The 72,089-nt window shown below is 40.6% G+C and overlaps 1 protein-coding gene and 1 non-coding gene across 2 annotated transcripts; one reads left to right on the forward strand and one right to left on the reverse strand.

Moving 5' to 3' along the window:
- Nucleotides 1–38,481: 38,481 nt before the first annotated feature.
- On the reverse strand, nt 38,482–39,372 carry LOC133779768 (uncharacterized). The gene is made up of 2 exons (XM_062219683.1): nt 38,973–39,372; nt 38,482–38,864 (listed from the first exon to the last, which is right to left on the reverse strand). The coding sequence occupies exons 1-2, from the start codon at nt 39,370–39,372 to the stop codon at nt 38,482–38,484; spliced, it is 783 nt and encodes a 260-aa protein (XP_062075667.1).
- A 2,509-nt stretch (nt 39,373–41,881) lies between these two features.
- Nucleotides 41,882–41,988, forward strand: LOC133781202 (small nucleolar RNA R71). Its single transcript, XR_009869991.1, has one exon. It is a non-coding gene; the product is annotated as a small nucleolar RNA R71 (small nucleolar RNA).
- Nucleotides 41,989–72,089: the final 30,101 nt, after the last annotated feature.

Below are 72,089 nucleotides of genomic sequence, written 5' to 3' on the forward strand. Positions count from 1 at the left end.
AGACTGAGGCGGAGGCTAGCCCCTCAGTTGTGACAGGTCAGATTTCTAGTGCTGGATCTTCTTATACTGCATTTTTTTATTCGGGAGCTACTCATTCCTTTGTGTCTGCTAGAGTGATAGATCAGCTATGTAGACCTTGTGTTTTGTATGCTAGGGGTTTTCAGAATTTGTTGCCAACTGAGGAACTGGTAGTCTCTAGGAGATGGATTAGAGGTTTACCAATATAGGTTGATGGTAGGGAGTTGTTTGCTGATCTGATTGAGCTTGCGATGGATGATTTCGACATAATCCTAGGGATGGATTGGCTATCAAAGTATGGGGCGACGATTGACTGTAAGCGCAGGATGGTGACTTTTGAACTAGAAGGGGAGGTACCGTTTGTATTTGTGGGGATATCTAGTGGACCGCGGGAACCTATGATTTCATCATTGAGGACTAGGGACCTAATGCAGGAGGGTTTCATAGGATTCCTAGCGAATGTTGTGGATGCCTCTAGGGTTATGTCGATTGGACCGGGTAAGACCAAATTGGTATGTGAGTTTCCAGATTTATTTCCAGCAGATCTACCAGGGTTGCTGCCACAGCGGGAGATTGACTTTGTTATAGAGTTGGCGCCAGGGGTGGAGCCGGTATCTAGGACACCTTACAGAATGGCTCCGGTAGATTTAAAGGAGTTGAAGATTCAGTTACAAGAATTATTGGATTTAGGGTTCATCAAACTGAGTTTCTCGCCATGGGGTGCTCCAGTGCTGTTTGTCAAGAAGAAGGATGGATCTCTTAGGATGTGTATTAACTACAGGGAGCTGAACAAGTTGACCGTTAAGAATAATTATCCACTGCCCAGGATCGACGATTTATTTGACCAGCTATAGGGAAGGACAGTGTTTTCCAAGATTGATCTCAAGTCAGGTTACCACCAGTTAAGAATCAAAGAAGAGGACATACCAAAGACCGCTTTCCACAGAAGGTATGGACACTATGAATTCCTGGTTATGTCCTTTGGATTAACCAATGCCCCAGCAGCTTTTATGGATATGATGAACAGCGTTTTCAAGGACTATCTGGATAAGTTTGTGATTATGTTCATCGATGACATTTTGGTGTATTCTCGGTCAGAGTCAGAGCATGAGCAGCATCTGCGTCTGGTATTGCAGCGGTTAAGGGAGCATAGGTTATATGCTAAGTTCAGCAAGTGCGAGTTCTGGCTACCGCAAGTTTCATTTCTGGGCCATATTGTTACTAAAGAAGGGATTCTCGTTTACCCAAGTAAGATTGAGGCAGTGAGAGATTGGCCTAGACCGAGTAATGTTCACGAAGTGAGGAGCTTTCTGGGATTGGCAGGATATTATTGGCAGTTTGTTGAAGGATTTTCCAAGATAGCTACGTCGTTGACTGAATTGACAAAGAAGAAGACAAAGTGTGTTTGGACAGACAGATGTGAAAACTGTTTCAAAGAGTTGAAACGACGATTGATCACAGCGCCAGTGTTGAGTCTGTCAACGGATGATGAGAAGTTCGTGGTTTATTGTGATGCCTCCAGACAGGGTTTAGGGTGTGTGCTGATGCAAGCTGGTAAGGTGATAGCCTATGCATCGAGACAGTTGGAAGAATATGAACAGAGATATCCCACGCATGATCTGGAGTTGGCAGCGGTGGTATTCGCACTTAAGATTTGGAGACATTATCTATATGGTGAGAAGTGTGAGATATAAACCGACCACAAGAGTTTGAAGTACTTCTTTACTCAGAAGGATCTGAATATGTGCCAGAGATGGTGATTAGAGTTGGTTAAGGATTATGACTGTGATATCCTATACCATCCTGGGAAGGATAATGTAGTGGTTGATGCATTGAGTCGGAAAGGCCCAAGACAGTTGTTCAGTTAGAGACAGATTTCTGATAAGCTAGCTGAGGAGATGACTAGAGCAGGTATAGAGTTGGTGGTTGGCCGGTTAGCCAACATCACTCTTCAGTCTACACTCCTCGAGAGGATCAATGAGGCACAGGGGAAAGTTTCCCAGTTGAGAGGTCACAGAGAGAACGTCTTAGTCGGAGCGACTAAGGACTTTTCTATTTCAGAGATGAGGTTGCTGAAGTACAAGGGTCGGATTTATGTTCCGATGGATTCTGATATCCGACGGGAGAATTTAGATGAATCACATACCACTCCCTATTCCTTGCATCCGGGTACGAAGAAGATGTACCAAGATCTGAGAGCTTTGTATTGGTGGTCGGGCATGAAAAGGGATGTGGTGGATTATGTGGCCAAGTGCTTAACTTGTCAGCAGGTCAAGGCTAAACATCAGAGGCCAGCAGGATTGCTGCAGCCTCTGGGGATTCCAAAATGGAAGTGGGAAGATATCACCATGGACTTCGTGGTTGGTTTGCCGAAGACTGTGGGTCAGCATGACTCGGTATGGGTGATTGTGGATAGGTATACCAAGTCTGCCCACTTTTTACCTGTCAGGACGACTTATACTATGGAGCAGTATGTCGAGTTATATGTGAAGGAAATTTTTTGAATTCATGGGGCTCCGAGGTCGATATTATCCGACAGGGACCCCACCTTCACCTCCAAGTTTTGGGAGAGTCTGCAAAGGGCTATGGGCACGCAATTACGGTTTAGTACCGCTTATCATCCTCAGACAGATGGCCAGTCTAAGAGGACGATTCATATATTGGAGGACATGCTACGAGCCTGTGTGTTAGATTTTGGGGGATCTTGGAGTAAGTATCTCCCTTTGATTGAATTCTCGTATAACAACAGTTATCAGGCGACTGTCGGAGTGGCTCCGTATGAGATGCTTTATGGAAGGAAGTGTAGATCACCTATCCATTAGGACGAGACGGGAGAGAGAAGTTATTTGGGTCCTGAGATGGTTCAGAGGACCAATGAGGCGATTGAGAAGATTAGAGCGCGAATGCTTGCCTCCTAGAGTCGCCAGAATAGTTACTCAGACCTAAAATGCAGGAGCATGGAATTTCAGGTTGGTGACTATGTGTTTCTTAGGGTTTCACCTTTGAGGGGTGTGAAACGGTTTGGTGTTCAGTGCAAGCTGAGCCCTAGATTTGTGGGCCCCTTTGAGATTCTAGAGCGGGTTGGAGAGGTGGCTTACAGATTGGCGATGCCTCTAGCCTTATCAGGGGTTCATGACGTGTTCCACGCGTCCATGCTCTGGAAGTATGTGTCTTATTCGACACATGTTCTGAGTTATGAGAATTTGGAGCTGGATCAGGATTTGTCTTATGAGGAGAAGCCAGTTCAGATTCTCGAACGAAAGGATAAAGTCTTGCGGAGCAAGACCATCACCTAGGTGAAAGTGCTGTGGAGGAATAGCAAGGTGGAGGAGGCGACATGGGAACTTGAATCAGAGATGCGGGAGTGGTATCCCGAGTTGTTCAGGTAATTTCGAGGACGAAATTTATATAAGGAGGGGATAGTTTTAGCGTCCCAAAATGTGCTAATAAGGCTTAGGGCCTTGATTAGTGTGCCTGGAAAGCAAAAAGTGATTTATTATTATATGCGAATTTGATGAGTATGTGATTATAAATGCATGTTTAGGTGAATTAAATATGCATGTGGGCTCTGTCTAGTTACTAGGGGCATGTTTGTAATTTTAGCCCGTTGAGGGCATAAATGTGATAAATGTGGTAAATGCGATATACTTGTGATATATCTATGTAGCACGATCAGAGACAGTCCTTGGGAACTATCAGCCAGAAAGTCACAACGGGGTTGAGAATCCGACTCGGCGAGTCAAGGGGTAATTCGGGTATTAGATGTTTTATGGGGTTATCGGGTTATGGAAATAAATATTTGGAGATATATTTGAGGTTAGAATGTTTAGGAGGGAATGTTAGGGAAAATTAACATTTTTCCCTCGAGGACGTTTTCGGTACCCCGAACCTTTGAGGTAACCTTAGAGACTAAGTTAAATAAAATAAACTAAGGATATGTTCAGAGTTTTTTTAGAGGAACCAACCCAAACTGTTTCTCTTCTCTTTTTCTTGTTTTCTCTCAAACTTGCCAAGGGAATTTTGAAGGGCAAGCTTTGGATTTGAGGCTAGAAATTGGGGAAATCAAAGCAAGGAGCAAGGTTAAAGATAGCTGAGAGTCGAATTGTTCTTGAGGTAAGGATCTAAGCTTGAATTCTGTTTAATTTTCCTTTGTTTTGCTGAAGTTTGAGGGGTTAAAGCTTAGATAATTGGACTTGAGTTAGAGTAGGATTTTGGCTGGTTTCTTTGTGTTTATGTGCTGCCTAAAGTGTATTAGGGTGATTATGGGATTCAATTATGTTGTTGGGGAGTGTTTTTAATGATTTCAGGGGAGTTAGCTCGAAAATTTTGCATGGGAGTTCTGGATTTCGGGCTTGCGTCGCGGCCCTGTTTTTCAGCACCGCAGCCTGCTTGCATTTTTAGACTAGTGGCCTTCGAGGGAATTTCCCAGGCGCCGCGGCGCAAGGTTTGGGCGTCGTGGCCCTAGGCTGGCAGAAGTGAGGCAATTTACTCTTTGTCCAGGGGCGCGCCACAGTGCTTAAGGAAGGCTGAGCCGCGGCCCAAATGTGGATTTTTTGCAAAATGAGGGTTTTTAGCTCGGAAACTTGAACGTAAAGGCTCGGGAAGGTTCCTATGACCCAGTTTGGTAGAAACCAAGGTCTCGGAGGTTAGAATTATGACTTGAAACTATTTAATGGATTAGGACATGATGGTTGATTATGGTTCATGTGTTGTGACTCGGATTTCTTCAAGGCTCGGGTTAGAGGACTGTGATCGTGATCGCGGTTCTTGGGAAGCTCAAGACACAGGTAAGAACACTGTTGTGTTGCATGGCGTAGCCCTTTGATTGAGTTTATCCATGTTTGGTATTTGCTTTATTATGCTCTGTATGCATATGTGTGAATGTTCTGCAAGAGCCGGGAACGACGCAGGCCGAGGTTGGCAAGGCTGGGAACGGCAAGGGGCCAAGAACGACGTTAAGCACGTGAAGTGCAAGGCCAAGTGCGGAAAGGGGTCGGGAGCAGAATTTAACATGCGGAGTGCGAGTTGCCAGGGCGAGACCCTAAAGGATACCTGGGATATTCTTACGGTGTGGACTGCGAACCCAGGGCCTGGTAAAGCGCATGGGATGCCATGGTCGTATGTGTATAGCCTATTGATGGCCTGTTTATATGCTAAATGTTTGATTTGCATATGTTATCTGCTTGTGAGGGTTTTCTTGCTGGGCTCCAGCTCACGAGTGCTCTGTGGTGCATTTAAGGGCAAAGGAAAAGTTGACCAACCATGAGTACGGAGAGCGTGAAGCGGGGCGTACATGTTTGACCTGCCTGGCTGCCACGGCCAGGGGTATTTTGGGAGATGATTGTACTGAACCTAGATTTTGTCGTTTAGCCGACTCTGATTCTGTTTTTGAGTTATAAATATTTCTAAACAGTATTTTGGGATCTCAAATGTTAAACGTTTTATGATTTTTAGTAAATAGAATTATTTTCAAAGTTTATGACTATGTTTATGGTTTATTCACACTTTTGCCTTAAAACCTCGATTAGCGAGTTAAATGCACGTTTTAAACTCACTTAGTAACGACTCTAAGGAAGTAGGGCGTTACAGACCATCTGTCTGAGGATGATAAGTGGTACTAAACTGTAACTGTGTGCCCATAGCCTTTTTCATACTCTCCCAGAACTTGGAGGTAAAGGTGGAGTACCTGTCAGATACCATCGACTTTGGAGCCCCATGCAGCGGACAATCTCCTTCACATATAACTTAGCATACTGCTCCACAGTATAAGTCATCCTAACTGGTAAAAAGTGGGCGGACTTGGTGTACCTATCCACAATCACCCACACCGAGTCATGCTGTCCCACGGTCTTCGGCAAACCAACCACGAAGTCCATGGAGATATCTTCCCACTTCCACTCTGGAATCCCTAGAGGCTGCAGCAACCCTGCTGGCCTCTGATGTTCAGCCTTGACCTGCTAACAAGTTAGGCATTTGGCCACATAATCCACCACATCCCTCTTCATGCCTGACCACCAATACAAAGCTCTCAGATCTTGGTACATCTTCGTCGTACTCGGATGTAAGGAATAGGGAGTGGTATGCATTTCATCTAAAATCTCTTGCCGGATATCTAAATCCATTGGAACACTGATCTGACCCTTATACTTCAATAACCCCATCTCCGAGATAGAAAAGTCATTAGCCGCTCCGACTAAGATGTTCTCCCTGTAACCCCTCAGCTGGGAATCATTCCCCTATGCCTCCTTGTTCCTCTCAAGGAGCGTAGACTAAAGAGTGATGTTGGCTAACTGACCAACCACCAACTCTATACCTGCTCTAGTCATCTCCTCAACTAGCTTATCAGATATCTATCTCGAACTGAACAACTGTACTGGGCCTTTCCGACTTAATGCATCAGCAACTACATTAGCCTTCCCAGGATGGTATAGGATGTCACAATTGTAATCCTTAACCAACTCCAGCCACCGTCTCTGGTGCATACTCAGATCCTTCTGAGTAAAGAAGTACTTCAAACTCTTATGGTCAGTGTATTTCTCGTACTTCCTCACCATATAGATAATGTCTCCAAATCTTAAGTGTGAATACCACCGCTGCCAATTCTAGATCATGCGTGGGATATCTCTGCTCATACTCCTTTAACTGCCTCGATGCGTAGGCTATCACCTTCCCAGCTTGCATTAGCACACACCCTAAACCCTGTCTGGAAGCATCACAATAAACCACGAACTTCTCATTGTCTGTCGACAGACTCAATACTAGCGCGGTGATCAGTCGCCGCTTCAACTCTTTGAAAGTGTTCTCACATCTGTCTGTCCAAACATATTTTGTCTTCTTCTTTGTCAATTATGTCAATGGTGTAGCTATCCTGGAGAACCCCTCAACAAACTGCCGATAATACCCTGCCAATCCTAGAAAACTCATTACCTCAGGAACACTGCTCGGTCTAGGCCAGTCTCTCACTGCCTCAATCTTATTTGGGTCGACCAGAATCCCCTCCTTACTGATGATATGGCCCAAAATTGTAACTTATGGTAACCAGAATTCGCACTTTCTAAACTTAGCATATGACCTATGCTCCCTTAACCGCTGCCAGACCAGACGTAGATGCTACTCATGCTCTGTCTCAGACTGTGAGTACACCAGAATGTCGTCGATGAACACAATCACGAACTTGTCTAAATAGTCCTTGAAAACCCTATTCATCATGTCCATAAAAGCTACTGGGGCATTGGTTAATCCAAAGGACATAACCAGGAATTCCTAGTGTCCATACCTCGTGCGGACAGTGGTCTTTGGTATGTCCTCCTCTTTGATCCTTAACTGATGGTAACCTGACTGGAGATCTATCTTAGAAAACATTGTCTTTCCCTGCAGCTGGTCAAACAAATCATCAATCCTAGGAAGTGGATACTTATTCTTAATGGTCAACTTGTTCAGCTCCCTGTAGTCAATACACATCCTAAGAGATCCATCCTTCTTCTTGATAAACAACACTAGAGCACCCCATAGTGAGAATTTTTGTTTGATGAACCCCAAATCCAGTAACTCCTGAACTGAATCTTCAACTCCGCCGGAGCCATTTTGTAAGGTGCCCTAGATACTGCCTCCGCTCCTGGTACGAACTCTATAACAAAATCAATCTCCCACTGTGGCGGCAGCCCTGGCAGATCTGCTGGAAATAAATCTAGAAACTCGCATACCAATCTGGTCTCCCCCGGTCCAACCGACACAACCCTAGAGGTTTCCACAACATTTGCTAGGAACCCTATGCAACCTCCCTACATCAGGTCTCTAGCCTTCAGTGCTGAAATCATAGGTACCCGCGGTCCACTAGCTATTCCCACAAATACAAAGGGTACCTCCCCTTCCGTTTCAAAGGTCACCATCATGCGCTTACAGTCAATCGTTGCCCCATACTTCGATAGCCAATCCATCCCTAGGATCACATCGAAGTCATCCACCGCAAGCTCAATCAGATCAGTAAACCATTCCCTACCATCTCCCTCTACTGGTAAAGCTCTAATCCACCTCCTAGAGACTACCAGTTCCCCAGTCGGCAACAAAGTCTGAAAACCCCTAGCATACATAACACTAGGTCTACACAGCTGATCTATCACTCTAGCTGACACAAACAAATGAGTAGCTCCCGAATCAAACAAAGCAGTATAAGAAGAACCAGCACTAGAAATCCAACCTATCACAACTGAGGGGCTAGCCTCCGCCTCAGTCTGAGTCAAAGTAAACACCCTGGCAGGAGCGAAACTGTCGCCCTACTTCGGCTCCTCCTTCCTGGCTTGTGGGCAGTCCTTCTTCAGATGATTGGCACTCCCACAAACAAAGCAGGCTCTAATCCTACCCTCACCCTGATGTCGTCGTCTGCACCAAGGACACACTGGCAAACTCCTCCAGTTGTCACTTCTGCCCTGATGGCCACTAGAACCACCCCGTGCCCTCCTATCTGAACTGGGAGGAACAAAGGAATCTGGGGCCTTCCTCTTCTGCTCGCTGGAGCCACTACCTCGACTAGATCCAATAAAAGGAGGCACCGTCCTCCTGGCATCGTGCCTAACAGCGCTCTCTCTCTAAATCTGGTCCTCGGCCTCCTCAGCGGTAAGGGCCTTGTCTACAAACTAAACATAGGTAGTAGTCTCTGGATCCAATGTGATATTCACATCACGGGAGATCATAACATTCAATCCCCGTACGAATCTGTCTCTTCTTACCGCATCTGTTGACACTAAATCTGGCGCAAACTTCGCCAATCAGTCAAATTTTAGAGCATACTCTGTCACGGTCAACCGGTTCTGGGTCAGGTTGATAAACTCATCAACCTTCGCAACTCGGATTGCAACACTATAATACTTCTCGTTGAAGATGTTCTTGAAATCTTCCCAGGTCATAGCTTTCATATTTCTCCTCTGAACTACTACATCCCACCATATGCGGGCATCCTCTCTGAATATGTAGCTTGCACAAGCTACCCTCTCGTTCCCCTCAACCCTCATAAAATCGAGAATAGAGGAAATCATATTCATCCACTGCTCTGCCCGCAGTGGGTCTAGTCCACCCTCAAAGGTGGGAGGATGCTGCTTTCTAAATCTCTCATATAAAGGTTCCCACTTGTTCTCCACAATAGGTTGAACTGGCACTAGCGACATAACCTGTTGAATTGGAAATCCAATGACCTGTGGAGAGGCATGTTTCCTCAACTTTCGGAGCTCTTCTTCTGTTCATTCAATCTTGCTTCCATTTTGGCAAAAATCTGTTGCCAATTCTAAAGGGCGGGTGGAGGGTCCTGACCCTGGTTATCATCCTCGGCCTAACTGTCGCGGAGTCTAGATGATTGATGAGGCATCTCAACAAATATGCCTGCAATCAAGGATGTCGCTCATCAGGCATGATAACAACATCCAAAACCACCTCCCAATCACATCAGTCAACCATGAGCAACAATCCACATAACACACAGATAGAATATAACACACAACATGCCATGCCCTGACATCATGCATATGTTAAATCATTCATCATTCTCAATATGGAATAAGCAAGCAAATAGGGCATTTAAGCACATAATCTAACATACAATTCAATTATTACCGACCAACCCTGAGTCGAGCTTGCCACTAACAGTGAGCGTACATGTTCGGTCATTCTCCAGAAACCATAAACCTTGGCTCGCTCTGATACCAAGTTGTAATGCCCTACTGCCTTAGAGTCGTTACTAAGTGAGTTTAAAATGTGCAATTAACTCACTAATCAAGGTTTTAGGACAAAAGTTTAATTAAACCATAATCAAAGTCATAAACTTGAAAATAAACCTTTCATTGAAAATTATAAAGTGTTTAACATTTGGGATCCCAAAAATATTGTTTAGAAATATTACAATTCAAAAATATAACCAGAGTCGGCTAAACGACAAAATTTAAGTTTAGTACAATCATCCCCCAATAGTAACCCTAGCCGTGGCATCCAGGCAAACTAGACATGTACGCGCTGCTCATCATGCTCACCATACTCAAGGTTAGTCGACTCTCCCCTTGCCTTTACCTACACCATAGAGCACTCGCGAGCCGTAGCCCAGCAAGAAAACCCTCACAAGCAGATAATATATGCATATCAAACACTTAACATATAAACAAGCCATCATCAGGCAATACACGTACAGCCATGCTGTCCCAGGCGCTTTACTAGGCCCTGGGTTCGCGGTCTGCACCATGAGGATATCCCAGGTATCCTTTGCGGTCTCGCCCTGGCAACTCGCAATCTGCGTGCTAAATGCTGCTCCCAGCCCCTTGCCGTTCTTGGCCTTCGCTGTTCCCAGCCTTCGTCGTTCCCGGCCATCACCATTCATTCATTTAAATTTACACATAATATAACTAACAGATACTTGAACACATATAAATTCAATCAAAGGGCTACGCCCAGCAACACAATCATATAGGGCCGAGCCCTGCGACTCAATCATTAAGGGGCTTGCCCTGCAACTCAAGCTCTATGGGAACAGTAGTTTTCTTACCTGTGTCCCAAGCTTTCCAAGCACCGATGTCCCGAGCACAGTCCCCTAGTCCGAGCCTCGCCGAAACCTAGTCACAACGCATTAACAATTTCCACCCATCAAGTTCTAATCCATTGAATAGCTTGGGGTCATAATTCTAGTCTCCGGGAAATTGAATTCTATCAATCCGAGTGATAGAATCAATCCCGAGCCTTAACTATTAAATTCTCGAGCCTAAAACCTCTTTAGAACCCAAAAATGCACTAAGCACCGCGGCCCTAGGAACTCATGCCGTAGCCCCCAGCTCAACCCGAGGCCCTGCCTCAAGTCAACCTACACGCGCCGCGACTCTTCCTGAAGGGAGCCCCGGCGCACCTCCAATTCCAGACGCCCCTATGTTCTAAGGGGTCGCGGCTCAGCAAGAACAGCACTGTAGTCCAACCCCTCGATCCCAGAAAAACTCACCATTTTTACCTCAAAAACCAATCCAATTAACCCCAAAATCAAGCCAACAATCCAAACTAATCATCATAGAGGTTATACTATAGATTTAGCAACAAAACCCAACAAGAACTCAAGCCAAAAACCTTATTAAACTCAAAGTCAATTCTTCACTCAACACACATGCATTACTCCAGAATTTTCAGCTTAAAACTAGCATAATTCACTAAGATTAAAGCTTACCTTGAGCTGAGTTGGGTCTCTGAATTAGGTCCTTAAGCTTCAAGCTCCTAGCTCCCAAGATTCCCAGCCCAATTCCTTAGTTTTTAGTAGTTTCCACCAAAGTTTTCCTTGCTAAGACTTAGAGGAAATAAAGAGAGAGAAGAGGCAGAAGGGAGGGTCGGTTCCTTCTTTTTTTTCTAAAGGCTTCTTTTGGTTTTGTTTTATTTAATTGAAGTTCCTAAGGTTACCTCAAGGCTCGGGGTACCAAAAACATCCATGAAGGCAAAATGGTAAATTTCCCTGATATTCCCTCCTAAGCATTCTATCTTCAAATATATCTCCAAATATTTATTTGCATAACCCGATAACCCCATAAAATGTCTAATACCCGAAATGCCCCTCGACTCACCCCAAGTCAGATTTTCGACCCCGTTGTGACTTTCTAGCTAACCGCTCCCTAGGACTGTCTCGGATCGTGCAACACAGATATTTCATGAACATATCACAATTATTCACATTTATGCTTTCCGCAAGCTAAAATTACAAGCATGCCCCTAATAACCTAACGGGGCCCACATGCATATTCAATCCACCTAAACATGCTTCACTAATCACATATTCACACAAATTCACATATTATGACTATAACTCATTTATTTCCCTCCAGCCACGCTAATCAAGGCCCTAAGCCTTATTAGAAAATTTGGGCCATTACAACAATCTTTGAAATGGACGAAGTAATCAACACTAGAGTAGAGGAGAGGGCTGACCTCTAGCCATTGGAAGAGCTTGAAGAGGTTAAGCACGAAGAAGCTGACCCTCCAAAGACTGTGAAGGTGGGAAGAAACCTTTCTGAAAAAGTAAAATAGCAATTAATTTGCTTCGTAAGGAGAAACCAAGATGTTTTCACTTGGTCACATTTGGACATGGTAGGGATAAGCCCGAATATAATGAGCCACGTGCTCAATATCGACAAAAGCTTCCCCCTGAAGCAATAAAAATGAAGACTCCTCGACGATGATAGAAAGAAAGCCTTGAAGGAAGAGGTTGACAGGTTAAAGGCAAATCGGTTCATATGAAATGCCTTCTATCTTGATTGGATCGCCAATCCGGTATTGGTCCCAAAACCTAACAAAATATGGCGAACTTACATCGATTACTCCGACCTCAACAAGGCATGACCAAAAGATTGCTTTCCCCTACCTCGGATTGATTAGCTTGTAGATGCCACAGATGGGCATGGACTTATGTCATTCGTGGATGCTTATTCTAGATATAACCAGATCGCCATGCATGCACCTGACCAAGAACATACAAGCTTTGTAACTGATAAAGGGTTATACTATTACAATGTTATGCCCTTTGGACTAAAAAAATGCTGGAGCGATGTACCAAAGGCTTGTGAATAGGATGTTCTCTGAGCAGATAGGTAATAACATGGAAGTGTATATTGATGATATGTTAGTCAAATCCAAACATAATGATAACCATGTAGACGACCTCGAAGAATGCTTTTCCATATTGTGGAAGTACAACATGAAACTCAACCCCCAAAAATGCACTTTCGGAGTATCTTCGAGGAAGTTTCTGGGCTTTATAGTAAATGTGCGAGGAATAGAGGTTAATCCAGATAAGATCCAGGCGTCAATTGACATGCCCTCACCTCAAAAGCATAAAGATGTCCAGAGTTTAACTGGATGGATGGCGACATTAAGTAGATTTGTTTCTAAATCTACAAACTGGTGTCTTCAATTTTTCAACCTATTAAGAGGAGGCAAAAAATTTGAATGGACAAAGGAATGCGAGCTCGCATTTCAGGACCTAAAGAAACATCTTGCAGAACCTCCGATCTTGTCAAAACCTATCATAAGAGAAGTCTAGTACTTATATCTCGCTACAACCGAGCACGCCATCAGTGTTGTGCTCGTCCGAGAAGACAAGAAGGTACAAAAACCAGTATACTATGTTAGCAAAAGGTTACTGGGGGTAGAATTAAGATACCCTTTAATGGAAAAACTGGCCCTCAGCCTGATCCATTTGTCTCGAAAACTCCGACCTTATTTCCAAGCACACCCCATCCATGTACTGACTGACCAACCACTGTGACAAGTCTTGTCCAAACCAGAGGCCTCGGGCAAATTGTTGAAATGGGTTGTTGAACTCGGATAGTTCAAGATCACTTATCATCCAAGAACAACTATAAAAGGGCAGGCCCTGGTAGACTTTATTGTGGAGTGTACAGGAGTATCCGATGACGAGGTTATAACCCCAACCCGCGAGCTGTGAAGTGATTGCACTGCCTTGAGGTTCGAGGGCAGGAATCATTCGACGGATCTTCCAATGAAAACAGATCGGGGGTAGGAATCATATTAGTCACTCCAACTAGGAAGCGATTGCACTCCGCCTTGAGGTTCGGCTTCGAAGCGTCAAATAACGAAGTTGAGTACGAAGCTTTATTGGCATGACTCTGAATAGCCAAGGAACTCAAAGCCAAAGCAATACATTGTTACAGTGACTCGCAGTTGGTAGTCAACCAAATCCTAAGGGAATATCAGGCTTGTGGCATAAGGATGGCCACGTATTTAGAAAAAGCTAAAGCGGCGCTCGGACATTTTGAGCTCTATGCCATTGAGCAAGTTCCCCGAGAGCATAATTCAAATGCAGACGCTCTAGCTAGGCTCGCCACGTCCAGCGAAGTCAAAAATCTAAACGTAGTACCAATAGAGCACCTGTCGACTCCCAGTATCAGCGAGCCTGAAAAGGAAGATATATTTATGATTAACTCCGAAGAAACCTGGATGACCCCAATAGTAGATTACCTCAAAACTAGCATTCTCCCAGCAGAACGGAACAAGGCTCAAAAATTAATGTATCATATTCCAAGATACACTATTGTTGAAGGAAGGTTATATCGGAGAGGATATTCTATGCCATTACTCCGATGTGTGACTCCACCCGAGGCAAAGAAAATCCTAGAAGAAATTCATGAAGGATTTTGTTGAGACCACACTGGGGGGCATAGCCTATCAAAGAAAATTATAAGACAAGGATACTTCTGGCCCACTATCAAAGCAGATGCGTTCGAGTATGTAAAGAAATGTGATAAAAGTCAGTGTTTCCTATGATTCCGCGAACTCCTCCATCCGAGCTAACCATAATGACCTCCCCATGTCCATTTGCGGTGTGGGGAATCGATCTCATAGGTTTGTTGCCAACCGGCAAAGGTGGAGTGAGGAATGCAATGGTCACAGTCGATTACTTTACAAAATGGACCGAGGCCGAACCTCTGGCGAAGATTACCTCAAAAAAAGTCTTGGACTTTGTGGTAAAAAACATCATCTGGCGATACGGAATGCCAAGAAAAATAGTATCAGATAATGGTACTCAATTCGATAGTGAATTATTCACCCATTTTTGTGGAAAAAAATGGAATAATAAAAACCTTCTCCTCCATTTCCCATCCCCAAGAAAATGGCCAAGTCGAAGCGGTAAATAAGACTCTCAAGAGTTCTATGAAAAAGAAGTTAGAAGAAGCTAAGGGAAAATGGCCTGAGGAGTTACCCCAAGTTTTGTGGCCGTATCTGACTACAGCTCGCACTTCAACAGGGCATACCCTTTTTTCCCTGGCATATGGGTGCGAGGTCATGCTACCAATCGAGGTTGAAAGACCCACTATTCGAAGTAATGCTTATGATCAAGCCTCGAACCAATCCCAGCTCGAAGTAAGTCTAGACCTTATTGAAGAAAGGCGAGATGAAGCTCAATTGAGGAATGCATTATATCAACAATGAGCTACCCGATATTTCAATAAAAAAAGTTTGGGACAAGAAGTTCGGATTGGGAGACATAGTGTTAAGACGTGTGCTCCTAGCTACGAAGGACCCGACTACCGGCGTACTTGGGCCTAATTGGGAAGGACCTTACCAAATCGAGTCAGTTATCTGACCCAGCGTCTATAAATTGGCAAGATTAAACGAAGAATTGGTACCATGAGCTTGGAATGGCGAACATCTACGACCTTACTATCAATAGTGTAGGAATGATGTCTCATGTAACCATGCTTGTCTATCTTTACAAAGTTTTTGTTAATAAAGTGTTCAATTTTGATTAAAAGTCATTTTTGTTTCAATATGTTGTATTTTTTGCAAACTCTCTTAATTTAATAACCTATGATCTCACTCATAGGATATTAAGGGGGCATCAGTGGTATATATACCATAAGTTTGAAAAAAATAAGTAACTCCAATATAGCATACACAAAAACTAACAAATGTTTGGACCGTTAACCCGACATAGAAGTTAAAAGTGTATTCTAGAAATAAGTGACTGGATATAACCAGATGCACGAGCTAAGATAATTTGGACGAAACCAAATTATTAAAAATAAGTATCTGGATATAACCAGATGCACGAGCTAAGATAATTTGGACGAAACCAAATTATTAAAAATAAAGTGTTTGGATACGACTAGATACGCGAACTAATGCGATTTGGATATAACTAGATCGAAAATATATAAGTGTATGGATTACGAACCAAACACGACCTAATTAGGTTTAGAACAAACTGGCTAAAATTGATCGACACAAATGGGAAAAAGATAAACCTACTACGAGCTTAGTCGGTACCGAGGCTGGAGTATTTTTCAACAAAAGTTTCGACCGCATAACCTCAAGGAACTGTCCAAGGAAGAGGAAAAGTGACTAAAAAGCAAGATACAACTAAACTACTTTGCTTACATATCACTTAAGTACTTCCGAGTGTGTGGTATAAGTAAGATCTGACATTGACAAATAACGAGATCGGATATGGATATATCGAGCAAACTATGCATGAATGCATCGAAACTCAAGCTTAAATCCAACATATGTTGGTATGAATAAACTAACATCAAGGAAAAAATCTAATATAAATTGCTTAAAATATTTTGATCTGAGAAATGTAAAGAAAAAATATTAAAGTAAAAGTCGAACATGGTATTAAAAATATCAAATGTAAATAGCTCTTTTACGAGCTGTAAATCTTTTTCGCCCCAAGGGCATGAAAAAGAAAGGCTCTATACTATTTCAAAAAATCTTTAAATGGGACACATCCCATGATTGAGATCTAGGAAGCAGGAGCATCCCCCTTGACAACACTTGACCCCTCCTTTGCCTTCTCAGCTTCCTCCTAAGTAGCTTCCTCTGCCTCTAGCCGAGCCTGCCATTTGGCCAGAAGCTCATCTTCAAAGGTGCCCAAGAAGCTCGTGTCGAGATCAACTGCCCGATCCTTCCTCTGCTTAAAATCTTCGAGGAGGTGAGCCTTTTCACCCTCCATTATCTCGAAGGTGGCCTTTCTCTCCTCCTCGAGCTTGGCGTTCAGCTTCTCAAGCTCCTCAACCTTGGAGCTCTTATCTTTGAGCTCGGCGTTCAGCTCCTCAACCCTGGAGCTTTTCTCTTTGAGCTCAGCCTCCAGCTTTGACTTTGCAGCTTTGAACTCGTCAGCGAGCTTAAGCTGGAGACCCTTCGACTCCTAGGCATAGGACATGCTCGCATGAACCTCGTTATTCAGCTTGTAATTTAGCTAAGCAACTGCAGCGAGAGCCTAACACGCAAACAAATCAAGTTAAAACATACTCTAAGTAAAATTACAATAAATAACGTAGTAAGACAAATTACCGAGGAAATGAGCTCGGTACTCTTGTCATAAAGGACATTGGAGTCTCGAGCGTTGACCAGGAACTGCCATTGAGGAGCCCTAAGACTGCTGAAGCTTTGGCCCACTTGAGACAGGACGTCCGAGCCGAGAATGGCTCCGTGAGTCCTGGCAGCATTGTCGATAACATACACATTAGAATGAGTAGAAATCGACAACATGCACCCCCGAGTGGGAGTTGGTTTCTTCGGAGCTGGGGCGATCGTTGGAAGGATCTGGATAGCAGGAGGTAGAGAAGGAGCATCTACCGCTGGAATGTTGATTTGGGGAGTGGAGGTCGCGGCTGCGCTTTCAATAGGAGGAGCTAGAGGAGGAAGAGTCACCTCGATCCTTTTAGGGATTTTGGCGGGCCGGCCAGTTTTTTGTGAGGCTCTCGGGCGTTTGCTCTGCTTGGCTCCCGAACAGCTGTTGAGCATATTCTCGAGGTCAGAGTCCATAGTGCCTGCATAATCAAAACACATTAGAAAATGAGCTTAAAAATGCTAAAGTAAGCATAGGGGCAGACAGTTAAAGGAAATAAAGACAAGTGCCAAGAAAACTAACTGGAACTCTCCCCCGAGCTCGTGCTCGGCGACCAGGTAATTCCCCTATCTTCAAAGGAGTCTTGGGGAGTCCCTTCCCTATACGTGGAAGTCAACCTCGAAAGGTCCCTATAGTCATTTGTCCTGTATTGAACGGGTACCTCATCCTAAACTTCATTCAGACTATACATGGTTTGGTATTTCCTCAGCCAACTATCAAACCTATGGACCCTATCATCTATCCAAGACCATACATAAAAGTTATCCCTATCATCCGTGAATAAGATCAGGGTGTCGGGTCTATGTCTAAGAAGGGAAGGAGACCACAAGGCCGAGCTGAGAATGACCTTACCTCTGTCACTCGAGCTCGAGGCCTCGTCATTGGCGTCATTCCCCAAGCACGGACTCCTGTGACGGTGAGCTGGGGATCGTGTTTTTGAGCTTTGCCTCGGAGGAAGCTTATCAGTGGGGAGTGGCACATGCTCCCACTAGGTGTACTTCCGGTAGGTGGTATCGTCTATTGACTGGTCCTGCTCCAGAAGACTGCAGGCTCGAAGCTTATCTTCATGAAGAAGATAAGACAGGGAGCGCCTATTGTATAGAAGTTGGAGCAGGGCTTCTTTGTGCTCTTTCATTGCGTCCGTAAGAGTAGGACGATGATAGTTGGCTGAAGAGTATAATACATTCTGATTAGTTCGAGCCTAAGCAAAAATCGAGCATGAAAGGAAAGGGAATCATATAATTACGGATTCGTCTTAATGAATAAAACTTTGAAGGAGCCAGGCCGTCTGTCCAAAATAAGGCCAACTTGAAGTTGGAAGGATTGTTGGGCATGTCCTCGAAGATCTACCTCTCCTTGGGATAGCTCGATAGATAGTAGAAGGCATCTACTCCCCGAGCTCGAGAGGGGTTGCTTTTCATACAAAAGAGATACAGGTTCTCTCTTGGCGAAGGTCCTTCCCACTTCAGCTCGTGGTATAGCGACCTTAGGGCTGACAAGACCCTATATGAGTTGGTCTGGAGCTGGAAGGACGCGAGCCCAAAAAAATCCAAAAAGTCCTTGAAAAAGGACTTCAAGGGCAATAAGGCCCCTGCCTTCATATGCTCGTGACTCCAAGCCGCGAGCCTCAGCTTGTTGTCGGGATGGCCGTCTCCCAGGGCGTAGCAGCTCCGTTTGTTTGAGGTAGGAGCTTGACACCTCAGCAAGCCTGACAATCCTAGGCCATGGCGACCTAGGATGTTGGTGATTTTCCCTAACGAAGAAACTGAGCTCCAATAATGCCAGCCTCGAAAAATTCCCCCCTTGAGGTAGGAATGGTGGTCAGTTGTGAGGTGGATGGACGACTTGATGACTCGTCCATCAGCGAGAATGCAAGATCACCCGACTTGAAGGCAACCATTACTTTAAGCTTGGGGTCTGGCTCTGGATAGATTGCGACTCGAAGTTTCCTCCTTTTCTTCTCCTCGACTTCGTCAATTTGACATCGGAAGTGAGCTCGAATATCTTCTTGCTCACACCTCACGTTGTGCTCACGAATTAGCTGCTGATTTCGAGTGAAGGGAGATTCAGGGCTCGGAGTTGTCAAAGCATAGGGAATTGTGAGTACTGACCCCCACAATTTTTCAAAGTTCTACGACATCTAGCAAGAAAGAAAAGGGTGAGGGCCAGGCATACAAGAAATAAAATATAAAATTCGAGTTCAAATGCTCGAAACCATGGAATAAGCTCGATCTTAAGAACGAGATCGAACTCAGAAGAAACCTGAGCTATTGAAAGAATCAGGCTTCGAGTGTGTATTTAACGCGAGGGGGAGATGAATTTATTTTATAGAATCCTGGATTTTCAGGTAAAAAGTTGGCGGTTACTCAAAAGGGTGATAATTTTGGGAAACATGCAATTTAAAAACCCTAATTCCATACCCCATTTCTTGGTTTACACGATACGGTACCCGTGATTTAAATAACAACAGTATAAAAATCCATGTTTGCATTCTCTACGCAAAATCTGGGTTTGAAACCCATAGTATCAGAAGAACCTAAAATCTACACAGTATTGGCTAAAAACTCTCTAGTACTAAACTAGTAAATGTTCCTACAGTGCAATAGAAATGGAAGAATACTTGAATATATATATATATAATATGAACATATGGGGTCAAGAATAGAGACTTACACACTGAATCTTGCGGATACAATGAAACGACGACTGGAGGAGTTGTTGCAAGAATGAGCTCACAGCATCGAACATGCCAGGATTGTTTTGCTTTCTCGGTTTAGAGAACATACAAAGACAAGGCAATGTGTGGGTTCTGGTTTTTCTTTTTCTCTCTGAAAGATTGAATATAAAGGTGAAGAAGGAGAAGATGAGAGGTTATATATACGTAAATCCTAAAAGGAGACTAAAGTTTGGGCTAATTGGAACCATTGATCAGATTTCATATCCGATCTGACGATCAGGTATAAATAAAGTAATAGCAGCAAACGAATAGATATGGGTATGGTACCAGAGCACTCAAGTACTCTGATTAATCAATCCCTGACTGACGCATGTCCACACTCGAGTACGCTTAATGGTACAGATTCCAAGGAGGACAGTTCAAAAGTTTCCTTCTCATAGGATTCGAACTGATACTTTTGAGGGGGCAAAATGTTACACCCAGATTTCGAACATGAGAAGTTATGATCCCGAAATCTAGGTTAGTTAGGTGTAAGCTCAAAATATGCATGGTCATCATATGATCCTTCAGTCAGACTGCTTTGCTGTAAATACCGACCTCGAAAGCTCGAGGGTGTGTAGCCTCGAATATTCTCTGAGCTCGCAATAGCCATGGTTTGACACTTGTATATATTTCCCTGATACATCTCTTTCCTTCAGACGAGATGGTTTGAGCTCGGGAAGTGTAAGCTCGAATGTGATGACTTTGTCAATGGTTACTTGTTATGAGCATAGGCGAAGTTAGATGACGAGCTTGTGATTGACAAAAAGTCTCAGTAATATAATTGACTTCGTATCTGATCTAATCGGTTACATATGAATGTATTTATTGTTGTAAAATCCCAATATTTAAGGGATATTATTTAAATTGTTATCCAATCCCACATTTTATAGGATGTTTCCATGTATGTAGGAAATAATGCATTAAATAGCATTATATTATTTGATTTACACAATATTTTCCCGAAATATGTGGGAACGAATTCTAAAACCTTCTCTATAAATAGAGAATGAAACTCCATTTGCAGAGGACCGAAATTTTGAGATCTTGAGGGAAAAACTCTGGGCAACTATTATTTGAAGAGTTTTCCAGAAAATTCCCAAGTGCTAATAACACAAACTCGTGGACTAAGCAAATTTAACTGTTGAACCACGTAAAAAATATTGTGTTTTCATCTTCATTATTTATTTCCTCGGACATATCTTTATTTAATTTCTCTCCTTTTTAAGTTGACGAAAAACGGCATCAACAAATGTTGCGTGTGAATATTAGTAGTTGTTATTGTTGGTATTAAATGATCAAATCAAAGGTACGCAACGGAATATATGGACCCATTTTAATAAATATTAATACCATCCAAGACCATACACATATACAGATATTAAATCACATACAAATAGATCAGGGATTACCTCTTGTAGCCTATCAAGTGTTTTTGAGTCTTTTTGTATAAATCAACGATTTTCCTATCCAGTGTTCTAAGATCTCACACCCTGATCTTCTAGACCAATCCTCAAATACACAAGGACGTGTGTGGGCACGTAGGATTCAAAAAGTTGATTTATGTGACTCCCTAGATGTATTCAACACATGAGATCTAGAGATTTTTAACCGAGAGAAGGTTTAGAATAATTTTCAGGTTTTAGAGAAAAACTAACGCTTTAGAGAGAGAGTCTGTATATTTATTATTCAAAATAATAATCAAACCTTTTCTGAAAGTTACGTACTATTAGACTTATAAAGATATTTAATCTAATTAAATAATCTTTATTTAATTAAAATATAATTCAAGTTAAAAGGTGATTATATATTTTCATTTAATTATTTATTTAAATCATATTTAAAAAGAATAATTAAATAACTGATTAAATAACAAACTTATTTGAAATTTAAAATTCAAATCCCAAGGATAAATATCCCTGAGTTAGGTGCCACACACTGTATTGTACAGTGTGTGTCACCCAGTACTATTAGGGTTTCCCTAATTTTCTCATTTGTTTATTTAATCAACTTTTAAGACAATATATTTATCCCAACATAAATATCAGTTAATTTAAAATTAAATTTATCTTTAAATATCAGGTTTAATTAAATAAATAAATATCATATTATAAATAAGATATTTATTATTCTCTCTTTATATTAATCCAAACAAGATTAATATTAATTTTAACCTATAGTTTTTACAAATAAAAATTATATAGTTAAATAATTAATTAATTCACAATTAATTAATTACCCATAATTATCACATAATTATTTTCTTGCCCTGGAAAATTAATTCATTTGCAATTTAGTCATTTCTCTTTACAAATCTTTCTTTTGACATCCTTACCATTGACAGTGTAGGACAGAGGTGATCTGGGGACCATGGACCTATAATATGAAGCTCCAATATACCAGATTATTAATTAAACTCTTTAATATAATAATCTTATTTATTAATTCCATGATTAATCCACTATAAATATGGAATTGCACTCTAAGTATTTATAGAATTATATTTACAAAGTTTTATAGAATTATATTTATAATAAATTTTTTTAGTTTTGTCCTCCATTATTGGTTCCTTAATTAGAGCTGGTCAAAATTACTATTTTACCATTCTAATTACCTTTTGATCCTTAAGTATCATTAATTCACTAGTGAATAATTAATCTACAATCTAATTGTATATTTGAGCTCATTAACTATTCAGCTCCAGAATCAATCCTTAAGGGAACCAATATTCAATCCGTTAGGAAATCATGAATTCTATTATTGTAAATCATGTTCCTAGCCATTCATGAAATTGAATCTCCAAAACAAAAGTCAATAGCCTCATTATATTAAGAGACCATAACGAATAAATCAAAACATCCAATAACACACAAACATGAGTTCAAGAACACTCAGGATTTAGATTGATCTACAAATGATCATCTATTATGATAATAATTAAATCTTTATGGCAAACGATAAATTTATAAAGATAGCTAATTCAGATTAATGATGTGGATAGACATTGGTATATGTGTTTTATATAATAGTGATTATATATGACATAATGATCTACAGATGATCATCTATTATGATAATAATTAAATCTTTATGGTGAACGGTAAGTTTATAAAGATAGCTAATTCATATCAGTTATGTCATATATAATCACTATTATATAAAACATATATACCAAGATGTCTATCCACATCATTAATCTGAATCTAGACTATTTGCATCCCGTATGCTTAGTAAACCGTACTAGTAACCATTTATTAAACATTTCATATTTTAATATGTTACTGACTATGTTATTTATTGTATGTGATATTAATTCTTTCATACTAATACAAGATCATATTCTTATAAATGAATATGGAATTTTCTTGATATTTATATATATTATTCAAACAATTATTATAGCATTCAAATATAATAAAATTGTACTTTTATTTAAATTAATGAACTGTCTTTCTACATGCTTTTAGGGCATAAACCCTAACATAAGAGACTATATACTTGTATTGTTCATATATTAGGGAGTACAAATTTTTCTTTTCTTTTGGTTTCGAGGGAAGACAAATTTGAATTTTCAATGATAGTTTATGTGACAATTTATGTATAACAATAATTAATAAAAAAACATAATTACCTATAATATCTCTTCTATATAAAAAAAAATATGTAGAAAATGAATTTTTTTTTTGTTTTAACAACTTGTTTTGTTAACTTTCACGGAATATTCCAAATATTTAAAGAAATATTCTTTTAAAACCCAATAAAAATACAAATTTATTTATTATATTAATATAAATTCAAATATTATAAAATATCATTATATATGCATTAATTATATTAATATAAATTCAAATATTATAAAATATCATTAGATATTTATTAATTATATTAATATAAATTCAAATATAATAAAATATTATAATAATATTTAATACTGGATTAGATATCTATTAATTATATCCATATAAATTAAAATGTTATAAAAAATTATTATTATAATAATACATAATATATAATATATAATCTTAATTTTTATAAAATTTTGCTACAATAAATATTTAGTAATTATATACGGAATATAATTTTACAAAAATAAAAATACAATATTCTAAAATATCATTAGATATTTATTAATTATATTAGTATAAATTTAAATATTATAAAATAACATTAGATATTTATTAATTATATTAATATAAATTCAAATGTTATAAATTATTATTATTATAATTATATATAATCTTAATTTTTATAAATTTTTGGTAGAATAAATATTTAGTAATTATATTAATATAAATTCAAATATTATAAAATATTATTATTATGATAATACTTAATACAAAACTAGATATTTAATAATTATATTAATATAAATTGACATGTTATAAAACTAAATATTTGTTATTACAATAATATATAATACATAATAAATACATTATATATAAGTGTTGTGTGTGTACCAATATTAGATCCATTGGGAAAGCATGGATTCCAATATTGTAATTCATGTTCCCAGCCATACATGATATTGAATCTCCAAAACAAAAGTCATTAGCCTCATTATTCTAAGAGACCTTAATGAGTGAATCAAAATATCCAATAAACATAAACAGGATTTCATGAATACTCAGGATTTAGACTGATCTACAAATGATCATCTATTATGATAAGAATTAAATCTTTACGTCAAATGACAAGTTTATAAAGATAATTAATTCTCATCGATCCTGTCATATATAATCTCTATTATATACAACACATTTACTAGATGTCTATCCACATCAGTAATCTGAATCTAGATTACTTGCATCTCGTATGCTTAGCAAACCATACTAGTAACCATTCATTAAAGATTTCTTACTTTAGTATGTTACTAACTATTTTCTTCATTATATATGATCTTAATTCTCTCGTACTAATACAAAATTATATTCTCATGAATGAATAGGGAATTTTCTTGATATTATTATGTAATTAATTCAAACAATAATTATAACATTCAAATATAATAAAATTGTACTTTTATTTAAAACCAATCAAATGTCTTTACTTGCTTCTAGGGCATTAATCCTAACAATCTCCCACTTGCCCTTAAAGCAAGTGAGGCATCTCCCTTAATCCCATATTGTGCACGTGACCCATGAATGACTTTGCAGGAAGTGTCTTGGTTAACAGGTCAACTAGGTTATGTTCCAACGCTATCTTCATAACAGTCACATCACCTCGATGTACATTCTCTCTTACAAGATAGTATTTCCTTTCTATATGCTTCCCTCTCTTGTGGCTTCTTGGTTCTTTTGGAATTAACTACTGCTCCATTGTTGTCACAGTACAGGATTAGTGGTTTATCCATATCTGAAACAACTTCCAGATCAGTGTAGAACTTCCTCAACCAAACTGCCTCCTTAGCTGCTTTACAAGCCACTATGTATTCGACTTCCATGGTTGTATCAGCTGTGCTGGATTGTTTAATACTTCTCCAGAAAACAGCTCCTCCACCAAGAGTGAACACTGACCCAGATGTTGATTTTTGACTGTCTTTGTTTGATTGGAAATCAGAATCAGTGTATCCAGTAGGGTTTAGCTCACCCACTGAATATACCAGCATATAGTCTCTCGTTCTCCTAAGATACTTAAGAATGTGCTTGACTGCAATCTAGTGTTCCAAACTAGGATTTTATTGATAACGACTTACAATCCCAACTGCATAACATATGTCGAGCCTAGTACACAACATATCATACATCAGACTCCCAACTATTGAAGCATAGGGGTACTTTCTCATATCATCTTCCTCCTAAGGTGTCTTGGGACATTGTTCTTTGGAGAGAGCAATTCCATGTCTGGTCGGAATTTACCTTTCTTGGAATTCTCCACAGAGAATCTTTCAAGCACCTTATCTATATAATTAGCTTGAGAAAGTGCCAATAGCTTGTTCTTCCTATTCTTTAGGATTTGGATTCCTAGAACATAGCTCGCCTTGCCCAAATCTTTCATTTGGAACTTTTTAGCTAACCACTTCTTTACGTTTGGCAATGTCTCTACATTGTTTCCAATGAGCAACATGTCATCAATGTAAAGAACTAAGAAAACCACCACTTTTCCTTTGATGTATTTATTGTTATATTATTTTATAATATAATGTAATATTATTTTATTTTAGAATATAATGTTTTAGATTAAATAAATGTGACAAAGAGTGTCGCATATTGTAACATATAATAGAGAGTTACAATATTTAGATATATGTGAAAGATACAAACATTGCCCATTATTGTGTAGATTTGTTGTTACACAATATTGAGATGAATTTCTTAAAGCCATAGGTGAAATAGCTATTAGAGATATGATTTTAACCCCAATAATGTCTTTCGGGGGTTACAAAATCAATTGGGAGGGTGTTGGAACCGTTTGGAAAAACAGCAAAATTTGGTGTGTTGAATTTGGTCAGTGCCCACGGCCACAGGATGTTGGTGGTCGCGGCCTGGGGAACAAAGAGCAGTGGTCGCGGCCACTGATGTTCCTGGGCGCGGCCACAAGTGAAAACTGACCAAGTTTTTCAGTTTTTTCCAACCTTTTTGAACGGCTCAAAAAACCCAAATAACTCTCAAAACTCATTTTTAATTCCATAAACATCCAATTAATCATTGGTAATAGCCATGGGGGTTGGTGGGATTTGAAATTCAAAGGGTTTCTCTAAACTCTTTAAATAGGAGCTTATTGCTCACTTGTAAGATACAACTTTTCTATCCATTAGAGCACTTGACAAGAAAACACTTAGAGGCTTGATTATTCCAGAAAGCATTTTCAAAATCTGTGAGAGATCCCTTAGTGCTTGAGTTAGGGGGAAATAAGCTTTTGGACAAAGGTTTCAAACCTTGTTCAAGTTGATGATCCCCAACACTCTTCACTTTTGGTTGTGTGAGTGAGAGTTCTTTGTTCATTGTTTCTGTTCTTGTTATTTTATTTTATTTCTTTTCATCTTCTTCTATTATTCTCTATTTACTCTTTTATTTGTATCCTTTGTTTTAGAGTTGTAATATCATCTATAATTTTCATTCTACTACTTCTAATTTATTTGTATCTTTCTGTCATAGAGTTGTATTTTCTATTTCTATTCTCTTCTTCCTCTTTATATATTTATATGTATCTTTTGTTATAAAGTTGTAACACTATTTAATCAATAATTATTTATTTTTAATATTTTGTCTAGAGTTGTATTTTTCTTACCAATTTCCATTGAGGCAAATTACAGTTTCCTAACATTTATACGCACATGCTTCGTCGACATTCTGTTTGAAGCCACATGTTTTAATTGTTTCATCAAAAGTGATATTCCAAGATCTAGATGCTTGCTGTAATCCATAAATAGATTTCAGCAACTTGCACACATTTTGATCTTCCCCTTTCCTTATGAACCCTTCTAGTTATACCATATAGATACTTTCATCAAGATAGTCATTCAGAAATGGTGTCTTGACGTCCATTTTCCATATCTCATAATCATTGGTAGCCACTATGGATAAGAGGATACGAATGGATTTGAGCATGGCCACAGGAGAAAATGCTTCTTCATAATCAACACCTTCTCTCTTAGTGTAACCTTTGGATACAAGCCTCGCTTTGAAAGTCTCTACTTTCCCATCTACACCTCTTTTCTTCTTGTATATTCACTTACACCCTATGGACCTGACATCTTTAGGTAGATCCACAAGTTCCTAGACAAAATTGGAATACATCGATTCCATTTCTTGGTTCATGGACTATTGCCTTTTCTCATTTTTAGGATCATCCATTGTCTCTTTAAAGGTTAATGGATCATCCTTGTCTATATCAGAAACAAGGACATGTGCCTCATGTTCGTAGTGAACAGGTTGTCTCACAATCCTCTCACTACGACGTTGCACTGAGATTTCTTTTCAGGAATCATGGTTACCTCGGTTTTTCATTTATCATTTAATGATGAAGATGATTGTGATGGAATCTTATCAGTTGTGAGTTCCTCCAATACTACCTTGCTCTGAGGTTTATAGTTATTCATACAGTCATGTTCAAGGAAGGTCGCATTTGTGGAAACAAATACGTTTTGATCCTTGGGACTATAGAAATAACCACCCCTTGTTTCTGGAGCGTAGCCAACAAAAATGCACACTTCTGACCTTGATTCAAATTTCCCTAATTTAGGTCTAAGAACATGAGCAAGACAGCCCCAAATGCGGAAATGGTGCAAACTATATTTGTTTCCATTCCACAGTTCCAGTGGCGTTTTGCTAATGGTCTTAGATGGGACTACATTCAAAATGTACGATGCAATTTGAAGTACATAATCCCAGAATGAGAGAGGAAGTGAAGAGTAGTTTAACATTGATGTTGTGATAACTTTTTGTTTAAATATGCAAGTATACGCAGTCACGCAAGTAATACAGTGATAAGTAAATCCTCTCCACATGGATTGCAAAATAGAAAAATAGGCAAAACAATTACTAAACAACTTAAATGTATTAACAATTAAATGGGTTGTTTGTAAGCTAAACGAAATATTAAAAAGATAAAAATACTGAAAATAAAAATGAACTAAACAAAGAAATTTGGAAGAAACACGTGGATTGTAAAATGGACTTGAATTATTAATTCCCCCTATGTTAATTATACTGAACAGATTGCAGCAACAATATTTTAGCAAAACTTCCAGGTTAACAAGAATTCAATAAAACTCGTAAAACTTTTCCAAATTCTATGATATTAATTCTTTTACCTAATTAAATATATTTCTATACCAAATCAGATTTAAAAATGCAAATTCAAGGTTCAATTTTTAAAAGTTACACAAGACAAATAAACCATCGCTATGTTACTTACTAACATAACCTAACCTAACCTAGATTATGACTTGTATCATCCAAGTTCTTTCCATTATATTTAATCCTTCCAGCATCAAACATAATTAAATAATCTTGCCATTGCTGGCCAAACAACAACAAGAAATTAATAATGAGCACACTTGAATGAACAAGAGAGATTTCACTAAAATAAGGTGCAAGAAATTACTACACTATAACATAGGGTTCATTAACAATTCAAGCCGCACAAAAATTAGTTCATGGCTGAGTTAAAGAGCATTAATGACAATTCAATACAACCCATAAGTATTCAGAGTAGAAATCAAACTAGAAAATATAAAATGAAGTTTAGAAACAAGAAAAAGAACAAATTCAATTGATGCTTGAGCTTCCTTATGCGTTCTCCTCCTCTTCTTCCTTGATTTCTGGTGTGTCTTCCTTTCTTTCTTGCTTTTTTTTTCTCCAAAAATGGCACACCCCCCTTGATATGCGGCTAACCCCTCTCTTTGTACCTCTAGGTTTCCCAATTTGGCCATTCAAGTACAATATTGCCCCTCCTTTTGGTATATACATGGGTCTCCTCTTTCTTTCCTTTGACATTTACTTCTAATTTTGTACTCATGCTTTCTGTACTTGCCACCTCAGCCACTATTCCAGCTCACCCTCTAAATTTCCAAGCACACTTAGATGTCCAAAAATAGCCTGATCAAAATGCTTCAGCAAAATCTGATTTACTGCCTTAAACCTGCTAATTCAGCAATCAAAATTTAACTTAGATAGTTTCACACGTTAGTTCAGTCTTTGTAAAAATATATATTCATGAAACTATTGTCTTCAACCCATTAGCTATTAAAAACTACAAAAATAACTAAACTTAAATAAGATCATAAAAACACGAAAGTTAGTTACAAAATCTAATCATAAACTAATATCACCAACGATTTTTCCACATTTAAAAGTTCGAAAGCACATGAAATAACTCTTTATTCAAGAGTTATCACACCCCCAAACTCACAACATTACTCGTCATCGAGTGGTGAATCTAAAAAATAAATAAAAAAAATTGCAACAGACACAAACTAAATAACAAAAGGAAAAGAAAAACAATAAGGACAAGACACAACAAAAGAGGATAAACTTTCCTTTGCCAATAATAAAACGGGGAAGGCTCTCGGGATTTTATTTTGAATAAGAGAAGCTGAATTTCAATCTTACACAAGCTTTAAACCAAATTCTTCAAGCATTAATGCTACTGTCAAAATATGAGTCAAGTGTTTCTCCCTTTAGTGCATTCATAGCTTTTCTTAAACATTTTCAATCACCCAAAATCAAACTATGCCTTGGTCTTAAATCTTAAATAATGCCTCTATAAGTTACTTAGTGATTCCATCTCCACTAATGTAGACGAACACCATACAAAAGATTAATAGGACTTTATCAAGATTGTAATGATAGGCTAGGGTCAAGGTAGGATAAGAGAGATTAATTTTGGCTCAAATCACCCTAAGCACCTCTATATTTCTAGGACCAAAATCAATGCACACATTAATTTCCCAAAAGAACACCCCACAACAAAATATAACTCTTGCCACTAGCCTTTATTACTAACATACAAAGACAAAAACTAAAACAAACTTTTCTTTTATTCAAAAAGTTACACCCCCAAACTTAAAATCAAGCATAATTACTTTTTTTCTTTTTCTTTTTTTGATTTTTTTTTTTTACTTTGCTTTGATGCAAGGGAGTGCACTCTTTAATTTTTACTTTTGATTTTTTTTTCTTTTTGGATTTTCGATATTTTTTTAGAATGAAAATAAACAACTAGATGGCAAGAGAACAAGACAAATGAGAATACACTCTCCCTCAAACTTAAAATCAACATTGTCTCCAATGGTGAAAACAAACAAAATAAGAAAATGAAAAATGCTCACTCAATGCCTCTCGCACTCTCTACGCCTCTCAACCCCCCAAAATACAACAACAAATAAATCCTATAAAGATCAAGGTGCTAAAGGGTATGGTGAAAAGAGGTGATTATATATATATAAAGCTAGGCTAATAAGCGGCTAAACAAGAAAATGACACTTAAGCTCAACGGGGTGACTAGGGATAAAATTCATAAAAGGTAGGCTTCGAAAGCTCAAATGGTCGAAGGATGGCCTAAATCATGTCATCGGTGTGGAGTTTCCTAGGATTTTGCCTCAAGGAAAATCACTAAGTAATTCTAGAAACTTAAGCTCTCACAAAAAAAACTAGCTCTTTCTAGGGTCTCAAAAATGTTTAATCAAGCTATGCACACACTAAAAAGAAAAACACTCTCAGCAATCAATTGTTAGCAACATTCACACCCAAAGAAGTTAGTTTAAAACTTAAGTAAGAAAGATATTCAGCTTCAACTTAGATTTATTATATTTTTGTAGTTTTTCAAGATCGTCATCGAGCCCCCTAGTTAAACACTAACAAAAAAAAAGATTACCCTTAAAAGATCAACCAAACAACAGGACATGGACACTATATACAGCAAGACAAAACAGAACAAAACCTAAACAATAGACTACGAAAAGTAAACAACAAGACAAACCAAAACAGAAAATAAGTAAAGAACAAAAGCTGGGTGAAAGACACTCCCCACGCCTATTCCTCAGAATTGGCATCTGAAGGAATAGGGTCGTCTTGAACAATCGAAGCTGTCGACTTCTCCAAAATGGAGCTGGGTAATGCAGGAAAGGCAACAGTAGGCCTGGTGAAGTTCCGCTTAAGGGACTTTATTAATGTCACATCCCGTTGTTTGGCATATTTCCAGTATGCTTGTTGCTGAGTTTCAAGAGACACCATCTGCCCAAGAATTTCCCGCTGCTAAGCAAGGAGGTCAGTGAGTGTGGGAGCAAGGGGGTGTTGGTGGAGGCGCGATGGATGGCCCACCATCAGATAAAGGCTCTCGGCTCTGAACAGGAGTGAGGAAATCAATGTCACGGCACTCATAGAGTACATCCTCAGTGGAATCATAAGGAACCCCAGCTCGCAGACACAACTGAGCGATGAGCGATGGAAAGAATAACTTGCCCTTTTTCTTTTTGGCACAACTAACAATCTGCCTTGTGATCAGCTTGCCCACATCGATACTTAGCCCAGCCAACATACAATATAACAAAAGTACCAGCTCTTTGGACACCGTAGTGTCATGTGTGGTAGGCAGCAGACGACATTTGAGGAAATGCAACCACACTCCAGCTTCAGGTAACACAGAGGTGTGCAATAATGTACACACACCGCTGGAAGAAACACACCATTAAGCGCCTAGAGATGCTACAAGCTACAGTGCCTTGTCAAAAAATTTGGGTGCAAGGGCCACTACCATATCATTATAAACAACACACTCAAAGTTGTCCAGCCCAAATACAGAGTTAATAACATCACTATAAAATGAAACAACCTTGCCTCTAACGACCACTTCGGAATTCTCATAGGACACCATGTTGGCATAGAACTCACGCACTAATGGAATGATAGCAGGCTCTAGTTTTTGACAAAAGGTTTCCCAATTGTACTTCTCAATGGCGTCACTGATGAAGGTTGGCACCTCAACAGTAATAGGCAAAAAAAACCTTTTTCAGGGAGCAACTTCTTTTTCTTAATGGATTCAAATTTCTCCTTGGCTTGAGCAGAAACAAATTTCTGAGAGGGGACAGAAGGAATTGGATTTTTCTTGGTCTTTGGGGGTTGGTATAGCAATAGGTTTCAGCTTGGGCACAACTTTTGTGGTAGTCGTGATCTTTTGTGTCTTGGGTGGAGGTGCGGCTGATGCGGTTTTGGTGGGCTTTTTGGATTTCGGGATGGTTGTTGTTTTGGTTGATGGTTTGGTAGTGATGGTGGTAGGGTCATTGACAGTGGCTGGTGAAGGCAATGGCAGTGGGGTAGAGCTTGGGACAGTGGTACTCTTTTTGGTTGGTGGTGGGGTAGAGGGTGGTTTGGATTTTCGTTTCTAAGCTTGTGTTTTGGTGGCCATATTGGTCAAAAATGTACTAGATAGATCACAATGTAGCAGCACAACAACTGAACCAGGTACCCACACACCAAATATAACTACTTAACAAAGAACAACACTAGAGCAACAAAACTATACAACAGCAACAAGAATAACACTACCAACAATTTTTCCAATGGCTGCCCCCAAAATCAAATGCTCAATAGCAAAGATCCCAATTGTTGGAAAAACTTATACAGGATCTTTATTTATTTTCATGTAGATCTAATATGAAACAAATTAATATGAGATAACCTAGAACATGTTTCTAAAATTAAATTCAAGGAGAACTAATGATAAGAATACTTACATTATACGCAGTGGAATGAATGAGTACTTCCTTCAGTTTCTCTAACCCTTGTATCCTTTCTATCGTAGAGTATTACAAAGAAACTGAACCGATCTTCAATTTTCTTTATAGCCTTCCAAAGTATCCTTGGAATCACCTAAACTAGGGTGGGCGATTCTTAACACATGAGATAGATACAAAGAGAAGAAGAGAATAGAACAATAAGGCTTAGAAAATGACTTATGTTTAGAGAGAATCTAAAACCTATCAGAAGACCAGTGTATGTCGTCTGTTTTCAACTCTTACTTAACATTCCTTTTATAGACTCATTTAGGTCATTTATTTAATTAAAAATGAATAAAATAATAGCCAATAATTAGCCCTAGGTCGAAATTATCATGGGCTTTAGGCCCGTGAAATTTCTCATTTGATTATAAGCCCATTGAACTTAAAATCAAAGTTTGTATTATTTTCTTTTGATTTAATTAATTAAATAATTATTTAAACCCTTTAATTATTTATAATTTGAACATTGATTTAAACTTATTTATCAATTTAGATACCAATTTATCTTAATTAATAAATCTCTCCTAATTTCTCTTTTCTTCTCAAAATTACATAACTCTGTGAAACTATCCAAAATTGACATGGTCAACTTTGATAATTCTAATTGATAATTAAAATCAATTAATTATGACTATCTAGATGATTTTATCCAAGGTACAGTGGGGACCATGGGCCTATGAAATCAAGCTCCAATAAGTTATCATAAATCTAACAAATAAATTTACTAACTTATTAATTCCTCGTGACTCCACTAAAAACTTGAAATTGCACTCTTGAATTCATAGAACGCTCCATAACAAATATAGATACGCTATTAATTATCCATTGTTACAACCATAATTGTCACTCAATCCTTTATAGACGGTCTACAATGAGATGGGACTAAAATATTGTTTTACCCCTCATTGTATTTTATCCTTAAAATACTTAGTTCCTTGTAAATGATATTTCAGTAAACTAATATTAATTACTTAAATGAGATCTCTATCATTTAGCACCTTGAACCAAACTAAAAGGAAACCATCATTTCACTTCTTCATCAAAAGCTATAGATGTTCATATATATGATTAACACTCGCACTCAATTATACTACCGAGTTCCCAAGATGTAAGTGTGGGCTAGTCCGTAGGGTAAGCTGGTAACGAACAAGTCAAAGAACTCAAATAATACAATCAGTTAGAATACTAGCCACTCAGAATTGAGATTGAATTAACCTATGGTCAACTATATGATATGACTAGAATAGATAATAACGATATGTTTACTTATCCTATCTATTGTCAATATCGATCTTGTCTGATGTAACAAATACATTTGATCCTATATACTTTGCTAATGTTCTGGATAGAACATAACACTACAATGTGTAAGTAGATCATATCGTAGATTGACAAGTCAGTGTAAATCCTATGCACTGACAAATCTTAAGACTAACTCATTTTGAACATATAATCATAGTTATATTCCATTGTGATTACGTCACTATAAATACGATTAGTTATATGCTCGAGATTTAATAGAAGTTTATATTAAACAAATAATCATGAAAATAAAACATGTGAGCAAAGTGATTGACCAAGTCAAAAAATGATTTTTATTCTTTTGTTGATAATAAATGAGATTACAAAGAAATTGGGTTTTAATTAGGGCATAAAACCCTAACACCAACACCCAAAAATATTCACAACAATAAATAAGAGCAAGGAAATGTGTACCCAAATCGGAATGGTTAGACCGAGAGAGCTGGTGGAGGTGCTCTTAGGCTCGGTCTATTTTGTGAGAAGAGACGACTCAGACTAGTTTGTGAGAAGAGACGGCTGGGGAAACCCCACCTTTGCGTGGTGCATAAGCTGAGTTGCGCCTGGGTTCCGAGGGGGTGGGTCGCATTTGGCCAAATGTGGCAACTTGGCTTGCGGAGTACAGGGGCTAGTGGGTGTGGGAAGGCAAGGCGAAATCGCTTTTCAGTGGTGCGCATAAACGAAGTCGCGCCTATTTTTCGTGGTGCTGGGTCATGCCTGGGCTCTCGGAGGACAGGGGTCGATGGGGCTGGACATGAGGCACGACACACGCGTAAGGGGCGTGAACTGGGTCAAAGCTAGTGGCTTGCGAGGCTCGAGGATAGGTGTACGCGACAGTGAGTGGTGGTTTGCTCAGGGGTGAAGGGAGGAAATTTTTTTTTTTTTTTTTTTGTGAAGGTGACTTATGGAAATTGACAGAGGCATGAGAAAATTAGGGCAGTCGGGATAGAGGTTCCTTAAATGTGGGGGTTATTTGTATATATACATATATATATTTAGTATTATATATAAATATATTCTATATTTTTTTCTGAACGAAACCACGCCCCATAATTGTGCATGCTCCAAAATTGCCAAAATTTTGCTTCAGCAAAACTTTTGACAGAACCACTCTTTTTTTCAGAAATTTTTGCTCCCTGCTTGCTCAAGCAAAAAGTTCGCAAAACCATCAGACCCATAATTTACTTCCAGAATACCAATTTTTCACATGTTAACCCCTGAAACACAATAACAAACGTAACACCACATCCTAAAATAATACAATCACATGAAATTAAACTAACAAAGCTAAAGAACTAAAAGGACTTAGAAAAACAAAAACTACATAAATATATTGATGTATATATATTATTTTTTATATACATATTATTTTACACTTCTGTATTTTTGGGTTGTCTTACAATTAGTGCCTGAATCACTTGACAACCCAAAACAACAACTACTTTAAGGATCCTCCAAAGTGATAGAGGTCTTCTCGCGGTTGACCTCACCTCCCCAAATATGCTTTAAGCACCGCCCATTCACTTTAAACTCCCTTCCGGATTGATCTTCTCGAACTTCAACTACTCCAAAGGGATAAACTTTCACCATGGTGAATGTGCCTGACCAACTGGACTTCATTTGCCAGGAAATAGTTTCAAGCACGAGTTAAAGAGTAACACTTTCTTCTCATTCTCAAAGACTCGAGCTTGAATTTTCTGGTCATGCCACCTCTTAGTTTTCTCCTTATACAGCTTAGCATTTTCATAGGAGAAAAACCTCATCTCTTCCAACTCATTTAATTGTAATTTATGAGCTTCCCAATAGCTTGGAGATCCATATTCAACTTTTTAGTGGCCCAATATGCCTTATGCTCCAACTCAATGGGCAAATGGCAAGCTTTCCTGAAAACCAAACGATACGGTGACATTCCCAAAGGGGTTTTGAAAGCTATTCTATAGACCCAAATAGCATCATCCAATCACTGAGACCAATCTTTTCTACTAGGATTCACCACTTTCTCTAGGATTCCTTTGATCTCTCTATTGGATATTTCTGCTTGACCATTTGTTTGAGGGTGGTAGGCTATAGCAATCTTGTGTTTCATACTATATTTGGCTAACAAAGCCGCCAAAATCTTGTTCACAAAGTGGGTGCCTTCATCACTTATAAGCGTCCTTGGAGTGCCAAAGCGGGTAAAAACATGCTTATGTAAGAACTTCATGACCACCTTGGAATCATTGGTAGGACTTGCCATTGCTTCAACCTACTTAGAGACATAGTCAACTGCCACCAAGATATACAAATTTCCAAATGACGGTGGAAATGGCCCCATGAAATCGATTCCCCAAACATCGAACAATTCCACTTCAAGGATGCAATTCAAAGGCATTTCATTCCTTGCTGAAATATTTCCAACACGTTAGCATTGATCACACCTTTTAGCAAACTCATGAGCATCCTTGAAAATAGAAGGCCAATAGTACCCTGGTTGAAAAATATTACCTGCTGTCCTTTGCCCACCAAAATGTCCACCATAAGGAGCTGAATGACAATGCTCTAGTATACTCAAAACTTCATCCTCAGGCACACAACGCCTAATGATTCGATATGTACATTGCTTGTACAAATAGGGCTCATCCCAATAATAAAATCCCACATCATGAAAGAATTTCTTGAGCTGCTGCCTATTTAAATCAGGTGGTTGTACACTCACCAAATAGTTGACAAAATCAGCTTACCATGGTGTAGTGACTTGGTTCACAACCAACAATTGCTCATCGGGGAATGTCTCTTTAATAGGCCCTTCACCTTGCTTCTCATTACCAACCTCAATTCTATATAAATGGTCAGCCACTTGGTTCTCCATTCCTTTTCTATCCCGAATTTCCAAGTCAAATTCTTGAAGAAGAAGCACCCATCGAATAAGTCTTGGCTTAGCATCCTTCTTGGCTATTAGATACTTGATCGCTGAATGATCTTTGTAAACCACCACTTTAGTCCCCACAAGATAATCTCTAAACTTTTCAAAAACAAACACCACCGCCAAAATTTCTTTCTCGGTGGTGGTATAGTTCACTTGAGCATCGGTTAATGTCTTGCTTGCATAATAAATGGAATGCCACCTTCTCTTTTCGCTGCCCAAGCACGGCACCAATAGAAAAGTCACTAGCATCGTACATCTATTCAAAAGGAAGAGACCAATCCCGGAGCTACATTCCTTAGTGAACTCGAATGCTCGATTTTGTTCAAGTAAGGAACAAAGGGGCTTGGAGATCTTTCAAAAATCTTTTATAAACCTCCTATAGAAGCCCGCGTGCCCCAAAAAGCTTCTAATTCCCTTGACTAAAGAAGGTGGTGGAAATTTCTCAATGACTTCAATCTTGGCTCTATCTACCTCAATGCCATTGTTAGAAATCCAATGACCCAACTATGCCTTCTTGCACCATAAAATGGCACTTTTCCCAATTAAGCACCAAGTTTGTTTCTTCACATCTTTCTAACATTTTCTCAAGATTAGCCAAAAAAACAGCAAAAGATTCACCAAACACCGAAAAATCATCCATGAACACCTCTAGAGTTTTCTCCACCATATCTGAAAAAATTGTCATCATGCAACGTTGAAATGTAGCGGGTGCATTGCATAAACCAAAGGGCATCCTCCTGAACGCAAATGTCCCTTACGGGCTGGTGAACGTAATTTTTCCTTGATCTTCAGGGGTAATAGAAATCTGATTGTAGCCTGAATACCCATCCAAAAAGCATTAATACACTTTTCTCGCTAGTCTGTCAAGCATTTGATCAATAAAAGATAGTGGGAAATGATATTTTCTTGTTGATTTATTTAGCTTCCGATAATCCATACAAACATGCCAACCCGCCACCGTCCTTGGGGGAATCAACTCATTGTTGTCATTAGCTACCACCGTGACTCCTCTTTCTTAGGAACACATTGAATTGGGCTGACCCACGAACTATCTGATATTGGGTATATAATACCAGCATCAAGCCACTTAATCACTTCTTTTTTTACCACTTCCTTCATAATGGGACTCAGCCTTCTTTGTTGTTCAACAAAATTGCTACATGAATCTTCCAGCAAAATCTTATGCATACGAAGTGAGGGACTTATACCCTTTATATCAGCCATAGTCCAACCAATAGCCTTCTTGTATTTCTTCAACACATCCAGCAGCATATTCTCTTTTTCAACCCCCAACAACGCAGAAATAATCACCCTTAAAGTCTCTTCACACCCCAAATAAGCATACTTCAAATAACTAGGCAAAGGCTTAAATTCCAACTTTGGTGGTTCTTGAAATTTATTTCCGATAACTCTAAGGGCTCAAAATTCCTTCCCACTTTAGTAAAAGGCTACTTGGATTCCACCCATGTAACTTGGGTCTCTTCCTCTTCACTCATTTCTTCAAGCTCATCAAGTGAAATCACTCCCAATCCATCTTTACAAGTTTCTTTTAGCAATGTTTCAGCCACTATAGTATCAGTCACACTCAAAGAAGAGCATTCCTCAATCTCATCCGGAAACTTCATAGAGTTGAACACATTAAAGGTCACTTGTTTTTCATTCACTCTCATAGTAAGCTCTCCTTTTTTAACGTCAATCAAAGTCCTTCCGGTGGCAAGAAATGGTCTTCCCAAAATTATTGGAACATCTCTATTTGCTTCATAATCAAGAATAATGAAGTCCGCCAGAAAAATAAATTTATCAACTTGCACAAGTACATCTTCAATCTTGCCTTCCAGATGTGTCATAGATCGATCCACTAATTGAAAAGTGATTGTGGCTGGCCTTGCTTCTCCAATTCCCAACTTCTTGAAAATCGACATGGGCATCAAATTGATACTAGCCCCAAAGTCACAAAGTGCTCTACCAACATCTCTACCACCAATAGAACAAGGAATTGTAAAGCTGCCCGGGTCTTTCAATTTAGGAGGAATTTTATTCTTCAATATAGCAGTACAACCTTCAGTCAAGGCCGCCATTTCAAATTCTCCAAGTCTCCTCTTCTTGGTTAAAATATCCTTCAAGAACTTCACATAGTTGGGCATTTGTTCCAAAGCTTCCACCAACGGTATATTGATGTGAAGTTGTTTCAAGACATCTAAAAATCTTCGGAATTGACCATCTTGTTGCTGCTTTTGAAAGCGCTGAGGAAATGGTGGAGATGGCTTGCTCATAGGCTTCTCTCTTGCATTTTGATGAGGAATTGCTGCAGCAATTGCTTCAGAATTAGCATTTGACATTTTCGAACTCACAGCTCTTTCTTCCTTTTCTACACTACTTTGGATTGAAGTGGGCTCGCTTTTTCTCTTAGGATTATCCTCATTAACTCCAGATTTTACCACTCCTCAAGGTAAGCACCTTGCAATGCTCCTTACCATCTCTCCTTGGATTCTCGGTATCACTAGGTAAGGTGCCTTGTGGTCTATTCCTTAGCTCATTAGCTAGTTGCCCCATTTGAATCTCTAGGTTCCTCAAGTATGTCACTTGGCTTTGAATCATAGCATCATTCTTGGCCATATATTATTTCATTAAACTCTCCAACGAGCTTGATTGAGAAACTTGAGGAGGAGGAGGTGGTTGAGCTCTGGGTGGTTGTTGAGAAAACCCCGGTGGATATGTAGGCTTGTTTTTCATTGGTGCTCTACTCGAACTAGCTCCTTGACCCCCCCCCCCCCCCCCCTAATGAGAAATTTGGATGCTGCCTCCACCCCGGATTATTAGAGTGCGAATATGGGTTATTACGGTTGACATTTTGATTCCCCACATAACAAACCGCAGCGGGATTCGAAGGACAAATCTCAAATGTGTGCCCATCTCCACAATAAACACAAGACACATCAATAAATTGTCTGTAGAACCCAAGTATCGTAGCTAACTGATTACTTGTCTGTTATTTGATTATGTTATGTTCAGGAATTTTGGTAACAATACTTTTAGTTGTGGTATTATTTTGAGTAATGTTAGAAAAATAAGATAATTGCATAGAGTTGCATAAAGTTAGTTTATTAGATAAATTAGTATTTATCTTAGTCTAGAAATTATTTTTTTTATTTAATTTTCTTGGTGGGTGTATAGATTGTTAATTAAATAAAAGAGATAATTGCCTAGAATTTAGTATCTTACACACACGTGTGTTGAGTTTATTTTTGGAATAGATTAACTTGTTTTATTTTTATTTATTAGATTAGATAAAGATGATGATATGATAGTGCATGGTTGATTCGGTCAACTTATGTAGGCTAAGATTTGAATTTTAGTTTTTTTTTTTTACATAGCTATATATTTTTTTTGGTTGGTATATACATATGTTATTATTCCTAATTTTTTGGTTAATGAGAAAATAGGGAATCAGGATTTAGTCAGATGGTTAGTATTTAAGAGGGAAAAAAAATGATTCTATCACTAAGGTTTGGTAGAGTTATATATAGTTGAGAGATTATAGGAAGAATAGTTTGAGAGTTTCTCGGGTAAAGAATGGGCGGTTATATACTTATATATATTTTTTCAAAATCTTTGATTTAAATAAAGATAAATATATATAGGCTATATGGTTCATGTATAGAGTAAAAAGAAAAAAATAAAAGAAATAAGAGGCAGCCAATAGTGAAGTGGAAAAACAAACAGAGAGCAAGTAATTAAGGTAAGACTTTCTCTTGTGTTATTGGTGATTTAATTAGTTTTGGGGAAGACACTAATGAGATTGTATTTATGATGATATAGGTTCTGCTTTCTGCAATTTCTCATATTAAGTTCTCTCATAAGAAATTCTTTTTTTCCAAGGTAAGGAAGTTAGATAGAACTAGTATTTGTTCTATGTGAATCTAGTCTTGCTTGTTGAGTTTTGTACAGAGATCATAGTTTTTGATCATGTAGGTCCACAGTATTTGACCGTGTAGGTCCATAGTTTTGACCAAGTGTGGTCTCAGGCGTATTTTATGCCCAACAGAATCAGGATCTCTTGCTTCCTCAACTCATCTATATGTTGCTTGTTGTGGTAGAAATATGTGATATCGTTGTTGATATATTATTGCTTGAAACTTAGTATGCTATTAAAGTTTGTGTTATGATTTTATTTTTATGAAGATAGAATTCTTGTTTGTGTATGCGTGAAGCACTTCCTTACTGGGCTTTAGTTGCTCATTCCTTTCTTTGTCTTTTGTGCAGATAAAAAGTGAAACTTTAGGGCAGATGCAATAAGCTGAGACTCGATCCAGAAGTGTGTGTATCTTGTGAGGACCATATAATCGATGGGGAGATATCGGACAAGCCAACTTTATTTATTTATTTCAATAAAGATTGTTGCTATGTTTATTCTAAGACTATTTTTTTTACTGGGATCCCATTTTGTCGAAATTTCTTATACATTTAATAAATATGGTGACATCTACTGGTTATTTATATATTTTATTTTGAATAGTTTTTAAAGAAAAAGTAAGGGCTTTACATTGTCCCATAGCAGCTGGTGGTACCATTCCCCCCAAACTCATGTTCTTAAGAAGGTTAGTCATTGAAGAAACTTGAGCGGTCAAAGCTGGCAATGCATCCACTTCAAGTATACCAGCTACTTTTCGACTTGTTGAGGCTCTAACATTGGACCATTGGTAATTTTTGCTAGCAATCCTTTCCAAAAGCTCATAGGCTTCATTGTAGGACTTAGAGAGAATAGCCCCATTAGCTGAAGCATCCAACACCATGCGAGTGGAAGAATTGAGCCCATTATAGAATGTTTCCATTTGTATACAATGCGAAATCCCATGGTGTGGGAACTTCCTCAATAACTCTTTGAATATCTCCCAAGCTTCACAAAAGGATTCATCTTCCAGCTGCTGAAAAGACATGATTTCATTGCGAAACTTGGCATTTTCGGTAGGAGGAAAGTACTTCATCAAAAAAAATTCAGCCAACTCGTTCCATGTAGTCACTGACTCGAGAGGAAGGGTGTTGAGCCAAGCTCTATCTCAATCCCTCAAAGAGAAATGGAACAATTTCAACCTTAGGGCCTCGTCACTCACTCCTTGTAGCTTGAAAGAATCGCTCACCTCCAAAAATTAACGAAGATGAAGATGAGGATCCTCAGTAGGCAGCCCACTAAATTGACCCACTATCTGCAACATTTGGAACATCACGGGCTTTAACTCGAATTGGGGTGCTTGAATTCCAGGCCTAACAATGCCTGAATTGAGCTCATTGAACATGGGGGCAGCATACTTGTTGTGATAAATTAAATATTTGATTTTAAATACGCAAGTGCACGTAATTACACAAGTAATATAATGATAAGTAGATCGTCTCCCCAGGGATTGCAAATTAGAAAAATAAGCAAAACAATTACTAAATAACTTGAAAGTACTAAAAATCAAATGGGTTGTTTTTAGGCTAAACAAAATATTAAAAAGATGGAAATACTGAAATTAAAACTGAACTGAACAAGAAAATTGAGAGAAATATATGGATTGCAAAATGGACTTGAATTATTGAATTCCCCTATATTAATCATTCTGAAAAAATTGCAGAAACATTGCAACAGAAATAACTCTCAGGTTAACAAGAATTCATTTAAACACTCATAAAACTTTCCCAAATTTTATGACATTAATTCTTTTACCTAATTAAACATATTCCTATGCAAAATCAGATTTAAGAATGTAATTCAAAGTTTAATTCTCAAAAGTTACACAAGGCAAATAACACATCTCTATGTTACTTACTAACATAACCTAACCTAGATTATGACTTGTGTCATCCAAGTTCTTCCCATTACATTTAATATTTCCAGCATTAAACATAATTAAATATCTTGACATTGCTAGCCAAACAACAACAAGAAATCAATATCAGCACACTTGAATGAACAAGAGAGATTTTACTAAAAGAAAGTGCAAGAAATTGCTAGACTATAACATAGGGTTCATGAACAATTCAAGCCACCTAAAAATTAGTTCATGGCTGAGTTAATAAACATTAATCCACAATCAAAACAGCCCATAATATTCAGATTTAGAAATCAACTCAGAAAATATAAAAATGAAGTTTAGAAATGGAAGAAGGAACAAATCCAATTAATGCTTGAGCTCTCTTTTTCGTCCTCCTCCTTCCTTGCTGATTTCTGGGTTTATTTCCTTCTTCTTGCTGGTTTTTCCTCTCCAAAAATGGTTGCTGCCTTTTTTCTTTTGGCTGATGCTTCTCTAGAAACGTGAATTTCTCTTTTCTTTTGTCATTTTCTCCCAAATGTTGACTGATGCTTTCTGCCCTTGCCACCTCAGCCAATACTCCAGCTCACCCATTGACTTGCCACGTGTTCTATGTGCCCAAAAACTGCCTGATCAAAATGCTCAGCAAAATCTGTTTTACTGCAGCAAAACCTGATAATTCAGCCATCAAAAATTCAATTTAAATAGTTTCACATGTTAGTTCATTCTTTGTGCAAATATTTATCCATGAAACTACTACCTTTAACCAATTAGCTATTAAAATCTACAAAAATAATTAAACTTAATTAAGATAATAAAAACACCAAAGTTAACTACAAAAGCTAAAAATAAACTAACATCACCCACGACTTTTCCACAATTACAAGTTCAAAAGCACATGAAATAACTCTTTATTCAAGAGTTATCAATACTCTCTTATGGCTCTCTCTCTACCATCAACCATAGCAATCGTGTTAGTGATATTATTAGCACCCTCAACCTCTCAGCCATATTAAGGTGATTTTGAGTCTGTTGTTCCCTTAGTCTTCTTCTAGCTGTTCATTCAATCTCAGGGTCAATAGGAGCTATTTCAATGTCTTCTTGCTCTTACAAGAGCAAGCAAACAAGGCCAGATCAACAAAGTAAAATAAATTGCAAGTAATTGATATTACACAAACTTTTAATTCCAATCCCCAGCAACGGCACCAAAAACTTGTTGTAATAATTGTTATTTATTTAAATATGCAAGTATACGCAATCACACAAGTATTACAATGATAAGTAAATCGTCTCCACAGGGATTGCAAAATAGAAAAATAGGCAAAACAATTACTAAACAACTTAAAGATATTAACAATTAAATGGGTTGTTTGTAAGTTAAACGAAATATTAAAAAGATAAAAATACTGAAAATAAAATTGAACTAAAGAAAGAAATTAGGAAGAAACACGTGGATTGTAAAATAGACTTGAATTGTTAATTCTCCCTATGTTAATTATACTGAACAGAATGCGGCAGCAATATTTTAGCAAAACTCCCAGGTTAACAAGAATTCAATAAAACTCATAAAACTTTCCCAAATTCTATGATATTAATTCTTTTACCTAATTAAACATATTCCTATGCCAAATCAAATTTAAGAATGCAAATTCATGGTTCAATTCTCAAAAGTTACACAAGACAAATTACACATTCCTATGTTACTTACTAATTTAACCTAACCTCGATTTTGACTTGTGTCTTCCAAGTTCTTTCCATTATATTTAATCCTTCCAACATCAAACATAATCAAACAATCTTTCCATTGCTGGCCAAACAACAACAAGAAATTAACAATAAGCACACTTGAATGAACAAGAGAGATTTCACTAAAATAAGGTGCAAGAAATTACTACACTATAACATAGGGTTCATTAACAATTCAAGCCACACAAAAATTAGTTCATGGCTGAGTTAAAGAGCATTAATCCCAATTCAATACAGCCCATAAGTATTCAGAGTAGAAATCAAACTAGAAAATATAAAATGAAGTTTAGAAATAAGTGAAAGAACAAATCCAATTGATGCTTGAGCTTCCTTATGCGTTCTCCTCCTCTTCTTCCTTGATTTCTGGTGTGTCTTCCTTTCTTTCTTGCTTTTTTTTTCTCCAAAAATGGCACACCTTCCTTAATATACGGCTGGCCCCTCTCTTTGTACCTCTAGGTTTCCCAATTTTTCCATCCAAGTACAATATTGCCCCTCCTTTTGGTATATACGTTGGTCTCCTCTTTCTTTCCTTTGACATTTACTTCTAATTTTTTACTCATGCTTTCTGTACTTGCACCTCAGCCACTATTCCAGCTCACCCTTTGAATTTCCAAGCATGCTTAGATGTCCAAAAACAGCCTGATCAAAATGCTTCAGCAAAATCTGCTTTGTTTCCACAAACCTGCTAATTCAACAATCAAAATTTAACTTAGATAGTTTCACACGTTAGTTCATTCTTTGTACAAATATCTATTCGTAAAACTATTGTCTTCAACCCAGTAGCTATTAAAAACTACAAAAATTACAAAACTTAACTAAGATCATAAAAACACAAAAGTTAGTTACAAAAGCTAATCACAAACTAACATCACCAACAATTTTTCCACATTTAAATTTTCAAAAGCACATGAAATAACTTTTTATTCAAGAGTTATCAATAGACCTGACCATGTCCAACAAGGACCTGTTTCTTCTTTCAAAAACACCATTTTATTGAGGCGTTCTTGGTGCTGTGAGTTGGGATAGAATACCATGCTCCAGCAAGAAATCTTTGAATTCTAAATTTATATATTCTCCACCTCGATCAGATTGAAGTGTCTTTGGAGTCTTACTTAACTACTTTTCAGTCTCAGCTTTGAATTCTTGAAACTTACCAAAGGTTTCACATTTCCTAAGCATTAGGTAAGCATGACCATATCTTGAGTAATCGTCAATAAAAGTGACAAAATACTAGTACCCACCTCTTGTTTGTACATTGATTGGACCACAGACATCGCTGTGTACAAGCTCCAAAGGTTCTTTGGCTCTATTGCCTTTTGCTGAGAAATGACGTTTGGTCATTTTTCCTTCTAGACAAGATTCACAAATCGGGAGAGTTCCAACTCTTAGTTCTCTCAAAGGTCCATTTTTTTTAACCGGTTTATCCTATCTAAACCTATATGACCAAGTCTAAGATGACAAAGATATGTGTCATCCTCGTTTGAAACATTTGATCTTTTGTTACCTTGTAGTTTTCCTACTTTATTTCAAATTATTGAGCGTTAGTTCATTTTAATGAAAGCGATAAAGTCCAACTTTTCAATTGCATGTCTAAAAAAAATTAAGAATAATCAAATTATAAATATAATATTCTAAAGTCATTACATGCAAGTTCCTCTTGATCGCTCAAGTGTCTGTAAAGAAGAACAAATAATAAAATATGATTAATGGTTTCTAAATCAAAGATTTAGAACTTTATGTATCATAATTCTCTATTAAGCCTAAGGTAAAGGTAAATCATATCTACCTTTTTTGTGATTGTGGTATTGTCTGTAAATCCTCAAAGGAAGCATCCCACAAATCATGAGCATATTCAAAGTGTTCGAACTTTTTCCTTAGCTTCTCTTCCATGGTACTAAAACAGTAAAATCTCGCCATGTGATTTGATCTCATCCAATCAACATATTTCTCATGTTCCTCTTTGCTTGCATCCCATGATGATACAGGAGGAGATCTCTTATCATTATAGATATTTTTAAGATTTTTGGCCAAGAAAATGAATAAAGTTGAATTTTCCCATCCATCTTCATCCTCTTCAGTTATTTTTACTTTCTTTATATGATCATCAATCTTTTTATGCAATACCAGGCACGTTATGTGAAAATAATTGGGTGGCAACATTTTATGACTGAAAATAAAAAATAATAATATTATCATTTGAAAAAATATCAATGTTTTGGAAAGTAAACATAATGCATGAATGCAACAATTAAACACATAAATTAACATTTATTTTTCCACGATAAAACTACCCAACAAATAAAGTATCGTCTTAGGGTCGGTCAAGTTAAATTCAGAAAGCTTATAAGACAATCTTATCTTTATAATTTAAAACATAAAATAACTCTTTATTTTCTCTTTTAAATATAAAGTGCCGCTGGTTTGGTCAAGATGTAATTATCCACCGCAAAATCTTAATTACATCTTTGTAAGTGTAACCCATTATTTCAGAATTCATGACTTAACTTAGAGAGTGTCGCCTTAGGGTCGGTCAAGCCTAAAATACATCACTTCCTCATATCTTTGTAAGAAGTCAACCTTGGTATTAATATGTATAGAAACCTTCCTTAGGGGGACGGAAACAAAGCCACATCGAAGTCATATTCATATCTCACGGTGTTGTACTAATAATGGAGACTATAGGTCACATTGAGATGTTCACTTGCTCCCACTTACTATTTTAGATTAAATGTGTTTTATTAAACTAATAAATTAATTCCAAATTAATTACTAGTTTATTAATAACCCTACAAATGTAATTAATTACAAACTTCATAATTATAAAAGAGCATGTTTCTATAATTAATGTGATCTAAATAATTACCCATTACATTCATCTAACTTTACTAAAACGCTTTTTACATAAAGTTGGTTATCTTAAAGGCCTATAAAATCTATTGCATTTATTATGGTGTTGGTTAGCAAATTTTAACTAATTTAATACTTAGTAGTTTACATGCAATTGATTTCTCCAAAACAATTCATATAAACAAATAGGGCAATCCTAGATAATCATGATTCTAAAAGATGCATGATTAATGAGAAACTGTGTGGGGTTTTACGAATGGCATGTAATTGAGTAATGCATGATCATGTTATCAATCAAACATCAATGAACATTTACTTAAATAAATACAATAAATGATGAACCGAGTACTAATGGGTAATTCTAAGGTTTACAGCCCTTTGAAAAAATTAGAAATAAAATTGCAATCTAAGCCTATGTAGCTTTCAAGACTCTCCAAGAATGCTCCTCCTCTCATTTAGGCTTTCTTGCAAATCTTTAGGAACTTTGTTTTTCCCAACTTATTAATTAGAAATTAATTTTCTAATTAACTTATTTAATTAAAACTAAAATTTAATTAAATAATCATTTTTGTCATCTTTTTAATTTAGTTGAATTTGAATAATTAAATAAGCAAATTCAAATAACTAAAAGATATTTTATTTTCTAATAAAATAAGATAAGATAATTAGAATTTTAAATTCAAATAATTTAAAAATTAATTAAATAAAAGATTGTGGGTGCCAAAAATCCACCAAGAAAAAAAAATCTATAGTCCCTGGTTGGAACACAGGGATAAAGGTCACTTAGTCATGCTATCGGGCTCGAGCCTGTAGGCATTTCGGATACGGGAGATTAACTCAAGGGAAACAACACTTTATGAGCCTTGAGGTTTGGCCCTGCTAAGCTAAGGGGCCAAAATAAATATTGCAAGAGGATGGGTGCACAAGGCCCTCACATAGTAAGGTCCGGCGTACCCGCGCGAGGTTGACATGCTCATGGGTCGAGGTGCACTCACACGCGTAAGGGTTGTCAAAGGCACCCGAGGCATACGCCTACATATGTGCAAATGGCACCAGAGCCATATATGTCGAGGGCACCCGAGTCATATGCCTCACGACACCACCAGGGACTCTCACACGCATGGCCTCGCGACACCACCTGGGATCCGCGCGCATGGCCTCGCCACACCACCAGGGACGCGCGCGCACATGGCCTCATGACACCACCAAGGGCTCGCACGCCTCGCCTCCCGACACCACCTGGGATCCGCGCGCATGGCCTCGTGACACCACCAGGGACCCGCGCGCGCATGGCCTCGCGACACCACCTGGGATCCGCGCACATGGCCTCGCGACACCACCAGGCGCTTGCGCACCTCGCCTCGCGACACCACCAGGGGCTCGCGCACCTTGCCTCGCGACACCACCAAGCACCCCGCGCCAAGGGTCGTGCATCATGGCCTCGCTCCACCTCGCTCCAAGAGGCCTCACCTAGGAGCCTCGCCCAGGTGCCTTCTCGTGCGCCTAGGAGCCTCGCCCAGGTGCCGTCTCGGGCGCCTAGGAGCCTCGCCCAGGTGCTGTCTCGCGCGCCTAGGGGCCTCGCCTCGCATGACCACCCATCACAAGGATTGCTGGGGGTGTCTCGACGAAGGCATCACGAGACACCTCTCGGCTCATTTTCATGGAGCCATCCCGCAAGGTCCATAATTGCCAAGCACCTTAGAATAATGTCTAAGGGTTTCAACACTTGAAGTCCATGGGAATAAGATACCTTGCGAGGATAAAAACTTGTGGCTCGAGGAGGCCGTACAAGTACGATATGCGCCTACAAACCAAGAGGAGTTAGAGTACAGAAACAATGTCCATGCTAGACAAGTAATGGCAGTACAAGAATGGTACATGGTACGGACTCCCTCAGCACGCTTATGAGGTCCGTACCCAAAAAGTAGTGGAGGCATAATATGGTACCAGGACAGGAGCACTTTTGCAGACCCCTAACACATACTGGAACAAACCACCACTCTTCCAACACCACTACCACTTGTGCTATTACCCTGACAATGTACTCATGTACTATTTGGTCCCGAGGGACCACTATGTATGAGGGGCCATTAAAGCCCAGCTATAAATAGGCCTGGACCCCTCAGAATAAGGGGTTGGGAAATCCATTGTACACACATGTTATTAAGCAATATACAAAGGCTTACTCCATTGTTGATCTGTGTTTATCTTTCCTCGAGCTTATTCTAAGTTCTTATCTAAATATCTCCATACTAACCTTGGAGTTTTCCAGTCTAATTTCGTTGACAAGTTTTCATCGTCAACAAAGATATTTTCAACAACTGAGGAATTATGGTTTTGGGAACCAAGATCGTGCCCTAGGGCCGGTGGCACAAGTAGCAAAGGGCTTGGGTGGAGTGGCTGGCTAGCGTGCAAGGGCTCGGCCAGGGGACTAGCACATGGACCAGGCAGACACGAAGGTAGGCGGGTGTGCATGCGCTGGGAGCCAGGGGCTGCACATAGGGAGTCGGGGCTACACGCAGGGAGCCGTTGGCTGGGGCTGCGTCTGGCGCACGGCTGAAGGAGGCTTAGGCCTAGGCGTGCACGTGGGTGAGTAGGTGCTCGGACTGTGTGCCTCTTAGGTGCATGGCTCGAGTTCCTCATCTTTGTGTATAGATTTTTAAAATACATATTTCTCAAATAAATTTACAAAAAAATCCTATGCCCTTTATGGCTTACACAAGATCTAGAAAAATAATAAAATTCCTAACCCAATAGCACCATATAATTAACGATCCATCATTCAACCATACATTCAAAAAACATATCCATCCATTTAATATACATATCAACATACATTTAACAAATGCAAGAAACTCACACAGTATTCAATATATATATGTGTATAGACTTCTCTGGTACCAATTGTCGGTATTAAATGATCAAATCAAAGGTACGCAACGGAATATATGGACTCATTTTAATAAATATTAGTACCATCAGAATCAAACACGTATATAAATATTAAATCACATACAAATAGATCAAGGATTACCTCTTGTAGCCTATCAAGTGTCCTTTAGTGTTTTTGTATAAATCAACGATCTTCCTATCTAGTGTTCTTGGATCTCACACCCTGATCTTCCAGACCAATCCTCAAACACACAAGGTTGTGTGTGGGCACGTAGGATTCAAAAAGTTGATTTATGTGACTCCCTAGATGTACTCAACACATGAGATCTAGAGAGTAGATGTACTCAACACATGAGATCTAGAGAGTTTTGACAGAAAGAAGGTTAAGAATAGATTTCAGATTTTAGAGAAAAACTATCGCTTTAGAGAGAGAGTCTATATATTTATTATTCAAAATAATAATCAAGCATTTTCTGAAAGTTACATACTATCAGACTTATAAAGATATTTAATCTAATTAAATAATCTTTATTTAATTAAAATATAATTATTTTCATTTATTTTCATTTAATTATTTATTTAAATCATATTTAAAAAGAATAAATAAATAACTAATTAAACAAACTTATTTGAAATTCAAAATTCAAATCCCAGGGATAAATATCCTGAGTTAGGCGCCACACACTATACTGTACAGTGTGTGTCTCCCAGCACTATTAGGGTTTCCCTAATTTTCTCATTTGTTTATTTAATCAACTTTTAAGACAATACATTTATCTCAACATAAATATCAGTTAATTCAAAATTAACTTTATCTTAAAATATCAGTTTTAAATTAATAGATATCATACTATAAATAAGATAGTTATTATTCTCTCTCTTTATATTAATCCAAACAAGATTAATATTAATTTTAACATATAGTTTTTGAAAATAAAAACTATATAGTTAATTAATTAATTAATTCACAATTAATCAATTAACCATAATTATCACATAATTATTTGCTTGCTCTGGAAAATTAATTCCTTTGCAATTTAGTCAATTCTCTTTACAAATCTTTCTTTTGACATCCTTACCATTGACAGTGTAGGACAGAGGGGATCTGGGGACCATGGACCTATAATACGAAGTTTCAATATACCAGATTATTAATTAAACTCTTTAATATAATGATCTTATTTATTAATTCCATGATTACTCCACTATAAATATGGAATTGCACTCTAAGTATTTATAGAATTATATTTACAGAGTTTTCTCTAGTAGTCCATTGATATAATCAATATTTGTAGTTTTGCCCTCCATTATTGGTTCGTTAATTAGAGCTGGTAAAAATTATCGTTTTACCCTTCTAATTACCTCTTGATCCATAAGTATCATTAATTCACTAATGAATAATTAATCTATAATCTAATTATAGATTTGAGCTCAAAAACTATTCAATTCCAAAATCAACCCTTAAGGGAACCAATATTTGATCCGTTAGGAAAGCATGGATTCCAATATTGTAATTCATGTTCCTAGCCATCCATGATATTTAATCTCCAAAATAAAAGTCATTAGCCTCATTATTCTAAGAGACCTTAATGAGTGAATCAAAAGATCCAATAAACATAAATAGATGTTCTTGAATACTCAGGATTTAGACTGATCTACAAATGATCATCTATTATGGTAAGAATTAAATCTTTACGTCAAACAGTAAGTTTATAAAGATAATTAATTCTCATCGGTCCTGTCATATATAATCTCTATTATATACATCACCTTTACTAAGATGTCTATCCACATTAGTAATCTGAATCTAGATTACTTGCTTCTCGTATGCTTAGCAAACCTGTTGTACCTTGAAATTAGTAGGAGTTTAATTACTCAGCTCGGGTACAACTGACAAATGAATGTGTAGAAATATATCCAAGTAGAATATATGGTTAATAATGATGTGAACAACTCAAGTTTGGGGGTTTGACAGCACGATGCATAGTTTATTATCAAACCGCCTCTTAGGATAATAGTTAAATTTGAAACTTATAATGGCCAAATCCAACTTTGGGCACTCTGAGCTTACTACGAGCCAGGGTTCAGATAGTTGTTGAACATCTGCTCAGGTGAGATATTCAGCTCGTGGAAACCTGGACAGAACGCATACTGAAGGATCCCAAGAGATTCGAAGACTCTTTATACGCTCATTAATGCCCAGGTTGTATCACATATCTATCATTTATTATCTGAGATAGCGGGAGTATATTCTATTCTGTTATCAAATCATATTCCAATGTAAATGGGATAATGATTTGTATTAATCATATACCTTATTTATTCATGCGGTTTACTCACGCGGTTAACCAAACCTGTCCATGGAATTCCTCTATAAATACTAGGAATATTGGACAGGGAAGGGAGGACCATTTTTGTATTGCTAAAACTCTACAGAAATTGAGAGAGAAAAGTAATAATATTGACTCATGGACTAGGTGGGTTTTAACCACTGAACCACGTAAAAGTTGTGCATGTTTGAGAGAGTGTTTATTACTTCATTGTGGTTTATAATCTAACACTAATCTACCTGTTTATTTTCTTAATACACTGTTGGCAAAAAACCGCATCAACAAAACCGTACTAGTAACCATTCATTAAAAATTTCTAACTTTAATATGTTACTGACTATTTTATTATTATATATTATCTTAATTCTCTCCTACTAATACAAGATTATATTCTCATGAATGAATATGGAATTTTCTTGATATTATTATATAATTAAGTCAAACAATAATTATAACATTCAAATATAATAAAAGTGTACTTTTATTTAAAACTAATAATATGTCTTTACATGCTTTTAGGGCATTAATCCTAAAAGTTATGCTATGTTTGCATTATTATGATTGATCTGTGAAGGCCGGGAACGGCGAAGGCCAGGATCAGCGAAGGCCGGGAATGGCGATAAGCATACTGAATGCAGGTCGAACGGCAACAAGCATGTTGAATGCAGACCACCATGGCATGGCCATCTAGGGTGTTGTGCTCATCCATTTAGTGAAGACCGCAAACCCAGTGCCTGGTAAAGCACCTGGGTCAGCATAGGTCGTTATGTGAATAGTCTATTATCTTTTCAAAGTTGTGCATTTGCTGGATTGAATTGTCATATGCTATGTGTGGAGTTTTCTTACTGGACCTTAGCTCACAGGTTCTCTATGGTGCAGGTAAGGGCAAAGGAAAGTGTGGATGCTCAAAATTTTGTGCTTGTAAAAGACCCAAAGCACATGCTCAGGTCCCATGAACATCCGAGAGTATGGCTGAGTTGCGGTGGCCCCGAGCCACCATCGCCTCGCACGTCTGCCCGTATGGCCAAGTATCTCATGCGGCTGTCCAGATGGCCTCGCACCGTAAGGGTGGCATGCACCTCAGACGCCTCGCGCACCAGGCGTCTCACGAGGCCCCCTCCGCCTCGCGTGCTCAGGCGTCCCGCAAGGCCACACCTGAATGCCTCACGCACCAGGCGTCTCGCGAGGCCCCTCCGCCTCGCGTGCCCAGGTATCCCGCGAGGCCACATCTGAATGCCTCGTGCACCAGGCGTCTCGCGAGGCCCCTCCGCCTCGCATGCCCAGCGTCTCGCGAGGCCCGTCCGCCTCGCGCACCAGGTGTCTCGTGAGGCCCCTCCGCCTTGCATGCCCAGCATCTCGCGAGGCCCCTCCGCCTCGTGCACCAAGTATCCCGCGAGACCCCTCCGACTCGTATGACCAGCGTCTCGCGAGGCCTGTCCACCTCGTGCACCAGGCATCTCACGGGGCCCCTCCGCCTCGCATACCCAGCGTCTCACGAGGCCACACCTGAACGCCTCACGCACCAGGCGTCTCGCGAGGCCCCTCCGCCTCCCGTGCCCAGGCATCCCATGAGGCCACACCTGAATGCCTCGCGCACCAGGCGTCTCGCGAGGCCCCTCCGCCTCGCATGCCCAGCGTCTCGCAAGGCCCCTCCGCCTCGCGCACCAGGCGTCTCGCGAGGCCCGTCCGCCTCGCGCACCAGGCATCCTGCAAGATCCCTCTGCCTCGCATGACCAGCGTCTCGCGAGGCCCATCCGCCTCACGCACCAGGCGTCTCATAAAGCCCCTCCGCCTCGCATGCCCAGCGTCTCGCGAAGTTCATCCTCCTCGCGTGCCCAGCATATCACGAGGCCCGTCCACCTCGCGCGCCCATAATGTTTCGCGCCTCACGGGTGCACACGGTGCCGAGACCTTCCCATGTCCTCACGAGGCCTCACTGGCCTTATAACATGCTATACCCATCTCGTAGAAAAGGCCCTACGTCACTTGGTGAGGTTGGGGCCATCAACGAAGTGCACTCCATTCAATTAGCCAGTAGGGACCACTTGCGAGAAGGCCAACCAGATATGTCATTCAAGGTGGCCCACAAGAGGCAAAGAATATGAACAAGGTACCTCTGGATAGGTACGTACATGCCTGCAAGGATTAAGGGATAGGCCTGACACCTATACCCGACAAGTAGTGGCGATTAGGAGTAGTACGAGGAATGGCAACACCACCACCACGTCCCTGACACGCACCAGGGCCGACCACCACTCTCCCAACACCACTACACCTGATATCACTCTCCTGACAGTGTACTTGTGTACCACCTGGTCCCCTGGACCACAGTGTATCCAGGGCCATTAGAGTCCACTATAAAATGAACCCCACTTCCACATGGAAGGGGGTTGGAAAAATTACTATAGCATTGCACCATAATCAATACAAACTGACTTCACCATTTTTCTTCTGCAATTATTCTTGGAGTTTCTACTTAGATTTCTAAAGCTTTTCTTTTGATAATATCTACGTTGCAATTTTTCTAACTTAACTTAGTTGGCAAGTTCTCACCGTCAACAGTTTGGCGCCGTCTGTGGGAAGAATAGATTGCAAGTCACTGTTCTTCCGTCGATTGTGATAAGAAAAAATGCCGCGACATTCGAAACGGTTGAGAGAGCTGCGCGAGGTGGAAGTCCACCCTGACGGAGATCAGCTAAAAGCCTCCATAAGGGATCCTCCTCCACCTGTAAACATGGAGGCCCCAAGGGAGCCTGAGGCGCCTAGAGACGAAAGGTAGGCCTCGTCCCCAGCGGTCCCACCTGAGGAGGATCGCCCAAGGTCGGTGACTGCCCCGGCAAGGGGCGCCGATGAGTTCTTGCCTCCAAAGCCGCCACAGGTGCCAAACCATGGTCGACAAGATCCAGGCCCATCGAAGCGCCGGGCTGACAAACACTCTCAGGTCCACTCCTTCAGCTCAAGCTCGAAGTCTCAATTCTATGAAGACGAGATACGAGAACTTCACCGCAAGAACTAGAGGCTAGAGACCACCTTGGAAAACATGCAAGAAGTGCTAAATGGGCTGTTGCAAGGGAGATCAAACGTGACACTCCATAAGCGCAAAGAGAGAGACCAGAGGGAGGTAGAAACCACTGTCCTAGTGGATGATGGAAAGACGCCACTCTCCACTAGTAACACCCCCCGAACGAAGCAACGCGAACATCCCGGTCCACCGAAGCAGGCCTAGAAACCAGAGTCGAAGACCAATGCTGCCCCTCGCAACGATGACGAGGTCACCTCAAAGAGAGCACCCTTAGATTTACGGTAGAAGCTCAACAAGAAGAGGGCAGGTAAAAGGACCACGCCCCCTATGGTGCCTCAAGAGGGCAAAGGAAAGGGGGATCTTAACCCGTCCGCTTTAAGAGACTCCCTAAGCAAGAGGAGGCAGGACCTGGACACAGAAATGAGGAGCCTACGAAGCAAGATCATCACCGCCTCCGGAGGTCAAGCTTTTGAGGAAGAGTTTGACCATGAGTCACCCTTCATTAGGGAGATCCAAGCCATCCGGCTCCCAGCCAATTTTAAGGAGGCCCATATGACCCCCTACGAAGGGAGCACAGATTTGAAATACCATCTGGATGCATTTAACGATTTGATGAAACTAAGGGGAATTAGTAGCGGGGCCAGATGCCAAGGCTTTGCTGTCACATTGAAAGGACCTGCGTACAAATGGTTCGAAAGACTTAGACCGGGATCCATCAGGTCCTGGCAACAGTTTTCCAATGAATTCCTCCAACAGCACCACGCCGTGCGGGACTACAGGATGCCAGGCACCAACCTTGCCAACGTGAAGCAAAGAGAAAATGAGAGTCTAAAGAGCTACATTCACAGGTTCAACATGGAGGCAGCTAAAGTGGGGAGCCTGACCCGCCGAGAGCTGAAAATGGCCATCACAGCTGGAGTGCGCCCAGGAAGCAAATTATGGGATAACATGCTCAAGAGTGAGGTCACGGACTTAGATGATTTCTACGAGCGGGCGCAAAAGTATATTCGCGTGGAAGATGGTCACAAAAGCCTCAAGGCCGGAAAAGATCAAAATTTGCCGAAGCCCTCAATCCGGGAGAACCAAGGCAATGTCAAGAAAAAGAGGGTCTATGAGGGGGCAAGGGACGATTGACCCCGAAAGCACCAGCGCTCTGACGAGTGCAGACAAGGCCCCTACACTTATTATACTGACCTCACTCATGCGAGAGAGCATATTTTCATTACGAACGAAAATCAGGTCCCTTTTAGAAGGCCCCCACCGATGAAAAAAGACCGGTCTAAGAGAGACCCCAGCAAGTATTGCCAGTATCACAAAGATATAGGCCACACAACTGCGGAATGCAACCATTTGAAGGTGGAGATTGAAGAGCCCATCCGTAGGGGGCATTTAGGCAGATATGTACGCAAGGAGAACCATAGGCCAGAAGAAGGAGCATCCTCACCGCGGGCGCGAAAAGTAGCCCCAGAAGTGCAAGGAGAGGTCAGGACCATCTTTGGAGGACTAGGATTCAGGGGCAAATCGAGGAAGGGACAAGATAGATATGCCAGGGATGTAACGCCCTGGATAACCAAGACCGTTACACTGTGTGTTTAAAATAGTGCAAGGCTTGCTAATCAAGTCATTCAGACAAAGTGTAAACCCTATACCATTATCAGAGTAGGAATAAAAAGATTTTGGTTCCAAACAGGCTGTTTTCATTAAAAATGATGAATTAATACATGGAGACTCGAAACAGGGTTTAGATGTCTTAGTTACAACAAATTCTAGAAGTTACAAATAGTTCAAGCCACTCTAATGGCAAAATATACATTTTAGGTTTCCGTTCCTGTACAATTTGTCGACCGTGGCGGCCGAGCAGCTGACAATGTACACCTCGCCCCCAGAGCTCTCCAACTCATGGTTGATTCAGCCTACCCTTGCCTTTACCTGCACCACGTAGCACCCGTGAGCCAGGGCCCAGCAAGAAAGCATAATAACATAGCAAGTTTAACATCAATAATCAAATATTCCACAGTGCATAATCAGAAGTTCATCAGTTCATAACACTTATCCACGTAGTGATAACAATTTTCATCCAGACAGTCACTCAATTATATTCATAGCACAATATTCACGTTCATAACTAATAGATTGTCATATCCATCAAATAACATTCAAGGTTGGCGCCCTTAGTCGCACCCTCTATTTAACACACTGTCTTCGGCTCAATAGGGCCGCCCCCAGTGTAATACTCACTGACTCCGGCCAGCTTAACTGAGCTCAGTGATAAATAAGCTGCCTCAGCTCCCAGTGGCCGAGCCGCGCCCCAGTGCGCAAATAATGATTCCGACACCCTTAGGCCAGTAATCGCATGTCCCATGGTGTAATAACACCATCTCACGACATGATACACAAATATTGGGAACTCTTAGTCCCATCGTGACCACATGGCAAATCACATTTACATAACAATGCATACAAACATAGGGAACACTTAGTCCCAGCCTAACCACATACTCAGGTGCAGCTTTCTTACCTGTATCCCAAGCTTCCGATGCCCCAAAGCCGCGAGCACGGTCCTCTATCCCGAGCCTCACCAAAGACCTAGTCACAACACAAAAGAAACATCCTTTATCACTAACCAATCCAAAACTACTTCCCGGAACCAATCCCACACTCTCAGAATCCCCAAGACCTTAAAACAATACCCCGGAGACATCCCCCAAACCCCCGGAGCAAAGGCCCAAAATTGCAAAATTTCATGCCCTGAAATTGGCCTTGTGCCGCGGCACCACTTTCTTGTGCCGCGGCACCCATCAGTCAGGGACTCCACGCCGCGGCACACAAAACCTGTGCCGCGGCACGCCTTCGCAGCCCAGAATTCTGGGTTTTTCCCGAGCTTCAACCTCTCCAAATCACCCCAAACTCCATCCTAAGTCCCAAAACCAACTCTAAACCCTTAATAAACCTCACAACAACTCAAAAACATTATGCCCAAGCTCACTCACACCTTCAATCCTAAAATTCACTCTTGAATTTCATACTTAACAACTCAAACCAGAAAATTAAGAACAACTTGAACTCAAACACAAACCACACTCCAAACTCCCTAAACCTTAACAGAAACAAGCCTAATAATCACACAGAAACCTTGCCTTGAGTGGTGAGTCCAACCTCTAGCTTTAAACCTTCTTCCCCTTTGATTACCCAATTCTGAGTTCATACAAAACCAGCCACCAATTTGTTTCAATTCACACTTATCAACCAAAAATCAAACTTGAAACTTACACAAATTATAGACAAACCCTTACCTCTGAGTAACCTTGATTTATGCTCAATTTAGTTGCCTAGAACCATCAAAGCTCCCTTCCTAGGTCTCCCAACTTCAGCTTTCCTCTTCTTCTCTTTACTTCTATCTTTTCCTCACATTTCAGCATAAATCAATTCCCCACCAAGTGTTATATGTGACCCCCCTTTCCTTCAGCTGAAGTAATCCAATTCCTTGCCTAATGACCACTTTACCCTTCCATCTATTTCCCATTCCAACTAAACCTCAAGGCCCTTTTTGTCATTCCTACTTCCTTACAATTCTACCAATTCCTTTAATCAATCTTGTTACCCTCTATGGTTACTAACAGCTACACAAGTTACCAAACCACCGGTTACCAATATCTCACAAGAACTAAATTACAAAATCCCCAAGACACCCCTAGGCTCCTCCCGAGCCGAGTATAAAATCCCGTTGTGACTTTTGAGTTATCTAGCTCTCTAGGACCGTCTCGGCATGTGCATCGCATTAATATCACCACACCCACGTGGTACAAATCACATCGCATAATTATCACACGTATGCCCTCAACGGGCTAGAATTATCACATACCATAATACACATAATCATGCATCTCAAATACTCAAATAGTCACATGACATGCTTAAAATCATAATCATGCGTCTTAATCATTAAATTCACGCATACTTCCCATTATGCCCTCCAGGCACGCTAATCAAGGCCCTTAAGCCTTATTAGCAAATTTGGGTCGTTACAAGGGAGGCCAGGCGAAGCCCACCTTCGTGCGTCCTAAGTCTGGAGCAGCGCCCCCAGAAGAGTTTCAAAGGTGAAAATGACTCAATAACTTTAACCGAAGAAGATGCTTGAGGTGTGCACTTCCCCCACAATGACCCCTAGTGTTGACAGTCTAGCTTGCTAACATGAGGGTACATCGGGTCTTGGTGGATAACGGGAGCACTGGAGAAGATGGGATTGGGCCTCCGCCACCTAAAGCCTTGCGCTATGTCTTTGTATGGATTTACGGGAGATTCGATACAGCCCCTGGGGGCAATCGAGTTGGCCCTTACTATGGGAGAATAGCCCAGACAAACCACCATAATGGAAAACTTCATTGTGGTAGATTGCGCCTTAGCCTTTAATGCGGTATTAGGGAGACCTTCCCTAAGAGAATTGAAGGTGATAACTTCTGTGTACCATTTAGCTATGAAATTCCCAACCCCCGGGGGAATAGCATGCATGAAAGGAGAACAGAAGGAAGCAAGGGAATGCTACAACACATCCCTCCGCACAGCCACAAAGCCAACAGTACCTATGGCGATGGTTGTGCGCGAAGGGGCGAACCCAAGCGAGTTAGACCCACGAGTCATAGAAGAGCCCAGAGCTGAACCAGTAAAGGAAGTGGAGGAAGTAATGGTCATGGATGAGCCGTTGAGGAAATTAAAAGTAGGAAAAAACCTTGCCAACGACATGAAGGAAAAACTAGTAGAGTTCTTAAAAGCTAACCTCGATGTATTTGCCTGGAGTCACGAGGATATGGTAGGGATAGATCCCGCGGTCATGTGCCACCACCTGAACATCGACCCGAAAGCAAGGTCGGTAAGGCAGAAAAGGAGAGCACTAGACCCAGAAAGATACGTGGCCCTAAAAGAGGAGGTGGACAAGCTGAAGGCGAACAGGTTCATTCGAGAAGCGTTTTACCCACTATGGGTGTCAAACCCAGTGCTGGTTCCAAAGCCCAATGGAAAATGGAGGACGTGCGTGGATTTTACCACCCTCAACAAGGCCTGCCCTAAGGACAGCTTCCCGCTTCCTAGGATAGACCAGTTGGTGGACGCCACAGCAGGACAAGGGCTACTTAGCTTCATGGATGCGTATTCACGGTATAACCAAATACCAATGAACCCTGCTGATGAGGAGCACACTTCGTTCATAACAAACAAGGGGTTGTATTGCTATAAGGTGATGCCCTTTGGTTTAAAAAATGTGGGTGCCACTTACCAGAGGCTGGTGAACAAAATGTTCGCAAATCAAATAGGAAGGAACATGGAGGTGTACATGGATAATATGCTAGTGAAGATGAAAAAAGTGGAAGAGCTCACTAGCGACCTCATGGAGATGTTCAACACCCTGCGCAAGTACAGAATGAAGCTGAACCCACTCAAATGCACCTTCAGAGTTTCATCTGGAAAATTCCTTGGTTTCATGGTGAATTCCCGAGGTATTGAAGCTAATCCTGAAAAAATCAAGGCCTTGCTGGAAATGAACCCACCACGGAGAAAAAAACAGGTGCAGTGCCTGACGGGGAGAGTGGCAGCCCTCAATAGATTCATCTCTAGGTCGACTGACAAATGTCTTCCTTTTTTCAACATCCTGAAAGGGAACAAAAAGTTCGCTTGGGATGACGAATGCCAGGAGGCCTTCACCAAGCTGAAGGAGCACCTTGGAAGGCCACCCCATTTGGCTAAGCCAGATAAAGGAGAGAAGTTGTATCTGTATCTAGCCGTATCTGAGCATGCAATAAGTGCCGCCTTGGTCAAGGGTGATAAGAAGCACCAACACCCAGTCCACTATATGAGTAAGCAGTTGGTAGACACGGAGACCCGGTATCCGGAAATAGAGAAGTTAGCATATGCCCTGGTAGTGGCTTCTCAAAAATTGAGGCCCTATTTCCATGCTCATGCGATTGAGGTGCTCACCAACACCCCCCTGCGTCAAGTCTTGCACAAGCCAGAAACTTCAGGGAGATTGCTAAAGTGGTCAATTGAATTGAGCCAGTTCGACATCACCTACACCCCAAGGACCTCCATCAACGGGCAGGTACTTGCAGACTTTATAGTTGAGTTCACATACCGACCCCAAGAGGAGGGGGAAATAGAGGAGAAGGAGGCGGCACCTGAAGAGGAGAGGCACCCCGAAGAATGGAGTCTCCATGTAGATGGGGCGTCTAACGAAGGGGGGGCCGGTGCTGGCATAGTGATGATAGGATCTGAAGGGCACAAAATGTACTATGCCTTGAGATTTGGATTCGAGGCTTCCAATAATGAAGCAGAATATGAGGCGCTGTTGGCTGGCCTACGGCTAGCTAAGGAATTAAAGGTATCCCACTTGCATGTCTTTAGTGACTCACAGCTGGTGGTGTTTCAAGTGAAGGGCGAATACCAAGCCAGAGGTCCAAAAATGGTTGCAAACCTTTCCAAGGTGAAGGAGTATTTGGACCAGTTCAAAAAATACACAATAGAACAAATCCCCAGAGAGCAGAATACGAACGTCAATGCACTCGCAAAACTCGCCTCGACAAGAGATGAAGATACACTTGAGTCAATACCGGTGGAATATCTCCCCAAGCCAAGCATAGCCGAAGAGAGGATCAACACGGTCAAGAGCTCCGAGGAGCCATGGTTTGCCCCCATTAGGAGGTACTTGAATGACGGGACCCTACCCTTAGATAAGAAGGAGGCCCACAGACTGGCTTACAGGGCTGCCCAGTACACCCTAGTAGACGGGATCTTGTATAAGAGAGGCTTCTCTACCCCACTCCTGTGGTGTGTTGATAAGGGAGAAGCGTCAAAATTTTTACAAGAGATACACGAAGGGGAGTGTGGGAACCATGCTGGGGGGCAGTCCACAGCAAAAAAGGTCGTCCGCCAAGGGTATTACTAGCCTACCATGGAGAAGGATGCGAGTGACTTCGCGAGAAAGTATGACAAGTGCCAGAGACATGCGACTTACCCGCGGCAATCCCCAAATGAGCTGGTGAGCATGACCAGCCCGTGGCCCTTTGCTGTGTGGGGGATTGACTTGATAGGGGCACTACCAACCGGAAGAGGAGGAGCCAAGTACGCAGTAGTAGCGGTTGACTATTTTACCAAGTGGGTGGAAGCGGAGCCCTTAGTCAATATAATGGCTAAGCAGGTCACCACCTTCGTCAACAAATATATTATTTGCAGATTCGGGGTACCCTACAAGATCATCTCCGACAATGGAACGCAATTTGAAGGAGGAGTGTTCAAAGAATACTGCAAGGCCAAAGGGATCAGGAGGAGTTTCTCCGCAGTAGTACACCCCCAAGCTAATGGGCAGGTAGAGGCCATCAACAAGATCCTGGAAAGGAACTTGAAAACTAAAATGGAGAAGTTGAAAGGGGCCTAGGTCGAAGAGCTCCCGAATGTACTCTAGGCCTACAGGACCACCCCTTGTTCCACCACTGGGGAAACACCTTTCGCCTTGGCCTACAGCTGCAAGGCTGTCATTCCAGTAGAAATGAAGGTAAACTCCTTCCGTATGCAAACATACGATGACCAGGCTAACACCACAGCGTTGGTCGAGAACTTGGACCTGCTGGAAGCCAAGAAAGAAAGGGCACAATTAAGGCTGGCTACGTATCAGCAGCGGGTAGCAAGATATTACAATTCAAGGGTGGGGGAGAGAAAGTTCAGGGCAGGAGACTTAGTATTGAGGAAAGTACTCCCCAACACACGAGACCTAGGGGCAGGGGTACTGGGAGCGAACTGGGAAGGACCCTACCAGGTCGCTCAGTGCATACCACCAAACACCTATAAGCTGGCACGCATGGATGACACCGTCGTACCTCGGGTATGGAATGCGGAGCACCTCAAGAAGTACTACCAGTGAGACTTCCACACCCAATACAAGCAGTATCCGTGCTTAGTTTGTTACGTGTTATGTTAGCTCAATAGACAAGAATCAAGGAGGGTGCCTAGATAACCCCCAAGAAGATGTAAACTATTCATATATATATACATACATTGTAACATGCCTACTATCAATGAAACTGCTCGCATCTCCGCATGCTATTTTTCTCCTTTATGTGAGCATCAATCAAAGTGCCTACCAAAATAAACTTCACCATACACTTGGGGGGAATAGTGACCCGTGAGGGCAAAGCACACAGCAAACAGGAGGATCCTAAAAAGGACCCTATGCATCAGGAGGATCCTAAAAAGGACCCTATGCATCAGGAGGATCCTAAAAAGGACCCTCTAGCAGGAGGATCCTAAAAAAGACCCTCTGGCAGGAGGATCCTAAAAAGGACCCTCTAACAGGAGGATCCCAAAAGGACCCCTTATATCAGGGCCTCAAACGAAGTCCTTATATATATATATATAAAAGAGTGTGTGATGAACCCTTATAAACAGGGAGAGGACCTTGCAAGGCATCTCTTGGGTTCACAAGGATTAGCTACCCTTATGAACATCAAGGAGGCCAAAAGGTCTTACAAAAAAAAAAAAACAACACACTTCCAAATAAAGGCAGATGCTCCCACAAGAGGAAAGACCTTAGAGAGAGCACCCACCAATAAACCTAGAGCGGCCACCAAGCCGTCTAGCCAAAAAGGGTCCTAAAAGAGACCCTTGCAAAAATAGTACTATGAATAATGACGAGAAGGACGCTTCTCGCAAAAAATAATAAGCGCGCACAAAAATATATAAAAGGATAGCTAGAACCCAAGGGGTCAAAATATCCTTATAGAAATAGTCAAGGGGCACCAAAAAAGGTCCCATTGAACCCTTTCACATGGGCTCCAAAGGACCTCTAGCCTGATAAATAAAAGAGGGGAACCTACCAAACCCCATCATCCAGGCTCAAAAAGACCTCAAACACAGAGGAATAAGAGATAAATAACCACACATGTATATATTAAAAAAGGAGTCTTGGTAACATGGCAAGATTTACAAGAAAAAAGTAATAATAATAATATTACAAAGGCTCAAAATGAGCATACACCCACAACGGGCTAGCTGACAGAAGTTATGAAATAACAACTTCAGGGCCTCCTGCCATGGGCACTCCACCCAGCCGCTCGAGCAATGGCGTGCTCGCCAAAAGAAGAAAAATCAAAGTTGGGATCCTTCCTCCACACACCGTAAAGGGCGCGCTCTATGGACCTGTACTCAATAGTTGTCCTATCCGCCTCTAAGGAAGCGACTCTCTCCTGCGACGCGGCTACATCAGCCCTAGCAACCTTGAGTTTGGCCTCTAAAGAAGCAACTCTCTCTTGCGACGCAGCCGAATAGCCTTGGCGCCCTAGAGTTCGCCCTCTAGGCTGGTAACTTTGTCCTGCAACATCATGGCTTTGGCAACCGCCTTCTACTTCCTTTTTGACGAGACAAAAAGTTTTTCCCGAGCCTTTTTTTTAGCTTAGACTTGGTTTCACCAAGATCTCTCTCGAGCTCCTGGACCCAAGCCGTAAGGCGGTCCCTCTCGGTACTCGACGCAGAAAGATTATGAGCCGAGTCGGCAAACCGTTGAGCCACAGTGTTGGCCTGCACAAGAAAGTTAACAACAGCAATGATAAGTAACAAAAAAAAATGTGTATATGTATCTATATATAATAAGTCTGACACAAGATGCATGAACTCACCCAAGAAGTAGTGCGCGTTAAAGACTCCCCAAGGTTCGACGGGGCGAAACTCCCAAGACCATTCCAGTCAGATTCGGGGAGGTCTGTGGCGATTTGGACGTACCGTCACCCATAAGAGGTCGCCATGCGACTCACCCAGGGTGCCCCTTCCGAGCCAAGGGCACCTGGCTGGGTAAGGACAGACGACCCGCTCGTCGAAATGGGAGGAGGCGCAGGAAAGTTGGAAAAGTGAGGCCCCGGTAGATCAGAAGGGGGTGCAGGAAGATTGGCAAAGTAAGCCCCCAATGGACCAGGGTTGAGGGGAGCCTGAGGGAAAGCATCATAGTCCTCAGGGTCGGGGCAAACAAATTTCCCCAGAATGGCATGCTGGTCTTGGGATTGGGAGGCTATGTCCGGGTCGAAAGAGACAAAGGGAGGGCATCCCCCAGGAGATGAGGACAGCTGGTGAGGTCCCCCGCATTCAAGGGAGGCTTCCTCCGGCACATCCTCAGCCCCACCTTCATCCGGGCAAGGCTCAGCCGATGCCGCCTTCATCTTCTTGGACCCAGGGATGGTCCACAGCAACCTGGGATCTAAAGCTGGGGACAGCTTGTGGAGGTTCAGATTTTCCACGGTGAATAGGTATGCAACCTTTTTCATAGCAGGGTCAACGTTCATAAGTTTATTCACAGCTTTCGCTTCCGACCCAACAACTACGGGTGCGGTGAATTGCTCTGCATAATCCACACCATGGTCGACACAAACATAAGTCATAAAACAATAAGTTACAAAAAAGAAGAAGAGAGAAAATATGGCTCAGGGTACTTACTGGGAGCGGCACGGAAGTGCTCGCGAATAGAGAGAGGGCCTTTCACGAAGAAAAACTCCTGCTTCCAGGACCCCGGGTTGGACACTGAGCCCTCTATCAAAGGGACCTCATTATTGGCTTTTTGCAGGTAATAGAAGCCCTTGGACTTGGGAGAGGGCATGAGATTGTACAGGAAATGCACCTCTAGCGCCGTAGGAGCACATTTCACAAGTTCCGCAAACGCAATAAAAAGGCAACTCAAGGTTAGCCAACTATTGGGTGCCAGCTGAAGTGGAGCAAGGTCAAAGTAGTTGAGGACCGCAACGAAGAACGGGTGTAACGAGATGGTACCACCCGCCTTCAGGATGTGCTCACTAAGGGCCATGAAGCCGGGACTAGGGCAGTCAGCCCGGCATGTGTCCAAAGGAGTGTATAAGGCGTACTCCGGAGGAACGCGGTAGTGCTTCACAATTTCCCTCAGTTTATTTTCTGACACATGTGACACCAGGGTGGATGCCATTAAAGGAGCATCGTCCGGTTCATTGGTGGATACCTGTCATTGTGCCCTCGACATATCTGGAAAACCAAAAGAAAAAGGTGAGGAAGAGACAGAACACTTGACCCTCCATTTTCTCTTCCTAGCAAGAGTCTTCCACCGGGGCACCGGCTGCAGAAGCTCTAAGCTAGGGAAGATCGAAACTAAGGGCTGAAGAGAAGCAGAAGCGGCCCCATGACAGTCATCAGGCAAGGATGGGCTAGAGGGCTCAGGCGGAAGATGTCCCTCCATAAACTCCAACTCCCCCTGCAAATCTAAAAGGGTCACCCTAAGGCTCGCTACGTGGTCACTAAGGTCAGGGGGGAAAGGTGCTCCGTCTCCTCTCAACACCGAGTCAATTTCACTCTCCACCACCCAAATTTTACGCCTAAGTTCAGCCATGTGCTCAAGATGACGGATACGGGTCTGCCTTAAGGAGTCATAGTCTTGGTAAGGGTTTTCCTCAAGGGACTCTGAGTCTGAAGACAAGTCAACAAACTCAACCCTCAGAGGTATGCCGAACGGACCATCACTGGCCATGAGACCTCGTCCCGAAAGCAAAAAAGGGGTTCACATATAAAAGAGAGGATGGCTACAAAACACAAAGGAATGGGCTCAAAATTTCTAGGCACAAACACTCTAAATGACCCGCCACGGGGTGTGAATAAAGGATCATGCTTCAAGACTAACTCACGACGGGCTCAGGCCAAAGTACCCCATCCCGAGTGGTGCTAATGTGAACCCAATGAAAACAAGGGAAAAAGAGAATATACCTCAAGCAGGAAAAATGAGACGCTGTCGTGGTCAAAAGGAGGTTGCGGGGCCAAAAGTACCGTCACGGTCAGAAATAGTCAAATGGTCGAAAATGCGCGTCTGCAAAAATAAACAGAAAAGATGTGTCAGCCTCCAAATACATGAAGGGGTGTAGACACACCAAAAATTAGCCCAAATAAAAAAAAAACTATAGCAAAAGTGAGGTTGTGGGGGATTGAACCCCTTACCTCTTGAAAGGAGCAAGGGTCTAGGTACCACTAAGCTAAGGAAGTAAGGTGTAAATAATAAGCCTTGCATGAAGGCCTATTTATAAGAATTGAAGAGAATAGTCTACCAAAGCACCTAAAGGTCCTCTCCTAGACTGGGGGGCAAGTGTGGATGCTCAAAATTTCGTTCTTGTAAAAGACCCAAAGTACATGCTCAGGTCCCATGAACATCCGAGTGTATGGCTGAGTTACGGTGGCCCCGAGCCACCATCGCCTCGTACGTCTGCCCGTATGGCCAAGTGTCTCATGCAGCTGCCCAGCTCGTGCCTCGTAAGGGTGGCATGCACCTCAGACGCCTCACGCACCAGGCGTCTCGCGAGGCCCCCTCCGCCTCGCGTGCCCAGGTGTCTCGCAAGGCCACACCTGAACGCCTCACGCACAAGGCATCTCGCAAGGCTCCTCCACCTCGCGTACCCAAGCATCCCGCGAGGCCACACCTGAACGCCTCGCACACCAGGCGTCTCGCGAGGCCCCTCTGCCTCGAATGCCTAGCGTCTCGCGAGGCCCGTCCGCCTCGCGCACCAAGCGTCCCGCGAGACCCCTCTGCCTCGCATGACCAACATCTCGCGAGGCCCATTAGAGTCCACTATAAAATGAACCCCACTTCCACATGGAAGGGGGTTGGAAAAATTACTGTAGCATTGCCGCATAATCAATACAAACTGACTTCACCATTTTTCTTCTGCAATTATTCTTAGAGTTTCTACTTAGATTTCTAAAGCTTTTCTTTTGATAATCTCTATGTTGCAATTTTTCTAACTTAACTTAGTTGACGAACTCTCAACATCAACAGAAAGGCCAACCAGGCATGAGTTGGAGGGCATGGAGCGACGCGTACATGTTCGACCTACTTTGCCGCCACGACCGGGGTTGTTTTGAGGGACATGTTATAGAAAATTGACTTTGTCACTTAGGTCGACTGTACCTTAACTTTTGAAATGTAAATACATTTTGAAACAGTATTTGGGATCCCAATGAATCACATTTATGACTTTAATGGATGTCTAAACCTTTTATACTTAATTTTCACTGAATGAGTCTTTATACTGATTTAATCACACTTTTCAGTCAAAAACCTCGATTAGCGAGCTAATGGCACATTTTAAAATCACATGGTAACGGCTCTAAGGTAGTAGGGCGTTATAGCTCTATCGAATTCATTCTGTACGGTGCCCTTGACACTGGTTCTGTAACTGGCGCCAACTCATTGACGAACTCAATCTCTCGGTGCGGTGGCAATCCCGGTAAGTCCTCAAGAAACACATCTAAGAACTCACACACCAATCTAGTCTCTTCTGGTCCCACTGGCATGACCCTAGTGGTATCCACCACACTAGCTAGGAATCCTATACATCCTCATTGCAATAGATCTCTAGCCCTCAATGCTGATATCAAGGGAATGCGACGTCCAAGCACAGTACCAAAAAAAATGAAGGGGTCCTCACCCTGAAGCTCAAAAGTCACCATCTTCTTCTTGCAGTCTATAGTCGCCCCATACCTGACTAACCAATCCATCCAAAGAATCATGTCAAAGTCATCAATACCCAATTCAATCAAATCCACTGATAGTTCCCTATTGTCTACCATCACTGGCAATGACTTAACTCATCTCCTAGAAATTACTAGCTCCCCAGTAGGCAATAAAATCCCAAAGCACGCAGTATAATAATCACAGAGCCTACATAATCTATCAATCATTGTGCTAAAAACAAATGAATGTGTAGCACCAAAATCAATCAATACAATATATTTAGTGCCAGCGCTGGAAAGCTGACATGTCACAACCGAGGGACTAGCCTAGCCTCTACCTGAGTCAGAACGAACACTCAAGCTGGAGTCAAGATGTCTGCCTTCCTTGGTTCCTCTTTCTTTTGCCCAACATTCGCCCAGATGGCACTTCCTGCATCTGACACACTCTAGGTAACTTCTCCAAGTCTCACCGCTGCCCTGGACACCCCGACCCCTCCTATCAGAACCTATAATGGTCGAGGTGTCAAAGGTCTTCCTCTTCTGGTCACTAGGGCCTCCGCCCCTACCATATCCTACAAATGGCAGCACTTCCCTCCAAACATGACGTCATCCAGCACTCTCCCTCCATATTTTGTTCTCTGCCTCCTCAGCTGTGAGGGCTTTCTCAACCACTTGGGCATAAGTAGTCTCCCTAGGTACTAAACGCACATCTCAGGCTATCATGGCATCCAGTCCCCGAACAAATCTGTCTTGCCTGGCTGCATCTGTAAGCAATAGGTCAGGTGAAAACTTAGCCAATCTGTCAAATTTCAAATCATATTCAGTGACTGTCATACTGCCCTATACCAAACTGGTAAACTCGCTCACCTTTGCTGCTCTAACCGCATTACTATAATACTTCTAGCTGAACAGATCTCTGAACTCATCACAACTCATGGTAGAAACGTCTTGAGTCTGGGATGCCACCTCCCACCATATACGGGCATCATCCTGAAACATAAAGTTGGCATAAGCCACTCTGTCATTACCTACCACTCTCGTAAAATCCAGGATGGAGGTAGGGCACGGGCAATTTCTAGGAGGTGACGATTCTTACGTTCTGCAATACCATTTTGTTGTTGGGGTGTCAAAACAAGAACTTTGGTAAATAATACCTTCTTGGGTAAGATATGGTCCTAAGGCAGAATTGAAATATTCAGTGCCATTATCTATTCGCAATATACGAATGGATGTCTGAAATTGTCTCTGAACCATAACATGAAATTTTTTAAACAAATGACATCCATTATATTTGTGTTTGAGTAAGTATACCCAGGTAATATGTGTGTGATCATCAATAAAAGTGATGAACCAGTGATGATCGTGGGAAGTGGTGACTTTTGGAAGGTCACCACAGCTCACTGTGAACAGCAGAGAAATGGCTGGTTGGTGTATAAATTTTTTGAGGAAAGACTGCCCGTGTATGCTTAGCTAATTGAAAAATATCACATTGTAATGAATCAAACTTATTATTGACAAATAATGATGGAAACAAATGTTTTAAATATAAAAAGTTGGGATGTCTAAGTCGATAATGTCATAACATAATTTTGTCATAATTGGAAATAGAAACAAAGTTTAAAATAGGAATAGAATTAGATAAACTATAAGCCAAACTAGAAAAACTAGGTTGCGATGTTATTGGTTGATGATCTTCAAAGAAATAAAGTCCATCATGAATTCTAGCACTGCCAATCGTCCTCCCCAAGGATAGTTCCTGAAATTGACAAGAATTGGGTAGAAATCTAGCAAAACAATAATTTTGAGTAGTCAATTTGCTAACAGAAATTAAATTGCATTTCAAGCAAGGGATATGAAGAACTAATTTGAGAACTAAATTAGTGGATAATTTAATGGTGCCAATTCTTGCAATAGGAGAAAGTGTGTCATCTATTATTTTGACACTGTAGTGATTAGTACAAGGAGTATAGGACTCAAACAAGAATATAAACTGGTCATATGATCAAAAGCTCCAAAATCAATTATCCATGTCGTTTGAGACTGTTGGGTACAATAGGACTTACTAGAGTGAGCAATAGAGTAAGATGCATTATGAGGACCTGGACCAGAAAGATAATGTAGAGAGGACTAATTCAGAAGAGCATACAAGTGGTCAAGTTGTTCCTTACTAAATGGGAGAGGTGCAGTGGTTGATGGTGCTTTGGGGTTACCAGTACCCTGAGCTTGATATGCCTTGCGGTCATTAGAACCCCGAAGAGTCCAGTTGGCAGGTTTCCATGAATTTCACAACAAGTGGAGCGTGAGTGGCCATGACGCTGACAGTGATCACACCACGGTCTCTCTCCCTTCTGGTTTGGGCAAGGATTAGGGTTGGATTTTCCTGAAGAGGAAGGACTAGATTGGGAAACAAGAGTGGATTCATCAACAAGTTAGGATTCAGGAATAGTAAGCATAACCCGACATCGTGCTTCTTCACACCGAACTTCAGAGAATGCTTCCTCGATATAAGGTAGAGGAGAACGACTAACTATTTGGCCTCAGACTTCATCGAGATTTCTATTCAACCCCGTAAGGAACTCGAAATCTCGTTCTTTTTCCAACTGTTGTCGATGTATAATACCACATTCTGAATAGGGAGGTGTGGTCTTAGGATACAAATCGAGTTCCTGCCATAAATATTGTAAGTCTGAAAAATACTAACTCACAATGTTATTATCTTGTTTGATCTCTTTAAGTTTTGTTTGAATCTCAAATATCTGTGACATATTCCCAAGATCAGAATACTTTTTTCGAGCAACATCCCACACTTCCTTAGCCGTTTTAAAAAACAGATACATGCGGTTAATTTTTGGGTCCATAGAATTAATAAGCCACACAATTGAATTTTCAGGCTACCATACCTTGTAGGATGGATCAATCAAGAGAGGTGTAGAAAGATCACCAAA

This window comes from Humulus lupulus, chromosome 5 (genome assembly GCF_963169125.1).
Source record: "Humulus lupulus chromosome 5, drHumLupu1.1, whole genome shotgun sequence".
NCBI lineage: Eukaryota > Viridiplantae > Streptophyta > Magnoliopsida > Rosales > Cannabaceae > Humulus > Humulus lupulus.

Excerpts from the sequence above, each read along its gene's own strand:
- LOC133779768 (XM_062219683.1), bottom strand. The coding sequence starts at position 39,372 with ATGTCAAATGCTAATTCTGAAGCAATTGCTGCAGCAATTCCTCATCAA. Across the intron at positions 38,865-38,972 it reads ACTTTGTGACTTTGGGGCTA|GCAAGATTGAAGATGTACTT; the intron begins GTATCAATTTGA and ends CACATCTGGAAG.